Source organism: Notothenia rossii (assembly GCF_949606895.1).
Source record: "Notothenia rossii genome assembly, chromosome: 8".
NCBI lineage: Eukaryota > Metazoa > Chordata > Actinopteri > Perciformes > Nototheniidae > Notothenia > Notothenia rossii.
The window spans coordinates 77262337-77334425 of NC_136906.1; the positions used below are offsets into that span (position 1 = coordinate 77262337).

General features: G+C 40.1%; 3 protein-coding genes, 1 long non-coding RNA gene and 1 pseudogene across 9 annotated transcripts in view; 2 read left to right on the forward strand and 3 right to left on the reverse strand.

The window, feature by feature from the left end:
- The window catches only part of afdna (afadin, adherens junction formation factor a), a 91345-nt gene extending 85039 nt beyond the window's left edge, over positions 1-6306 (forward strand). Inside the window, exons 24-25 of the mRNA XM_079645325.1 lie at positions 2012-2096; positions 5231-6306. Coding sequence (XP_079501451.1) covers positions 2012-2096; positions 5231-5387 — 242 coding nt within the window. The 3' untranslated portion in view covers positions 5388-6306. The remainder of the gene's footprint in view (positions 1-2011; positions 2097-5230) is intronic.
- Positions 6307-11252: 4946 nt separating this feature from the next.
- LOC307016745 (tripartite motif-containing protein 16-like) lies at positions 11253-14060 on the reverse strand (annotated as a pseudogene). Its single transcript has one exon. The product of its transcript is annotated as a tripartite motif-containing protein 16-like (transcript).
- Positions 14061-16996: 2936 nt separating this feature from the next.
- tdrd15 (tudor domain containing 15) lies at positions 16997-29016 on the reverse strand. 2 transcript variants are annotated; one of them, XM_079646038.1, is made up of 5 exons: positions 28804-29016; positions 25976-26026; positions 19168-24762; positions 18702-18859; positions 16997-17435 (listed from the first exon to the last, which is right to left on the reverse strand). In XM_079646038.1, the coding sequence occupies exons 2-4, from the start codon at positions 25999-26001 to the stop codon at positions 18706-18708; spliced, it is 5775 nt and encodes a 1924-aa protein (XP_079502164.1). In that variant the 5' UTR covers positions 26002-26026; positions 28804-29016; the 3' UTR covers positions 16997-17435; positions 18702-18705. The 2 variants fall into 2 exon arrangements, with proteins under 2 accessions (XP_079502164.1, XP_079502163.1); XM_079646037.1 differs by having other exon boundaries at positions 25976-26034; positions 28808-29015.
- A 2477-nt stretch (positions 29017-31493) lies between these two features.
- Positions 31494-50705, forward strand: rfx6 (regulatory factor X, 6). 4 transcript variants are annotated; one of them, XM_079644775.1, is made up of 21 exons: positions 31494-32215; positions 32297-33485; positions 36932-37085; positions 38456-38579; positions 38833-38894; positions 39021-39098; positions 40064-40091; positions 40448-40555; positions 40846-40923; positions 41033-41146; positions 41493-41542; positions 42316-42475; positions 43000-43144; positions 43666-43775; positions 43876-43993; positions 45796-45918; positions 46273-46473; positions 47784-48102; positions 48440-48723; positions 49201-49398; positions 50151-50705. In XM_079644775.1, exons 2-21 carry the CDS (start codon positions 33410-33412, stop codon positions 50327-50329), a joined length of 2709 nt encoding a protein of 902 aa, XP_079500901.1. In that variant the 5' UTR covers positions 31494-32215; positions 32297-33409; the 3' UTR covers positions 50330-50705. The 4 variants fall into 4 exon arrangements, with proteins under 4 accessions (XP_079500901.1, XP_079500902.1, XP_079500899.1 ...); XM_079644776.1 differs by having other exon boundaries at positions 36935-37085; XM_079644773.1 differs by lacking the exons at positions 31494-32215; positions 32297-33485 and adding an exon at positions 35455-36057.
- On the reverse strand, positions 44307-50238 carry LOC307015853. The gene is made up of 4 exons (XR_013801660.1): positions 50116-50238; positions 49221-49406; positions 45750-45890; positions 44307-44536 (listed from the first exon to the last, which is right to left on the reverse strand). It is a non-coding gene; the product is annotated as an uncharacterized lncRNA (long non-coding RNA).
- Positions 50706-72089: the final 21384 nt, after the last annotated feature.

A 72089-nucleotide genomic window follows, 5' to 3' on the forward strand; every position in this document is an offset into this window, starting at 1 on the left:
CATTGCGGCAGGTTCAGGTGGTCAAACCAGCACCTGAGTCTCTGGCTTCCCTGACATATTGAAATCTGCAAAGAATGTATTGAAATGCGTGAGATCTGATCCGCTGGCAGCTCCACAGAGCCTTCAACGCATAGCACACAGAAATACTTCTTAACTTGGAGATTAAACAACAAGGAGAAATAATTCTGAGTGCTTCAAATGGTTCAACAACTGGACAGAGCTACTAAAAAAACACATTCAAATATCCCTAAGGCACAAAAAACACTTTCTTAGAATCCACTTGCCTTCAGGATTTCTAAGTAAAATCCTTGAAGAGCCAATCTGGAGATTTTTAACGTATAGTTGTCCCTTTCTCTCGGCTCCACAGAGGAATGTAGCCTCGAACAAAGCTTGTGTTTCTGTGGCTGCTTTGTTCCCGGACAGTTTGTGTTCATGTGGTTTCCCGGGGGTCTGAAGTGGTTCGGTCCTGTGTCAAACTACACTTCAGATCTCCCTTTTGTGTTGCTTTCGGGGCTATAACACCCAGAAAAAGGAGCTGCCAGCTGGATGAAGGTATATCTGGGTTCACACCCTGTCTCTGTGTCTGCATCTGAACTTCACCGAACCTCCTTCATTTCATCTTAAACGAGAGAAGAGTCTCTACGTTGAATCACATTCTGAGAGGTTTCATGTCCCAGGTTTGAGTGGTTATCACAACAATAGAGAAAAGTTCTACTTTACTGTTTCAGTCCCTTAGTTTAAAACTGTGATTAGCTTCTCCTTAACTATTTGTTATTCTTTATTTCATTATCAATATCCCAGAATTGATATACACAAAGGAGAAGAGCTTTTGGGACTATTTTCAGCTGCGGATGGATACACATTTGATGCTCTACTTCAGTATCAACTTTTCTTAATACTTCCAATTCTATCATTTATAGTCTGGATTCAATTCGGGTGTTTTTCATGGGACTTGTTGACAATAAGAGGAATGTAGAATATTGCTCGACTTATATTTTAAATATTTTCTAGCCTCAAATCAGCAGATTGGAACTATTTTGTTATTTTTTCTGCTGTAGTATAAATACAACTTTGAAGGACTCCTGGGATACATGGTTTTGGAGAAGACACAGGGACAAATGAACCAATTTAATAACATCGACTTTGTGGTCAAAGGTCGGAGTCGCCCTCTCATGTTAGACACACCAGTATAGAGAGTGACGGGTCCTAAAACCAGGAAGTAAACTCCTTCCGGTTCCTTCGACAAAAAAGCAATGCCATTTCTCCATAGGATTTTTGAAAATAGCTCAAAATAAGTTCTGTGGTTGAAACACATTTGAGAGACGGATCACGTTTTGTTCAGCCGGATAATCTCCACAGTTCTACCCATCATTTTCGAATCATAAATCGAAAACATTTTGTCGAGGGATCCGGACGACGCTTACTTCCTGGTTTTAGGACGCGTCACTGTGGCTCTCTCTTAACACATACTATTAAGAAATCTATTTTTGTTCACAGTCCTCCTGTAACTTTGATAAATACAATGAGTTCAACATTGGATCAAAAGGACAACAAGTAAAACTATAATACCTTTTAAATAACGAAGTCAAAACATTTAGATAATTCAGAATAAAAGTAATGTTTGACGGTGACCTCGGCCTCGGACCCTTCAACACTTCCACAGACCATTTCTCGCTGCTTTGGAATGGCCCCTTAACGCTTTCTCTTTTCTCGCCTGCTGCTCTAGTTTGATGAGATCTGACTTAACGCTTCCTCCAGAAACCCCTTCCTCGCTTCCTTTTCCTGCTCACACTGGTCTGTGGGAAATAAAAAGCTGCTGGCTAATGGACACCAGATTAAATGTGGAAATAAGACCCTCTGGTTTCTGTGTGATTATGGGAGTAAGAAAGGGGGGGGGGGTACCTGAGACGTTAACAGCCATTAGCCAGCAGCTTCTGTTTCAGAAGTTTTCCCATTCAACAGAAGCCGAAGTATGAACTTTGCTAACTTGTATCCGTCTGCCAAACCTCAGGATATAACTCGTACACTGGAAACTCAGCAGGAGTTGTAGGATCAGGAGAAGTCTACAACGACCCGCGGGACAAATGGACAAAGAGGTGAGACACGTTTTCATTCTTAATAAGGAAAAGATTAATTCTATAGCTTGTTGAAAACACAATAAAAAGCCCCATTAGGTTTGTCGAAAAGTGAAGATGGCGTATGTGTACTTCTCCACTATTGGATTTAACCACCATTGGATGTTGGAGGGAAAAAAGTTGTAGTAGCCTGTTCAATAAATTAGGATAAAGGTCATGGTACAGTCTGGTGAATAAACGCACTTCAGAGTTTTACTGATGCAGCAGCACTTATGATATTGCTTGTTTGAAGTTAACACTGTTCTTGTTGTCCTTAGCTTGCCTCGTTATGGTTTATTGCACTTATTGTAAGTTGTTTTGGATAAAAGTGTAAGCTAAATTTAAAGCAATAAGTATTTGTATTTATTTATAGAAGGACCATGCATACAAACACATTCATCTCAGCAAAGAGAAGAGATGCAGAAATGCATAGATTCTGTATCATGATTCTTAAAGGTGGGGTAGGTCAGTTTGAGAAACCGGCTCGAGATACACTTTTTGTTATATTCCATGGAATGCTCTTAACATCCCGATAGCAATGAATATCTGAAGTGCTTTGACAACAAATACATAAAAAAAATGTCATCTGTGGAAGACGTGGTTCTGTAAAAAGCACGACCAATCATCTGAGCCGGCCCGGCTAAAGTAACTGGATGGCCTACCTGCCTGTCAGCCTTCCATCTGTGCACACACTTATCTCGTGCCCTCATTGGTCATGTGCGCGTTCGTGTGTGTTGGAGGAGGGGCTCTGTGAGGAAGTGGCAGATTTGTTCCGGCTGTGTATTTTCAAATTCTAGCGGACTCGAGCTGGTTTCTCCAAAATGACCTACCCCACCTTTAAGTACAGCATGTCAAAAACATTTGTTATCGTGTAGTATGTCGAAAATATCTGAAAAAACGTCATGGTACATTATGTTGACAAAAGATGTCATCAGTGATGCAAATTAGTCGCTTTTCGGCGCCTCCCGCTTTTTTAACGCTGATTTGGGTGACTTGTGTAATTCGCGGAGAACCGAAGAGTTTTCGTTTTGGGGGTGGGGTGGGGGGGGGTCCGTCCGTCCATCAGTCCGACTAACGGACAACTTTTCACTTCAAAAAAGAAGAAGAAATCTAGACCGCAAAATAATTAAACAAGCGAGTGCCTATTTTTCCTGGCCAAGGGCAGGTTCCTTGAACACAACACGAGCGTAACGTGTCTTCACGTGGTATATGTCTCGTCGGAAAGGAGTGTAGACTAGAGTGCCGACGGAGAGCACCGGAACGCCGCTCCAGCTCTTCAAATATTGCTGTACCCATAAGGAGCCGTACACACCGCAGTGTTTGCGTGGCTGTGTCTTTAGTTGTAAGCACAGTGGCGATCTGTTATTAGCATCTGGTTAGCTAGCTATGCTAACGAATTTAAAGAGCTTTTCTACAACCAGGTGGAAGAGAGCTCTCTCCTGAGAGGCTCAAATAACCTCAGCTCAGTGAGGTTAAGGCACACCTTGACATCATTATAGTTATTAATGAGACATTAGAGTCTAAATGAAAAACAGGTATAAAATACAATATGACAGTAACAAAACATTTGTTAAAAATAACAAGAATAGAGTTTAAAAGGGGAGTGATTTGTAAAATATCCAAAAAGAAGAATCTGCTTACAGTTCTGTTTCATATGGGTGTTGAGATGTATCCATAGATCTCTTCAGGTTGCTCTCAAAGTGCACCAGATTGATGCTTTTAAATCTTCCTGGGGGAGCATGCCCCGGACCCCACTAGAGGAGGTAAAGTCCCCCCCACTTAAATCATGTTCACATGGATAGGATACTTAATACATTTGCACACATCTTGTGTCCATATCTTTCTGCCACAACCCTGCACGTGCGTGCGTGCATGCGCGAGTCATGGTAAAATATCTGGATTAAGAGGTAGCTTTTTCTTTGCACAGCATGAAAGAAAGGCCAAATTAATGGGCTGTGATTTTAGTTTTTTTTAAGCAGTTCAATAATTTGTACGGCCCTCGGAGGATGTTGTAAAAATTGAAAGGAAAAAGGTTCCCCACCCCTGCTGTAAATAATAATAAAACCCCTTGATTTATAACTTAACATCTCTGTCTTCTATTGATCTGAGTATATTAAGAATAGACAGTTAATTGAAGCATTATAGCACAGGCCTTTGTCAGATGGTATATTACGCTGTTTTTTTTCTGCTTCGAATAGTTCTCTCTTTTTTCACCATACGTGTGTTTGCATCCCTGGTCATAGTATCTAAATAAATGTCCAAAAATGTATTTTAGTATGTTGAAAATATCTGAAAAAATGACAATGTACAGTATGTCAAAAAGAAACAATATAGTATGTCATTGACAATCGTATAGTATGTTGGTGTTGGAGGGTAAGTAAGTGCATTTACTTAAATACTGTTCTTGAGTAAAATTAAGTAATTTGTAAATGTTTCCTTTTTATGATTTTTATGCATCTTTCCGGGGCAAATATTGCACCTTTTTTATCGCCTAGGTTACGTGATAGTTACATTGTGTAATTATACAATATAAATGAAAAGGAAATGATGTTGTGTTATTATAGACGACACTATCCAGTAGTTGATAAAGTAGCTGAAATTAACTCTGCTTTTACCAGCTGCAACATAAAATACATAATTCATCTTGTTTCGGTGCCAGTTGAGGAGTTGACAGATGGTGTTGCTAGCTGAAAATAAGATTAGATTACTTACTAGATTATTTAAACTCATGGAGCTGGAGAACGAGCTCAACACCAAGTGATAGACCGACCCCAACACCACATTATAGCCCTCCCCCCCCGCCGCCAGTATGTCCAAAAATGTGTTATTTTGTCGAAAATATCTGAAATAAATAGTACAGTATCCCACAAAGTCATATTATCTTGAAATATACCTCTAATTTGTGTGTGTGTGTGTGTGTGTGTGTGTGTGTGTGTGTGTGTGTGTGTGTGTGTGTGTGTGTGTGTGTGTGTGTGTGTGTGTGTGTGTGTGTGTGTGTGTGTGTGTGTGTGTGTGTGTGTGTGTGTGTGTGTGTGTGTGTGTGTGTGTGTGTGTGTGTGTGTGTGTGTGTGTGTGTGTGTGTGTGTGTGTGTGTGTGTGTGTGTGTGTGTGTGTAGCAGTCAGGAGCAGGAGAACTCGATCCCCAGCGGCAATCCGGAGAGTATGACCTTCAAGGAGCGCCAGCGTCTCTTCTCTCAGGGGAAGGAGGTTTCCAACAAGGTCAAAGCTTCACGCAAACTCATGGAGCTGGAGAACGAGCTCAACACCAAGTGATAGACCGAGCCCAACACCACATTATAGCCCCCCCCCCCCCACCCAGCAACACCTTCACGTCTCCCCGGTAAAGTGAAAGTGCTCCTAGGACAAAAAAAACACGGCGCTTTCTTTGTGTTTTTATTTTTAATCATTGAATAACTGGACCATCACTTTTTTTGACGTAGCTATATCGTTGCATTAGGAGAGACATTTATGGCTTAAAAAAATCTTCCTCCCCTCGTCTGTCAAAGATATATAATGATAAAGCACTGTAAAAACGTTTTCATTGTATCTAGCGAGAATTTGAGAATCACTCGACAAAAGGGGGATATATTTTTGTTTATGAAATGGTCCTTGGGGGCGAAGAGGAAGCAGAAAGGTTTCTCATTTTAAAATATTTTTTTTTGTTTTGAACAATTTTACTGTTATTTGAATGCCTTTGTTCCCACGGCTGAGCTCCAGACCAACTTTTATTTTCTTGTTTTTTAAAAAATTTAATTCTCAGTGAGTGGAAACACTGTTATTTCATTCCGTAGCAAGAAAGCATGGGATTATTTTTTTTGTGATGTTTTAGATGATTCTCCAGAGGAGGATCTTACAGGATCTTTTAAGTGCACAACAATACTGTAAATATTTGGGTCCACAACTGTCTCACTCTTTTACTACTGTAGAAACCTGCCATGCTACTAAAATCTGCAAAAACTAATGTGATTTAACATGAAATCCAACAGGAAGTACCGCTAAAACTGGACTGTATTGAGTTACACTTTTTAAATGTTTGGCCCCGATCTGAGGTTATTTTTTAATCTAATAGTCTTTTTATTTGCAGAGTTGTGTGAGATTAATTTGATGGATTGTACATGAACTTCAAGCCAGATTTCTTTTCATTCACAATGTGATTAATGTTGGTTTTCACAATAAAAAAAAAACTCTTTAAGTCCTTGTTTGCTTTACAGATATTTATTCGTGGGGGAAAAAAAATACTTGCACAAAAACCTGTTCAATATTAACTGTGTATCTGCTAACTGTTTTGAGAAGTGGATTACATGTGGGACCTCTCGTACTGTGGTAATAATACATCTGTGTTTTTCTGCATTAGACAGATAGTGTTCTCTTCTCACACCAGCGGGAAGATCCAGTTGTTCTTTGGGGGGGGTTATCCCAAGGTGATATAATTGGGATTGTACAAATATATCTACACACACAATTAGCATAATTCACCAACACTGCTGATGTAAAAAATGTGCCCCAGTTTAAAAAAACAAATGGTAGTGATGTTTCAAATGTGTCTCTTCTGCAGTTTGACTCCATCCTGTGTGTGGGTTTAGTTTTCTCTCCAGGAGCCTCCACTAAAAACAGATTCTTCACAATGAGAAACACTTACACCCTTCTCTCCACTCACAACAAATCCTTTATAGGTTTCAAAATGAACTGAGTCAATGAAATGGTTCCATGTTTAGCCTTTTGTAAATCATTAATAAATACAGATTTTTCAACAGTGCAGGCTGGAAGTGTGGTCTTTTTTTTATTGTCATTGTCATTAGTCCTTTGATTGTGTTATGAAGGAATTCATTGTAAAGTACGTCACAAGTCATAGTAGGCTATATTATGTCGAGAATATCAGAGGAAGTGGAAATATATTTAAAAAGTCCCATTTCTTATCTCGAAAATCGTTATAGTATGCCAAAGTCATTGTATACAAGCAATTCAAATTGTATAGTATTCGGATTGCTATTTAATATACATTTGCTATCGTTGAAATTACTGTAATAGAGCGACCATGTTATCAGGCGGAGTGATACTACAGTAATGCGGTCTCGGCTCAAAGGTTATGGATAGAAAGGATCCGTATAGTGTAAATATGACGTCACGTTCTCGTTGTAACTCTCGTTGTAATCGGAGCGGCTCGGAAACACATCTACAGCAGTAACATGATGCAACATACACATTAATGCAGCAGCAATATTAATATAGAAACATCAGACTTAATAGTAAAACACTGCAAGGGAACATTGTATTGCACCAGGAGCTATCTTGGGACTTTTACTGCGACAACGTTGACTTGCCTGTGAATAAAAAATAAACCATAGTGTTGGTGATCTACAGTGTTGTCATTCTTCTTTGAACACCAACAAGACCGCTAACACCCTATTTCAACAATCACACTCCCTGTCATTGACATAATTAATAGATAGTTTAGCTTCTCACCATCATTTGCTGTGGCCAACTGATGTTAACGATCGTAACTGAAAGGCTGCCTGCCAAACGTAAACATTCAGCCACGTGACATTCGGCCAAACTCTCGCGAGAGTTTTACACAAGACGGATCCTTTCTAGCCATAACCCGGCTGAAACGAGTTTCTAGTATGAACTCACTTCATACATTTCTTCTTGAAATGCATTGTAACCAGGAAGAAAGAACATGTAAAAACCACTTCACGTAGTCAGGCAATAGTGACGTAAACACGCTTTAACGTCCTAACGCTTTAACGTGACTCCTGAACTTCACACCAAAGCTAACATTAACAGTTTGCAACAAAAAGTAGGTCCTGGTCTCATTAGCTGATATTCCCGTTTTAAACTGGGGTGTATTTTTTTTTATATTTAACCAGTTTTTAATTATATATCGGTTGCCTGTCACACATTTTCAGTAGCGGCTTTGAGTGAAATGTGGGTGGTGTCTCGATTAGTGAAAATAATGCTGCAGTGATACTACAGTAATGCGGTCAAAACTTGTGTATGATTGGCCAAATGTTGAAGAAGTATGGTCCCAGCTTGATTATGATTGGCCGAATGTTGAAGAATGATGGCGCAGTGATACTACAGAAACTAGCCTAGGTTTTGAGAGCAGCTCATCTCATCCGGTCACAATAACCTTACTTGTTATTACATTTCATCTTGAAATGTATTTAACCTCCATTGAAAAATGAATAAAAATCTGTAAAAACTAATTCACGTCGTCAAGGCAATAGTAACGTCCTATTCAAACTCACAACGTGACTCCCAACTTCACGCTAAAACGTCTTCAAATATTCCCCGTGTAATATTTTAAAATACAACCCACGTCTGGTTTGTACGTGGGGTGTGTTCTAAATTATGTGTAACCCGTTTTAATCATATATTGGCTTAAAAACATTTTCCGTAGCGTCTTTGGGTGTTGTCTGGATTAGTGGCACTGGCAAGACGGCTGCAGCCGGAACTTCTTTTTTTAGTTTATTTTATAGCTTAACTATAACCAATGTTCGAGGTAACTGAGACCATCCCATATGAACCGAGACAATTTAAGAATTTGACCGATTAAAATATAGTTGGATATTTTATCCGCATACGATAATAGTACACATTGGAATGATTTCTTAATTTATCTATATTAAATAGAGAAAGGTGTGCTCTCCCAGCTCTCTCCCTCCCTCCCTCCCTATCCCGCTCTCTCTCTCCCTCTGTCTCGCTCGCTCACAGAGGCTGTGTGCTCCTCCGTGGCAATGACGGCTTGCGTTAAAAAATAATAATACACATATTTGTAAAGTGGGGGGACACAAACGGGATTTCGAAAAGAGCGGGGGACATGTCCCCCCTGTACCCAGTGGAAATTACGCCATGCGTGTGTGTGCGTCAAGTGCAATAAATATATATGCGAGTTGCAACACACAGAGTAAATCTCTGCCCCTCATGTGCTGTGTAGGCTGGCACGACTAGGCTGTTCAATGGGGCTGATGTGTTATGTAGATTCTGCCAGAAGGAAAATCAGCAGGGAGGTATCACATTGCTTTTCTTCCCGACTGCAACTCTGGACCCGCAAATCAATCAAGAACGTGATTGGTCGATATTAATTGTGGGGGTGGCGGGAGGAGGGGTGTTAGATAGATATAGAGTTATATTAAGTAGATAGAGTTCGCTATGATTTAGGTTTCTTTATGCATAGGGTAGATTCTTTTAATTACATTTCCTTTTTTGTTTTGTGTATTTTGTACATGGACTTGCTTGGCGAGCTATTTTTAGAACATGCCCCGCGGGCGACTAAGTGCCTGCGGGCACTGTGTTGGCTACCCCTGATCCAAAGAGACTAAGTGAAGTGTTTGGCCGTGCTGCTTTCTGACAGAGGATCTGTGAGGGTCTGAACGTAATCTGATTTTAAATTAAATACATCGTAGCGGTCCGGTTATTATACTTTATAACTCTATCATCTTTATTTTCCATTTCATTGTATTTTTGAATGAGTTTTTTTATTGTTTTAATCTATTTTATTTTCACATTTGTATCAATTGCTTGTCAAACCCTTTGAAGTGTATCAGAGGAGCTCTGAAAGGTGCTCATTGTTTTCAATTTGATAATTGGTGATAATTTTATCGATATTTTGACTTTACTTCCTTTATTCTACCTATTTCTATTATTACGATTTACTCATTTATTTAATCATAATTTTTTATTCACTGTATTTTCACTTAAATGTTGTTTATTATGACTTTTATTAGTTTCATTTTCAAATGTTACCACTTTCTAACATCCTCATGTTTGTCAATTGGTCGTCAAACACAGATTAATAAAGTTTTTTTGTTATATCATCAGTTTTATTTTCTATTTCCCTATAATTGTCGTTGATCATTATCCAATCCACTTTATTTCTAGTGTAGTGATCACTGATTTACATAATTCAATCATGGAACTACAGGTTGGGGGTATTGTTCCGCACGGACACATATGTTGACTGTACCTACTGTGTGCCTACTGTGTGCCCTCCTTTCTCTTCTTCCCTTCTCTGCCCGGACTTCAAGCCGACAACATGTGCTTTTCTGCTGCTCAATAAATCCAACTTTGTTCCTTCGATGCACCGCCTCCGACTCCCTTCTTTCGCACTACAATAGCAAACAACAGAGTTGAACAAAGTGCTGTACCTCAACAACTGTATAAAAACATAGCATAAATACATAACAAACAGACAGGACAATGAAACCAGATCAGAAGCCACAGACTGAGAAACTCTCCTACACGACGTACAAACAATACAAAACACTGGCAAGATAAAAACCCACATTTAAAAGCACAAGTGTCACCTGGTCTGTAAAAGCCAGGGAAAAGAAGTGGGTTTTTAAACGCGATTTAGAAACAGGCAGAGTTGGAGCAAGTCTAACCTGGAGGGGCAATTCCTTCCATACTGTTGGAGCGCAATTAGTGTGGCGCGGCTCCACTAGCATGAGGGAGGGGACAGACTGAGTGATGATGAACACTGTGCTTTGTTTCAGGAGGAAACTCAGTTATCCAATCAGGAGAGACGGTTTTGATGTAAGAATACATATTTATTGCCAGGAATACACAATGAATGAAATGGAGTTTTGGCGATTAGGCCCCGTTGTTAAGGAGTATCATTCGGAGGGGAGAACCGATCCGATGAAACCCCTCGGGGTCTAGCCACTGATGGTGGTGAATGGATAGTTGGGTTGGGTCTGAAGGGGAGGGGCTTAGCTTGACCCTGGTGGTGGTGAATGGATGGTTGGGGTCGGTCTGAAGGGGAGGGGCTTAGCTTGACCCTGGATTCAGAGGGACAGGAGGTGAAAAGGGGTGGAGGAGGGTTGCGTCGAGTCACCTGAAATGACAGCTGTCAGAGGGGAGAGTAGATTTAAAAGATTGTTAGCGGAGCGCTATGATAGGCTTGTGAGAATAGAGCGAAGTGATTGGTTAAGCTGGGGAGTGACGCGCCTGATCAATTATTGAGAGTAGTAGTTACATGGAAATAGTAAATGAATGAGTAAAGACGGTCTTCCTGGTTGAACTTGAACTTCATTTCATCTCAGATCACTTCCACATGTTCTCCATCAGCTTCGTATGGCACCTTGGACATAACACAAGAAGAACATCCTTTTTTTGTTTTTGAAGACAAACCTTTATTAATGATCCAAACATTTCATTTGATCACACATCCCATCAGTAAAGTCTGTTCAATGATTTCATGATCAGTTTCACTTTCTCCACACCATACATGTGTTTCATCTCAGCTATTTCAAACAGAATCAGACATGATTTCCTTATTGATTATTATCATGATAAGTTATGTTCTATAAAACATCAGAGTACACACCTTCTATTTGGATAACAACAACAACAACAACAACAACAACAACAACAATTAGTCTGCAAAACAATAACAATGTATTTCCCAAGCAAAGACTCTAAGCTATTTACAGGAGAATAATAAATGATGTCCTTATTGATTATGATCATGACAGTAAGTAATATCATTTTAAATGAAATAAGTGAAATAACCATCTGGGAACTCATGTGTTATTTAATTTGGGCAACAATAACATTTAATCTGTCAAAAATAATACATGTGATTATAAATGTCTCTATTGTTTTAGAACCAGAATAAAATCTGTACAATTAAAGAAGCTCTGCTGCTTTCTCTCTGAAGACTCGTGCACTACAAGAGAAACAACAACAAGAATCAAAAGAAATATCCAACACATATTTAGAGCAAAGTTTACAAATCAGTTCAGGTGAACAAGGATCCTCCTGAGCAGCCTCCATGGCTACACAGACACAGGAAGGAGCCGGAAGAAAGTCCAACATCTACAGAACAACTCGTGAGAAGATGTTGAAGCCCCGCCCATCATGTTTGATTGACAGCTGATCTCTGCAGTGAAGACATGAACACTCAGCTCTGATGGACTCACGGTGAGTTTAAGAAGTAGAAGAGTTCCTCCAATGACTTCAGGCTATTTGAGTTTACAAAACTCAGCAGTGTTTCCATAATTCTGATAAAGAAAAACTCCAGCATGTAGCGGCTGAGTGAATGTGGTCTGGACTCTGTGGAGGAGAGTCATGGTTTCAGAGACGCTGTAGAAGGACAGAACACCTGCTCTGTGATCCAGGTACACTCCTACTCTGGAGGACAGAGGACCTGAGACGGGAGTGTTGATACGGTTGTAACGAAATGAATAACTGTTTTGGTCACACTCTAAGGACCAAGATTTGTCATTGAATCCAAATACACTTCCCCCCCCTGCTGCTCTGCTGATATTCTTGTATGCGACTGCTACAAAAACTCCTCTCCCTCTCCAATCCACCTCCAGTAACAACGTCCAGTCAGACTCTCTCTACTCAGGACCTGAGGCCATACAGTGAATCTGTCTGGGTGACTAGAATAAGACTGTTGTTGTTTCATGACTGTTGCTTTTCTGCTCCCCTCAGATAATAACAGCCGTGTCTCTGCTGTGTTTGGATCCAGAGTGATCTCCTGTGAATATGTTAAGAACCCAGCTCTGGTGGTGGGCTCTGCTGCTGACAGTAAAACATCCACTTCAGTCGGTGAGACGTTTGTCCAGTCCTCTCTCAGGACGTCCTGTAGTTTGTCTCTGACTGCTGACAGGGCGCCGTCACGTCCTCAAAGTATCTCAGAGGACGGATGTTGATGCTGGAGGAGTGTGTAGCTTCACTGAGGGCTGGCAGTGAGGAGGGGTAGCTGAGCAGAAACTGGTTGTGGTCCTCTGTGAGAGACAGCAGCTTCAGCTCAGCGTCTCTCCTCTTCAGCTCAGAGATCTCCTGCTCCAGCTTCTCCTGGAGCTCTCTGACTCCACTCACTTCTCTCTCCTGCTGGGATCTGAGCTGCTGCTTCACATCAGAGCTTCTTTTCTCCATGAGACGGATCAGCTCAGTGAACATCTTCTCACTGTCCTCCACTGCTTTCTCAGCAGAGCCATTGACGGCCTCCACCTCCTGCTGAAGCAGCTTCACCTCCTTCTCTCCGTCCTGGATTCTCTGCTGGATGTTTAGTCGACTCCCCTCCAGCTCTCTCTGCCTCTCAGTCCTCTCTGCTGCAGCAGACACGTGTCGTGGCCTTTGTGTTCGTCCAAAGAGCAGAGAGAACAGATACTCTGCTGATCAGTGCGGCAGAACAGCTTCATCACCTCGTCGTGACGAGAGCAGATGTTCTCCTGGAGCTTCTTGGAGGGCTCCACCAGCTTGTGTTTTTTAAAGACAGGTGATTCATAATGAGGCTGGAGGTGTTGGTCACAGTAAGAGGCCAGACACACGAGGCAGGACTTACAGGCTCTCAGTTTCCTCCCAGTACAGACATCACAGGCCACGTCTCCAGCTCCAGCATAGCAGAGATCAGCAGGAGCAGGTGGGGGTCCAGTCTTCTTCAGCTCCTCCACTAAAGCTGCTAACATGGTGTTCTTCAGCAGGACAGGCCTCGGTGTGAAGCTCTGCCTGCACTGAGGGCAGCTGTGGATCTTCTTCTCATCCTCTCCGTCCCAGAAGCCTTTAATACACTTCATGCAGTAGCTGTGTCCACAGGTAGTGGTCACCGGATCCTTCAGTAGATCCAGACAGATGGAACAAGATAACATTTCCCGGTCCAGCTGAACTCCTTTCTGCGCCATTTCACCTCTCAGTAGCAGCGAGTGTGTGAGTTTCACTTCCTGAGAACTGAAACTATGTGACAGGTTATCTGAACAGCATGTGTGTGGGCGGTGAATGTGGCCTATCAGCTCTTGTGCTTTACCCACATGTTGGTTACACCCCTCCTCCTCAGTGTAGATCTGAAGGGGAGGAACCAGGAAGTACAGAGTGGAGCTGGCTCTGTCTGAGAGCAGAAAGAAGAGGGAGGGCTTATCAAACTCTGATTCATTCCAGGAGGAAGAGCAGCGCTCAGACTCTGACCTACACAGAGCCTCGGTTACAACCTCCTCCTCATTTGAAAAGAGCTTTTAGTTGTAAAATAAGTTGGTAAACTTACAAAATCTGAAGGGGGTTAAATATGTGTTTCCTCCAGTGTAAATGTATAGCCTCAATGTCCTGAAATAGCTGATTGATTTAATAGTTGAATGTACAGTCAGTCGTTTTTTACTGTAAGTACTAGTAGTTGTGTGTGTGTGTGTGTGTGTGTGTGTGTGTGTGTGTGTGGGGGGGGGGGTGTATGTGTGTGTGTGTGTGTGGGGGGGGTGTGTGTGTGTGTGTGTGTGGGGGGGGGTATGTGTGTGTGTGTGTGGAGGGGGGCGTTATGTGTGTGTGTGTGTGTGTGTGTGGGGGGGGGGTATGTGTGTGTGTGTGTGTGTGTGTGTGTGTGTGGGGGGGGGGGGTGTATGTGTGTGTGTGTGTGTGGGGGGGGTGTGTGTGTGTGTGTGTGTGGGGGGGGGGGGTATGTGTGTGTGTGTGTGTGTGTGGGGGGGGGGGTATGTGTGTGTGTGTGTGGGGGGTATGTGTGTGTGTGTGTGTGTGTGTGTGTGTGTGTGTGTGTGTGTGTGTGTGTGTGTGTGTGTGTGTGTGCGGGGGGTATGTGTGTGTGTGTGTGTGGAGGGGGGCGTTATGTGTGTGTGTGTGTGTGTGTGGGGGGGGTATGTGTGTGTGTGTGTGTGTGTGGGGGGGGTATGTGTGTGTGTGTGGGGGGGGTATGTGTGTGTGTGTGTGTGTGGGGGGGGGGGGGGTATGTGTGTGTGTGTGTGGGGGGTATGTGTGTGTGTGTGTGTGTGTGTGTGTGTGTGTGTGTGTGTGTGTGTGTGCGGGGGGTATGTGTGTGTGTGTGTGGAGGGGGGCGTTATGTGTGTGTGTGTGTGTGTGGGGGGGGGGTATGTGTGTGTGTGTGTGTGTGTGTGGGGGGGGGGGGTATGTGTGTGTGTGTGTGTGTGGGGTATGTGTGTGGGGTATGTGTGTGCGTGTGTGTGTGGGGGGGTATGTGTGTTTGTGTGTGTGTGTGTGTGTGTGTGTGTGTATGTGTGTGTGTGTGTGCCTTATCCTGTGCATTCGCACTAAATATGAACCTGAAAACTACACGTCCTCTTTAATTGACACCAAAATGATGATTTTTGGTTGAAATCTTCTTTTAAATCTTTTCTTTTTACCCTCCAACAGATGTGTCTCAATGGAGAAGAAGAAACCTCAGATTCCTTAGAGTCCATCGAGGAGACGTCCTCCGAGGAGACGTCCCCCGCTGTGTCCCCTTCCCAGGACCCCATCACAGAGACACCCCATCCTATAACGTGATGCAGGAAACCTCACCTCCTTCCTCACTCCCTTCCTCACCTCCTCATCTCCTTCCCTCCTCTCCTATCAGAGGACCCTCAGACCTCCTCCCTGAAGACCCAGCAAACATAGCTCTGTTTATGGACGTTTCTCCGAGCGCTGACCGCCTGAACGTCCTTCCACATGTGGAGGCCTCTGCCTCCCCCTCTCCAGTTTCCTCACCCTTTCTCCACGGCAGCCCCCACCCTAAAGATCCCTCTAACCACCGCCCTCACCGGGATCCTTGTTTGCGTCAAGTTCAAGTTCTACACCCCCGAACCAGAACCAAAACCCAGAGGAGACAGCAAGTGATCCAAAGCAGGGGTCACCAACCTTTTTTAGGGTGAGGGTTACTTTAAAAAAATAAAACAAGTCGGGGGCTACTTTTACTCCTCTTTTTTTGTTTTTTGCAGTGTATATATTTAGCACATTTTAACGTTAATATGCTTACCTTTAACCTTTGTGTGCTGTTTGGGTCTGTGGGACCCGTTTTCAGTGTTTACTAAAAGAACATGTTTGCAATCTAATTATTTTAACCTGCTTTATTTTGGGGGTGGACGGGCCTCAGCTCCTCTAGGGAGGTCCGGGGGCGTGCTCCCCCGGGAAGATGTTTTTTAAAATGTTGAAGTGAAATGCTGGTGCACTCTGGTGTTTCCATAAATTCTGGTGAATTTGTTGATACAGCCTTCAACACTCATATGAAAGGGAGCTGTATACTTTTCAATCATCCAATCATCTTTAGAATATGATCACAACCAATAACAAATCATTTAAACTGGTTTATTCTTATCTTATGTTACCTAGTTAGCATTCTTTCTTTCTATTTATAAATATTTTACTAATCACTCCCTTTTTAAACTGTTTTTTGTTTTTTTTACTGTCCTATAGTCTTACATGTCAGGATGGCCTCTGGAGGCGTGGGTTCGAATCCCACTTCTGATAATATACTTATTTTTCTTCGGTAAACACAATTTCAAATCTGGATTAGTTATAACAAAACAACTGCTTCTCATGTAACACATCCACAAATTGCAGGCTCAATGGGGCACTTAGACACTTATATTGCTGTACTATCGGTAAAATAAACTTAAAACTCATTTCCACATTATGGGTGAATAGAGTGGCGAAGTCCCTCCCTTTCCGGTGGAACCTTATTTTGGAAAAATGAATTATTACAAAAACACTCTATTTGAATTACATACTATAGTTCGATTTAAAAAAAAGTGTCTTTATTTGTGCAACTGTTGGACTTATATGTACATTTGAACCAAAATATTTTTAAAAATTTCATTAATAAAAGAAAGAATAAAAAAAGTACTTTTGTAACTGAAAAGCTATCTGCATCCTTACATTGCTGAAATACAATATTGAGTTTGTAATCGAAACACCTGCAGACAGTTTTTGATAGACTTAGGTAAAGTTGGTTGTACCATTGAACAGCAGGGACGGATAAATGACTATTTGAACAAACATGGATCAACAGCACCCTCTAGTGGTGGTGAACTGGATTTCTTTTTTTTAAGGGGTCATTTCAGGATTTTTTTCTGCTTTTCCACACCCCTAAAAGAAATTCCATTACATCACAAGTTAAGTTAATAAAGTATATAAGAACAAAATAAAATGTACCAAGGTTCAAAGTAGCTTTTTTTTATTTAGATCAACACAAAAGCCGTAATGTAAAACACTGCAGTTTTTACTGCCCTACTTCATCTTTCGTGGACATAAAACACTTAACAGTTTAACGTAGAAACACAAATGAACACATCTAAACGCTCAATAACATTATTAATGTATAAACCCTGTATGAGGATAACTCCTAATTTAAATAAAACAGTTTAACAACTCAGATTGCTTCCGCTTTAAAGTAACATAGCGCAGCCGACATAATCTAACTGAGGTATTCGTTAACAAAAGAATGTATAAAATATGAATACAAATAAAAACAAGTTAACATAATGCAAAGTGCTGGGATTCAATATTTAGCTAAAATATCTAACAATCAGCATCTCACTTTGATAAATCAGAGTGATTGGGAATCGCTGTTGAGTTGCTGCCAGCACGACAGAAAACCTGGAACAGAAGATAACAAAGTGACCGAACTGTACATTACTGTAAAGCTACTAACATGATAAGCAAGAGGCAGTGATATACCATGTTTTATGACATACTATATTATATTTTAAGACAAAGTAAACTATGACGTAGTTTACATGACACTTTGTATGACTTTGTAATGGCATGCTGTAGTCTGATTTTTTTATGACGCCTTAAAGAGCAACTTGCAGGTTAGAACCCCTAGCGAATAAATGTGTACGAAAATGATATACACTAGATTTTCTAAAACATATACAGAAATATACACTACAGTGACATCTGGCGTGGTTTTTGTAAGACATTTTTACTTCCGCATAAAAAAAGACCACCCGCGTGTGACGTCACATGGGGGAGAGCGGCCTGTCTAACGTATTAATAAACATGGATCACAATGCTAGTTTTGACACAGAAGAGGTTGAAAATGTATATTCGAATGCATATGACTGCCCACAACCTACTAATTATGAGCCTGCTAGGCGTCCAAGAGACCAGGAGCAGCCAAGGATTAGAAGAAATAACGGCCATCGGAGAGAAATGGAGCTGTGGTGTGAGGAGAACCAGTAGAGAACTGGGCAGCTGTCTTGGTGAGTGACCGGCGTTAGCTACAGAATGTTAGCTAACGTCAGTCACAACATTGTGAAGTTAGCTATCATATATCAGGCTATAACTAAAGTAGCATTGATAATATAGTAACGTTACTGGCAGGACTGTTGATACTGATCCATAACAGAAACTAATGCGCAAGTATCAGCCGTATCTCACGTTACCTAATGCAACGCCACACTACGGTGCTGTTTGCCGGAGATAAAAGTTTTGTTTGATAGGCCTCAGCTGTGGAGAGTATGTGCTGCAGGGAGGTGGATGCACCTCACACAACGCACCCAGGAACGAAAGCTAGCTCTGGTCCTTTTCCTGTTAGTGTCAGGGCATCGAGTCCACAGTTTCCCTGACAGGCTGGAGTTTGTGCAACTTGCACAAACTCCAGCTCACCATGATTACAAATGGTGAAATGCAATGTAAAATTACCGAAAAAATACCAGCTCACTAAATCACAACTGCTCAAATCAACTACCAACTACTACCGTGGATTGGGCAGAGAACGAGTGAGAGAAAGTTGCTCCCCCATGCGACGTTAATATGACGCGTTTGACGTTAGCAGAGCTCAAAACGGCTCCTTTCCCTGTGAATTCCTGCCCTTATGTCTCGTAAAATATATTAAATCCTGCATTAGTATTTACTTACATCTCTATAATGTAGAAACGAGACCCAGTGGCAACTCCGGCTCTGATTCATCAGTAGAGTCAACCAAGAGATCTGACTGATCGTCGGAGCCTTCATCTTCCAGACCGAACTCTTCATCACTCTCGGGGCAACGAGAAATCTGTTCCTGGAGCCTGAATCTATCAGGAAAATATTTTTTATAAATAGAGTATTCATTGATTTCCAAAGCAAAATATGTGGTTAGCTGAAGACAGCTTATTAAAATGTCCTTACTGAATTAAAGTCATTATGATTTATTTATTTTTTAAACAATGACCCAAAAGTAATGGCTAATGAAAGAAAGTGGTATTTATTTTATACTGCCTCAGTTAAATTGGAATGGTGTGTTTACAGTGTATACAGAATATAAATTATTGTTAGATGGTGAAAATTGGACTGACTAGTGGCTTCAATGAAAGTGTAATAAAAACAAATAATAAAAGCTTACGTCTTTCTCCGTATGTGGTCGGTATATTCGGCATATCCAGCATCCACCAGCTCCTTGGCCACATTGACGCCATCTGCCAGAATGTCCACCTTCCAGTGTGTGTTCGACACAAACTCTCTGAAGAACATCTGGAGGCTCTTCTGGTCAAAACACTGCTGGAAGAAGACCGCAGCTTCATCGCTCCACTGGCCACTATCCTCACCTACTGGCTTCACCCCTTGCAGGATACAGGGGAACGTTACTTTTGGGGAGTTTGTTAGCCCCTCAGGAAGCCTCTTCAGCTGGGAGCATTCTTCGTACGGGATGCATTCGTAATGGCCGTAATCGACAAGGTTCAGGACCGCTGTGGTGTCAATGTTTACGATTTCAGCTCTGCACCACTTGTCCTTGGTGTCTGATTTAAACAGGCAGCAGGTCCCATGGACGATATGGGCTTCAGGAAGAGAAGACATCGGCTCAGGGAGGTCCTCCAACATTATGGAAACTTGGTTTGTGACGAGAAGCAGGTCGTCCGGAACAACGCAAAACTCCATGGGAGTCGTCACTTGAGAAGCAAAGCCTGAATACTCTTTATATAAATCAATAGAAGCAAAGACAAGCTGCCGAGGCGGGTTTGTGTCCAAGTTGGATTCTCCTTCTTCTTTAATGTCAGCTGGTGAAGAGACCGTCTCTTTATTCTGCTGCAGTGAATGACTATAGAGGAACAGTCCATTCATGACTATTTCAACCTTCCACAGTTGATTAGCTTCTGATCGAGACACAAAGACAAGTTTGACTTCTTTGCCAATCATTGGTATGAGAGTTTCACACCAAAATTCATGAGCATCTTCTGCCTCACTGAACCCAAGGCAGTTCATCTTGCACAATAATGCAAAGTTTTGGATTTGTGTCAGCATACTACACTGTTGTCGGATTGAGCAACTTTGAACTTCTTGTGTTATTCCATGATCCACGAGGAGGACCTGGCATTTTCCCTCGTCTACAACTTGAACAACAGCCCTGTGCCACTTTTTGCCATGGTCTACCTGGACCAAGCACTTGAGGCCTTGTTTGACATCCTCTTCAGCCAAGATCTTGCACATGGATGGGTTTTCAGCAATAACATTTTCCATTAGAGCAAGCAGTTCCCTGGTGTCATTTAGTTGGATGTAAAAATTGCCATTGCTCAGGACTGACACAACTCTACCACTCTTTGCGTCTCTAACTTGAAGAGGTGGAGGCATGATTGTATCCGCTTTGACAGTCGGTTCCAGTGTTTGGTTTTCACCATCAAGAGGAGCTCTTTCAGATTGAGTTGTTTGATTCTCACTCACTTCTTGTCTCATGAAGTTCTGCTCAGAGGATCTCGCTTTCTCTTCTTTTTTAGATGAATCTGCATGAAACGCCTCTTCCTTTTTGGTTTCAGAGGTACTTTCAACATCTGCTTCAAGTGCCGTTGGAAGACCAGCAGCTTCATCAATAATTTCAAACTTGACTACCCAATGGGACTCTTGATGGGAGACAAATTCAACCATGAGAGGCTTTTCCATTACAGCATCAGTGAAAGAAGCATCATTTTGGTACATGCTTGTGTCCATCAAGGAGCATGATATGCTGAATCTTGGCTGAGAGAGATACTCCTTTGGTACGGAGTAGGTCTTCTCCTTCTCGATGACTGCAGAGTTTCCATAGTCCACAAACTCAACTTTGATACAGGAATTTCCGTCACAGTCCGTCACAGCAGAGCGATACAGAGCGCCGTCTTCCTCAAACTCAGCCAGAACGATGTCATTGACTCTCAAAGAGGTGGTAGTCTTCAAGGTTTCTCTGAAACTACTCAAGTTGAGATCTTCACCCATTTTCAAGATGGAAGGTTCATCGTCCGACAGTTGAAGGTAAAAACTGCTGACTGAGTCGATGTGGGAGACAAAACACGTCACCCTGAAACCTGCGCTCACACTTCTGTTTTGTAAACACGAGCATTTAGGGATCTCCGATTTTTCTGTAATTTGTGGTTGATTTGAGTTTGTGTTTGTATAGGTGCACTCTCCTTGTTTTTCAACCCTTGCGTTTGTGTTCCGAGTTTGTCCATGAACTGTTTTTACCAGGTTCTCTTTATTTTCGCGGGGAACCATTCTAGCTTCAGTACTTCTGTAAGCATCCAACTTGCAGGAAGAATCTGAAGACGCTTTCTTGCACTTTATTGAATCCTTGGTGTTGGGTCTTTGATGAGTTTTGTGGTTTTTCTTTCTGCTGCTCACGTCAAAAGTCACAACAGCCTTTGGCGTCTGTGAATGACTAAGAATCAGCTCTCTAACCTTCTCATTGATGTTAACATCTCCATCAAAAAGTTCAACAACCAAAGAGCCATCTTTGTACTTTCCATTTACGACGGCTCTTACTTGCTTGTTGAGGATTGCACCCTCAAGCCAATCTTTGACATCTGCATAGAGCGGTTCCTTGGACACAGAAGCAAGGTGGCATTTGAAAGCCTGCATGGGTGTGCACAACACATCCATAGAGTCTCTGGGGATACACATGACATTGGTTTTCTCAGATATGGTTGCATTTCCATAATCTACAAAAAACACATTGAGATGCAGAGGTGACTGAACAGGTTGTATCAAGCCCCTGTACCATTTGCCATCCAAGTATTTTGCCAGGCACAGCTTTGTCACTGCTGTCGTACTGGGTTGCATCATTTTCTCACTCTCTGTTGAAATGTTATTTTTAAGTTCATCGATGATATCAGTGTTTCTGTCAAGTTGGCAGTAGACTTCCCACTGACTGCCTACATGAGTGACGTGGACTTGTTCTTCATTTCCAGGACTTATATCATATGAAGAGTAGACGAAAGACTCCGGAAACACTATGGACTGTTGCTTTGTTGACAATACTGCTTCTTTTGGCAGGCCCAGATCCCCCAGATTAGTTAAGGTCTTATGAGTTTGGATGTTGTAGAGTTGAACAACACTGCACAGTCCTTTGTTCTTCACATTGAACTGGGAGACAACTTGACATCTTAGACCGATGGGGGTGTCAAGGACAAAATCCTTCATCAACTTGCACTCCGGACCGCAATTCCCAATTTTATCGGGGCCAGTAGGTTTGATCGGGGTGCTAAGGCTGCATCTGAAAGCTTGTCCTTCCAAATGAACGAATTCTGGCTTTATTGCCTGAAGACTGTGCTCCTTGATGCGGATGGTCAAGCCGTAGTCAACCAACATCACTGTGGCATGGCCATTATGTTTCTGTAAGATGAAGGCTCTGTACCATCTTCCGTCGAGAGGTGACTTGGCAATACAACAAGAATCCCCTGATTGGAGGGGAACTGTGTGGGTTGAGTAATATTGATTCACTTTATCCATCAGTTCCTCCAAAGCTGGAACCTTATCTTGCCGCTGGCACCAGAAATCTGATGGAGACTTGATGCAAGTGCAACACACAGCAAAGATATACCCAGGCTTAATGCTTATGGCTTTGAATAAAGCAGGGGCTTGCACCTTCTCAGTTTGATTTGTGTAGGTCTTCTCTTCCTCTGCGCAGTCCCTCAATTGCTCTGAATTCCCAGTGATGTCTGGAGTCACACGATGCTTGGGGCCCCTTGTTTTTTCCGTGAAAGTTGTTTTGTTTTTCACCCCAGGCTCTAGGTCAATGTTGTTCCAGTATTGAGCTTGTTTGGAAGAGATCAGGAGCTCAGTGATACTTTGATTGTTGTCATCTCCCACGACAGAGAGATCAACCACACATTTGTTTTTTCCCTTTTGGACAATGTGGACTAGCAGGGCCTTGTTTGACACAGCTCGTCTAAAAAAGTCTGTTTTGACGGTAGTCCAGAATTCATCCATAGGAAAAACATTTACAAGAGTACAACAGAAGGCAAACGCAGCTTTTTTGGCCAATGTCTCAGGTATCTTCTTGATCATCATGCGGGGCACTTTCTCAATGTTTCCAAAATCGATAAAAAGTACTTCAGATCCATGCTCAAGGGACTCCGCCACTACACACCTGTAGAAATGCATGTCTTCTTCATAAACTGCACAGCACAGTGTCCCAGGCTCAGGATTCAACAGCACGTCTTCATTCAGCTTCACTTGACTGTAGTTATCTGCCATTTTTCTCATCATTTCTTCAAACTCATCATTGAGTTTTTGTGATCTGATCCAGAAGATGTTTGGATTCTGGACATGCTCGACATAGCCCACAAAGACAGAGTCTACATCCAACTCTTCTTCTTTGAGTGTTTTAGCCATTGCTTCGCCCATGATTGTTTCACAGTTTAAATAGCCACACTGCGGTGGCTTTTCTTCCATCTCAAAAACTGAGGGAACTTTCATTTTAGGAAGCTCTTGAGTTGGCTTAGGTTCAGCCACTTGATTTTCCTCAGCACCAATTACTGTGATAGAGTACAGGTGCTGTTCTTCCTCAAAACGTTTGATCTCCACATCTAACACTTTGCCAAGCAAGCCTGCCTTTAGAAAACTCAACTGCTGAGTTTTCACCGCTTCAACCTCATCACCCAGGGAGAAGAGCGAGCATGGGAATGACATGATGGGTGTTGAAAATAATTCAGGTGGCAACCTGTAGACGTTTTCAACTTTGACAGATTCAAAGAATCCGTAGTCAATGTACAAAACTCGAACTTGAGAGTTGACTGGAAGAAACTGCACAAGGCCTCTGTACCATTTCTCATCTTTGCCTTTTACTGAACACAACAAACCAAGGTTTCCTGGAGTCTTCTGATTGTGTTCTATGGTTTGGTACTCATTAACTTCAGCCAGCTTCTTTGACATTTCCCAAAGATCTGTGTCCACACTGGTCATCTGACAGTAAAACAGCTCAGGGTTAACAGCAGCAGTTACACGCACTTTAGCACGGGTCCCACAACTCAATCTAGGCCCACAGAGAGACAGAATCTCTTCGTATCCCTGCAAACCAGACCGTTTGAAGCAGAATTCTTGTGCCCTTGGCTTTTCAATGAGTAAGTCAGGAACTTGCTCTGTGCTTTGCTTGAGTGGCACCTCTGTGAGCATACCAACCAAGAGAAAGAAGGTATCTGTGTCCACATGTCTTCCGAACCCATGTCTTACAAGATCATTGTTAATTTCCGGGGCTTCCAATAGGAGCACTTTGTTTGGCAAAAAGGCTTTAATGTAACCTGTGACATTTCTTCCAATTAGGTTTGTGAAGTATGCATCCACTACAGAATGAGAACATCCCTGCGGTAATAGTACATTTGCAAGAAAGCCGCAAACTATCTTGGGAGGCAGGCTGAAAAGGTCGTTTGAGCAGGAATATATGAGGGCTTTGTCAACACTCAAGACATTACCATGATCTATGAGGAAAACATCAAATAAGTCTTCTTTTCGGTTCTGAACTCTTCCTCTGTAGCAGCGGCCTGAAGTCAAATCTTCCACGAGGCAAAACTCTCCGATAGCCACTGAAGCTTGAGTCTTTGGTGTGTTCTGTATTTCCCCTTGCAAGATGTTGTAGTCAAGATCACATATGGAAAGGTAATGTCCCTGGAAGTGTATCAGGGTTGCTTCAGGGTTCCAGTCCAAGTGAGTTAACTTGAGGTCCGCAGACCAAAGGGCACATAGTGGTGATTGACCAGACCTGAAAATAAAGGTGACTTTTATTATTTACCTACAAAAATTATGTTAATCATTTTGTGAGTTTATCAATTCTGCCGATTGTACGATGCGTATCAAAGCCTGGTGTGTGTGTCGCAAAATAACTCCCATAGTTCCCACTTTATAACTAACATTCAACTAACTACGGTGATTATTGAAGCATTTCAATTGCTTTCTCTTTTGTTGTTGCTACAGTAGATTTACAAGTGATGAAAAACAAGTATTTAAGGCGAGACACGGCAGGCAAAAACATCATTTTTCAAGCACTGGTCAATTTTGAGATTTTGTGCTATTTTGATTCTATAACATGTTTTCTTTCATGCTTTTGGAAGGAAAACGTACAAAATACACATTTAAGTGTTTATTTTACTAAAGTTTGTCTATTTGCGTCAAATTCACCAAAAGTTAGCATTCTAACGTAACATAAAGTACCGTGACCGCTGTTTGCACCATGTCATCAGAGATATCGTTGGAAAGCTCCGTCTCTCCTGCACAATCTCATCGGATCCAAATATGGTTGTTTCCTTTGCATCAGCAACCAATCGTGAAAGTACAAAGGGGTCTTAAACCAAGAAACGAAATCTCATTGGCTGGTGTCAATTTCTGACAACGTGATTCGTTCAGATGCGTCACGTGGTGTGCTAAAACACTTCCTGGTTAGCTTTCCGCTAGAAATGTAAATCTCAAAATGGCAAAAGAACAGCGAAAAAAACTTTTACAGAGAAGACGACAACAATTGTCACTTGCACGAAGCAAGGTTATACAAAAAAGAAATGACCCCGAACATGAAATACCTTCACGGAGTGCGTCGAAGAAAACTTATAATACAAAAAACAATTGCCTTACTGTAAGTAATTAACTGGAGAAATTTCTAGCCGATACCTTTAAGTTAAAAAAAATTACCCTATTCACCTGGGGTGTCTCGCCTTAACAGATTAAAAGAGGGAAATTGCACATCTTAAATATGGTTGTATTGTTAAATTAGGTGCTCGACTAAATGATATGCCACCGACTCCTCAAATTAAAACCTGGAAAGTAAATGACTAAAAAGAATCGTAACCTTAACTAATAGCTTTGATATCCAATTTAAACATAATATGACACTATACAACGACAATAATGTTGAATCTAATTTAATCTATACTTCATACGGACTTGTCAGCATCACTTTTTTTTTGCTGCATCGATTTGCTTACTTTTGTTGTTCGGAGACTGACGACATGGCTGCAGCATCAGTAACATCCAAAACAAAACCTGAAAGAAAAAAAGTGAAGATAAGTAAATGTCTCATTAAGTATCATTAAGAAACACACACACAATAAACCAGCGCTGACGTTAACCTTCATATAGTAAGAATGTGTAACTTAACACCCAACTTTGACATATAACCTCATTCATAAAAAGAAATCACTAAATCCTTGTCAATAATTATCTTTAAAAATATATATAATGGTGGCAGTTTAACATTATTTAAGATAAGTTGTTGTAAAAGGCCACAATAAAAAAGAATATCCTCTCAGTAATTACATTTCAGCGAGTGTAAATACAAAACACAATACAAGTTGTTAAGACATATTACTATTATTAAGTCCCATTGTATTCATGCTAGCAAAAAACCAACAATCACAAACTTTTTTTTTTTTTAATTGTCATGGGAATGTGTGATTTTAGCAATCTTGTTCATGTCTCTAAATAGGTTTTATTGATATTACTTGGAAATTCATATTGTAAACATCTTGGCATGCCAGCTTTCTTTGAATACCATGAGACAAATTAGCAGGTTTTATTGATCGATCATCAAGCGGATGTATAACTTGAGAACCTTGCTAATGTAGCTCCTATTTTAAATTGTATTGCTATTAAGGAGACATGCATATTGCCTTCAGCTTGGTGTGCTAGCTTCATTTACATTACATGTGTAAAGTAACTAAGTACATTTACTCAAGTAATGTACTTAATTAGTTTTGAGAGACTGGTACTCCTGAGTATTTCAATATTTTGCTACTTTGTACTTCTATCCCACTACAATTCAGACGTAAAAGGTGTACTTTTATTCCACTACATGTAGGGATGGGTAGCGAGCCCCGGTATTAAACGGGCCCCGGAGCTGAATTATTAAAGACAGTGGTACCGTTAAGCTCCGACGTTAGCGGTCTTTTTATCGGTACTGGAGACATGTAAAATATATGTCAAATGTATTATTGCTACACAAACATATGCAAAATGCTTCTATGATTATTTTTAGTATTTTCGATCTCTCTCCCGTCTGTGTGCGAGGGGGCGGGGCAGTTTACACACACGCAGCTGCTACATGCAGCAACACACACGGAGGAGATGGCGGAGAGAATGCGCTCCGAGGTGTGGTTAAACTTACCCGTCTCGATGCTCGTTGCCTAAAGTGCAATAAGAGTTTAGCATGTAAGGGCAGCCGGTAACACAAGCAATTTGCCCAAACATCTTGCAAAAGTGCACCACATTCAGACGGAGGAATGCACCGGGTTCGACTGTCTTTCTAGTAGCTCTGTATCCCCATCCATGAGTAACGTTTCCTCGTCAGGTGTTATGTATGTTAGCAGCAACACACGGAGTTAACTCAATTATACAAACCTGGGTTAATGATTAGAGGTAACCGAGTTATTTATTTTGTTAAAAGTTTCAGCTATTCTGTTTACAGTTCTGTCATCAGATTATTTAATAAGATTTGTTAAAACGTTGTATATGTAAATAAAAAGCAATGTTAATTTTGTTCACAATTTGTTTAGTTAGTTTACCTTTTTTTTTTCTCCAAAAGAACCGATGAGAGTACCGTTAAAAGACCGGACCGATAAGCGGTATCGATAAAAGTAGTAGTAGTTTTGAATTTTGACTTGGGCCGTCCCTTATAGATACTGTCTTTTTACGTTATTGAGCCGGATCATTTGGCTCGGCTCTCTTAAAGCACCGGCTGTTTCAGCTCCCAAACGGCTCTTCATGTTACCACAGTTTACCACGGAGCCTCAGTATCGCCAGTGCGAGGCTCCGGCGCTCGCAGCTCACGCGCGTGCTCCACTAAAACCCCCCGCTCATCGCGTCCAAATCGCGCACGTTCCGTGTTGTCCTGTTGATGCCGGGGAAACGATCTTCAATACTCCGAAAAGAATCCCACCAGACTCCTTTGCCCCTCCAACTGAGGGATGTCCTTGTCCTGTTTCCTTTTCGTCATTTCAAGCGATACAAACTCTCGATCTTCTCTCGAATTATTAATATTTTTGGACGCGCTCGGCTCTTGTTCAGGGTGTCCCGAGCTGAATAAGGCCGTCAAATGACGGCAAGACGCCCCCCTGGCGGAAATGCTGAACAAAGTCATTCAAACTAGCTGCACCTTTACCAGCTTTGAGAACACTTTAATGATCAATCATTATAAAACATATTATATATATATATATGTTAATCTGCACAATGATTACTTTTGGTACTTTAACTATATTTTGATGCTAATACTTTTGTACTTTTACTTGAGTAACATTTTGAATGCAGGACTTTTACTGTAACAGAGTATTCCTAAACTCTTACTTCTACTTTTACTTAAATGCAAGATCTGAGTACTTCTCCACAAATACCATGAACACTAATGAGAATGGTTTTTTCGATCGTCCATGTGAGGTATAACTTTTACCATCTTGCTAATGTAGCTCGCTATTTTAAATTTGATTTATATTACAGAGCCACAATGATTTTTTATAAATGTTGATATTTTAGTTTGGTAACAGGATACTACAGAATACCCGGACACACCAAACGTGAGTCATTAGCCGTTTTAGTGACCGTGTAAATTGACATTCAGCAGGAGTTAGCGGCTAAAACTTGCGACGAGCTAACAATGCTACCTCAAGCTAACGATAAGGTACAGTGATGTAATGGTTCGGCTACACGTGTTTCGCTTAACATCACGGTCGGTTTTGTATCTCAAATAATCTTCAGTGGTTGTAAACACAGGCTTCTTTCTGATAAAATCCAACCTTATTAACATTCAGGGCCGTGTCTTACCTTTTTTTAGCGCCTCATGTCTGCAACCTGTTGTCTAATTAACTTTTGGACATCCATGGCTGCTGCAACTCACTTCCGGCTTCTCTTCGACAAACGTGCTTATATTTCTTCTTCGTCTCTTTTTTTGTTGGTAGGCAAATCTGTGTTGTTAATATCGAGGTTAAATCTTTAAAATAATATGCATTAAAGTTGTGTATGAGATACGACGTTGTGTATGAGATACGACATTGCGCATGAATAAGAGGTAAATAGACAAGTTTACGCGCCAAACCACGGGTAGCGCCATAACCCTACACAAATGCACTTCATTTCCGCCGGAAGTCTTTTGCACAGCGTCTGTCGGTGTAAACCGGTGTAAACAGTCAGACGGGCACTGGTGTAAACACAGCGATTTCGATGCTAACAGTGATGCTAGCTTGGGAACACGATTCTACTTCTTTGACTGGAGATGGCGTTACTCTCCCCCACCCGAATTCAGTGCAAAACTGGGAGGATAACATGACGACGTGGCCCAGCATAACGTACAGCAAAATTTGCTCCTACTTCGTTCAATCCATGGCAATAGATGGAAAAGCAATGGACAGTCTGAAGGCATATCATAAGGCTGCGCACATTCTACTTTGCCCACATGCTCCCGAAAATTGTTGACGATTTTGTTGAGGGAAGGTTACAGTTCTGCAGTAAATATCTCAGCATTTTAAAACCAAAATAAACTGCCTTATTTAGGTCATGCCCACAGGAGCCAACAGTTGTCTGTTGTTTACATAATGCACAATTTACATGATCTCTTTATGCTGTGCAATATATCATATGTGCCTGTACTGTTTGAGTGAAAATAAAGTTTGATGTAATTTAATTTCATTATTGCACTGTTATTGCATTATTGCATTTCATATGTTCCTTAGAGTGCTACAATTTCTTTTAACACAGTTCGTCATTCATATTAAGCTCATACTGTACATAAATAACACTGAATGAATTAATTGTTTAGAGGAAACTAAAGAAATGGCTTCAACAAGAAAGATCACATGTTTAATCCTAACAGGTATTACAAATTAAAATATAAAAGCAGCCCACACAATTACATCACTATGAAAATATTCATATATAATATTAAAAAATACAATGCATGCAGTATTTGTTGTGTTTATCTGTATTTAATGAACAACATGGCTGGGTGCTGGGTGCTGGTTTGTGGTCGTAGCACTCTCTATCTAACCACTCGTTCAGGTGCTTTCTCGAGTGATTGCAACCAACTACCGCACACGTAGTTCCCGAACCACTTTTCTTCATGTTGTAATTGTTATATCCTCTTTGTCTCTGCGATATCAGTACTTTGTCGGCACAACGGAGCTAGCTAGCAAAACAAACCCAGTCCGCCAAAACGGAAGTGCATTGCATCGAAGGGAGGAGTTCAGGATGTAGAGCGGAAACGGCTCAATAACTTGTGTATAGAGTGAAATAAAATACAAATAAATATACATATACATATCAGCAGGAGAAGATATAGAAAATACACAAAACAGTGAATATATACAGGGTGAATTGCCCTAATGTGGGAAATCTTTTGCAGACTTCAGGAATATATTGCAATATGAAGCCAATACAATAAATCAAAATCCAGTACCATTCTGAAATCCCCAGGATGTGTCCTAATCAAACCAAAAGGGAAAATGCAGATATTACACTCATAAAAGAAATGGTAGACATATCAGTACTCTTGGTGCCAAGTTGCATCTGCATTTCCTAATGTGGGACAGTTCTGTGCAAAATGTGGGACACTGAAAAGTCTATGTTAAAAAGCCTCAGTCACCTTAATTCATGTAATAAAAACATCTCAGGTCAGTAACACTCAAAGCTAAATGTGCAATACCATGTTCCGCTATGTTACTATTTATAATGTTATTGATGTTACAACAGAAGATGTTTTTCTTTAAATTGAAGTTAAATGCATAAATCTGGTGCACTTTGAGGGCAAAATTAAGAGATTTATGGATACAGCTCTCAACACTCATATGAAACAGAACTGTTTATATTTCAATAATCAAAAAACTATTAGAATATGCTCACAAGCAATAACACATAATTGATAAACTACTCTCTCCTATCTTACCTAGTCTGCATTCTTTCTTTTTATGCATATTTTACTAATCACTCCACTTTCAAACCGTGTTTTTTTATTGACCTATTGGAATGATTTCTTAACTTAGGCTATTTTTTACAATGTGTGTTGGAAGGATTTATTAAATTACTATGAATATTTGGGCTTAAATTAATTGCCATCTTTTAAACCCAGACATTTATCCCTAACATTATCCCTGACTTTGTCATACCATTTTAACAGAGATGCAGCCACCCCCAATTATTTAATATAATTTGCCCTTCACCTTAAATAATGCATAAGAAGACTAAAACCCTGTAAATAACCATTGCTCTTACACAATCCATGCCCCTTTTAGAACTGTCCCACATTAGGCAAATCATACTGTCCCACTTTGCAAAACATGTTTCCTAAAGTGGGACGATAGAACATTTGATTGAAATAAAAAATATAGAGTAATTTACACCAAATTATAATATGTTCTGATGAACAAACATATAAACACATCCTGATAAAAACTTGCAAGATTGTTTTATTTATACGAAATTTAAAACCTTAACATTACATTTGTCAAAACACTGTAGCCTCATCCCAATACCTCTCCTCGACTCCTCTCTTCCCCTCCTCCGGGACTTGACCCGGAAATCGATCAAGACCTCAAGACACGCCATTTTGAAGGACGTCCCAATAGCTGAAATGCACACGGAGGAGTCGATGAGGGGTGAGGGAGGAGACGAAAGGGAGGATACACGCGAGCAGACTACGCGGAAGTGTTTTCACTACTCGCGTATAAAAGCCCCGCCCCCACCTTCACAGCTGGTCCATTTCAACAGAGGAAAACCGACAACTGGAAGATGAGTGGAAAAACGTCACATAAATGTATAAGTGCTCACAGCTCCGTGGGAATTATTATGTGCAATTCATTTCTAAAAAGGCTTTCACATTACTATAGTTATATTTTTATTTAAATGTAGGCTATACATTTTACACCAAAACGGAACACAAAAGCAGGACCAACCATCATACATTGAATTCGTTGACTAACAATAGAAATATTCATTCATTTAAATAAATATTTAACCAGAAATGGGCCGGTTCTAAGGGGTTATTCAGTTAAGCCTGATGAGGGGATACAGCTGTGCACATGTCATAACAGACGTCGTTTAAGAGTGCCGTTTGAGTGAACGAGGACATCCCAATTAATACCTGAGGACTCCTCTGTCCTCGCGTCACCTCCTCGTGTCTCTCGCTCGCATCTTACGGAGGCGGAGCTAAGATGCAAGGAAGGGACGCGACTGAGGGAAAGTAAGTAAGTAAGTAAAGTTTATTTATATAGCACTTTTCACAGAAAGGATTCACAAAGTGCTTCACAGTGAGATCACGAAAGGAGGAGTCGAGGAGGGGTATTGGGATGAGGCTCCTGACAGGATTTGTAGCTGAGGAGCTGTACTTTAAGTTTTAGGGCTGTGTTTTCTCTTCACTCATCGGAGCGACAGCTGTGGCTAAACTGCTTCCCCTTTGCCAGCCTGACTTCCAAGCTTTAGAGTCTGTGGCCGTAGCTTTGACTTTTCCCTCCGTAGTTGTCCTAGTATCATGCATGCTTCCAAAGAGGGGGTCGTTAGCCATTTGTGATGGTCTGTATAGGTCACGAGGTCTGTAAACCTTGCTCTTCGTCCCTTTTTCTCTTGAACCTCGAAAGCAGCACTCCATCTTTCTTTCACTTTGTATGGGAGCTTTGAGGCGACGACTCTCATGTTAGTTGGATTGTTCATTTCGTCCACGTACTCTATGTCCTCCATGGCATTATGGCACGTAATCAGAAAAAGGGCATAGGCATTCAGAGCTTTTCCATCTTCAGATCTGATCTGTGGCCACTTTAGAGCTTTATCCATATAGGCGGTAGCAATCTAAAGTTCATCACCATAATGTTTCTAGAGTAGAGTCCCGGTCCGTGTGCTGCATCAGATGCTCCATCCTGCGTGTCCATCCACATGCTTGACTCTGTTTTGGTGGCTTGACAGTTTCTTTTAGCAGGTGTGCCGAGGCAAGTTTCTCACCATATTTAGCTGGTTATGAAGCAGTTCTGGATCCTGTGCCAGATGTCTCTGACTTGACATGACGTTGGCTGCGATTGAGTTAGCTGCTCATACCATCCTTCTGGTCTTCATACCCTTCAAGCACCTTTAACTTTGCATCACATTCAGCTACAGCTGCATCCATCTCTAATTGTTCTCTTTGAGTTTTGCTTGCTGCTGTATTAGAGAAGCTTCTTCTACCTCAAGAGCCTGCTTCTTCTTTAAAGATGCTGCTCGAGCTAGCAGTACTGCCTTTTCAGCTTCCACCCCTTCTGCGAGCAGAAGAAACAGTAGAGGAAGCCACTGTGTGGTGACTGGCTCTGGAGGCGCTGTCTTCAGGCCTGATATCTACTTCAGACGAGCAGGCTTCCTCTTCATGGTCCTCTTTTGTGCCTTCGTGCACTCCTTTAAATCCATTTTTTTCAGTTATGCATACGAACTGTTCAATGCTTGCTAACTTGGGATTAAACCAGTGTTGCTGGTCTTCAGACGCCTTCTCTTCAGGTAAGAGAGTTACAAACTCCTTGTTAATGTCATTAAACTCTCAATAATAATAATAATTTAGCAAAGTCATTCAGAATTTCTTCTTCCACTTTATCCACACTGCTATCATTTTCTTTAAGACGTTTCAGCTCATTAACCTTCTTGGTGAGCTGGCCCAGCTTCGCTCTCCTTAATCCATTTAGCCTGTGGAGCCTCTCCTCTTTGGCTTTTTTCGTGGGCTTTGGCTCCCTCTTGTGGCTCCTTTCGGTTGGTTCTTCCATGGCTCTTTCAAATTAAACTTATACAGTGCTTAAACTCAACTGAAAATGTCTTTGTTGCACCGTCTTTCTTAAAGAACAACTTAGATAAATGTCTTTTACAAACGAAAAGCAAAGGTAATCAGCTGGTAGTTGGAATTAGCTGATCAATTCAGTCTCCCTCTTCTGTCGGAGAGTAGCGATCTCCCATCAGTCTTCAAACATTAACGTAACAACATGCCATTTCACCGTCTTTTGTTCCTCGGATGTCCCACTTAATGCGCCGATCTCCGTGTGTGGAAGAGCAGTCTTTATCTTCACCTTTCATGCGACACCGTCACTGGAATCCCTCCTTCATAGCTCGGCTTCTCCAGAGAATAGTTTTTTGACAAATGTAGTTGCAGTAATCCAAAATTCGGTTCACAGATAGCAAATAAGCTTGACTCGGACAAGATACGTCTCAGGATAGTTTGTTTTTTACTTCCACAAAAAGGTATAAAATATACAAACACATATTCTCTCAGCTCAAAAAAAAATGTTGCTCGGTGCTCCTTTCTCCTTCTCACACACACAATCACCAGCAGCTAGAACGTAGGCTAGAACGTCTCGTAATCACGTACAGCTGCGGTCGCCTATGCCGTCAATTTCACACGGCTGGTTCAAATAAATGATATGATAGCACTAATAACAAAGGATAATATTCAAATATATCAACTATACATTTTAACATATGGCTTCAACACAAACAATCAATTGGACCATAAAAAAATCAACATATTGACCCTTAGATGCATAAGTGGGTCTTTTTGGACCCGGTGAGGTGGTTTTCTTGAAGTATCTTTGTAATTAAATGTTTCTATCATTTCATATTCCAACTATTCCTCAAAAAATATGTTTCGGATATCATGCCATTCACATTTTAAATGTAAATTGTATACATTTTAAGAAATTGTAGTTTTTGTATTACTACCCCAAGCTTCCATAAGTGGGTCAAAAACGACCCGTATGCACTTTCTATGGGATCCTCTGGGAACCTTTGATTCTTATCACCTGTTGCTGTCAGGAATATATTCACTGTGGACCACACGGACTACATCACAAGTGACACCTCTGATTATTGTACACCAGCAAGATCTGATACCTGTCAGTATAATAATAATAATACATTCTATTTTTATAGGGCTTTTCAAGGACTCAAAACCGCTTTAAGGGAAGGTTAGGGTGGGGGTAGAGGACTATCAAACTTGATCAACCGGCATGGATTGATGGGGGGTGGGCTATGAGTAGACAAGAGGAGAAGAGATGAGTTTTGAAAAGGGACTGGAATACTGTGAGGGTCTCAGAATAGCGGAGATCTTTGGGACAATATGTTCAAAACGTTTTTTTCCAAATGTAATTTTTCATTTTTAATTATAAATAGTGAAAAATTAAATATAAAATATTTCTAGTGTGAACCAAAATATAATACTAAATATTATACAAGTGTAACCAAAATGACCAAAATGGCATAAAAACACATATTATTGTAATACGGGTCCTTTTTGACCCACTTATGGACGAGTGTAGGTCCAGTCACTCTAAGGGCATCTAAGGGTTAACAATGAAAACAAAACATTTGCTGGATCTAAAATAAAAACACATGTCTTATCTAAGCTGGTTAAAGTCTGAAAAAAGGCTCAAATTAACCTGGAAATATGTTAACATAATGACGATACTATCAATTTGTCTTATTATGTGAGTTAAAACAATCGAAATGACATGAAAGCAAAGTGGACAATTGTTTTTTATACATGTCTAACTTTGCATTAAGGGCCAGCTGAATGTGGGCGGCAGGATAGATGGATGGACAGATGGATGAGGGTTTTCCTGTTAATCATTCATCATCTGGATTAGCCCCAGGCTTCTGTAAATATGATGAATGCATCCACGGCTTCATTAGCTCTGCCTTCCCACAGCTCGGCTTTATTAGTCTCAGGTTCTGCCGGCTTGTCAGGTTGTTTTTACTTTTATTTAGTTTCAAAACTGGGACATAAAATGCTGGACGTCGTGATCTTTTTTGACTTTTCCTGGAATTGTGTGAAGTTGGGATTGTGAAGCAGAGTTTAATGGTTCACAGTCACATGAGCTGCAGTGGACTTTTTGATCAGGTTCTTCTTCTTTGTATTAATTGAATGTGACTATGCCGATGAAACGCAGCAGTGAGAGTTCAGACAGAGACGGAGTTTTTCTTATTCACTCTCTAACCAAGACTTTGTGCAGCTCACCAGAAGAAACACACACAGACTTTCATGGACAGACGCTCTTTCAACAGGAGGAGGATTCTGGGATTAAATCAGGTGATTAAACAACCTTTAAATATTGCTGCTGGGAGCAAATGGGGCGATTTGTTCCTGTTTCATATTAGTCTCCTTATTTTCTATCCTCACAATCAGATTCTCACATTCTCTTAAAATAATCTTTACTCATCAAAGACTTTAAAATGTGAATGTCTGTCTGTGGAAAAAGACACGGGTTGACCACATGATGACGCAACAACATCAACAACAACAAGGTCCCATTCATGTTCTTACATTTGAAACATTAAAATAAGGTTTTAATGAAGACAGAAACATTAGGACAGATTTTACTTGTGAGAGCAATCGAATAGATTACTGAATTTTAATAAGTAAAGAAATAGGTCCCGTATAATAATCATAATGTAAAATTGAATATATATGTATAATTTAGAACTGAATTTCAATTAAACAAAAATAGATGTAGTCTAATATTGTGAAATTGAAATAGTTTGAAAATGTTTGAACTAAAACAATCACTAACTTAATAAAAATCTGAATAAAAATCTAGCTGGTAAAAGTCCTAAGAATGGTCAAATGAACCCGTACACATGCAAATATAATGATAACATGAAATACACGTGGCTCAACATAATTCAATTATTTGAGAGGGTAGCCAAAATAACACAATTTAAAGAAGACGCATTTGTATTTTTTTTTTAAATATGATATGTGATATGGAAACATCTGTGTGAATAATACTGAACAAGTTGTGCAAGAAAATAAAGGTCCTGATTCCTCTCTAATCAATTCAAAGGTTATATAGGTAAACAGCCGTCCTCATGGTCCTGTTTTTTCTACATCTTTTGACAAACACACATTGAAGTACACACAGTATTTCTCTCCATGTACTATATTTGTCCGTGTGTTTCCTCAGAAGCAGAGGACAGTAACGAGACGCCGTCCTCAGAGGAAGACCAGGACCTGCTGGACTTTAACCCGGACATCAAACAGAGCATCTCGTCCTCCAGGAAAACCATCAGTCAGATCATCAAAGACAAGAAGAAGCAGACACAACTCACCCTGCAGTGGTAGGTGACACAGCCACTCAGAAACTGCTCGTCAGCATCGGTTTACATCACAGAAAGCTTTCCTTCCTTCTTCTTACAAGAGATGGAAGAAAATAAAATCAACCCCATGTGACATCATGAAATCACTTTTGGATGAATGGCATAAAAACTCACAAGTGAAAACTTAAAACTTAACAAAAAGGGTTTTTTCTTTAACGCTTTTGAAGATGTTTCCACACAGATTTCTAAAACGGTTCTTTCTATATCTACATCTTCTTATCTATATCTTCTTATATATATATACTTTTTTCAAGATTCCGTAGTTGTTACCGGTTCTTAAACAGAACTAAAATGACTTTTCCCCATTTTTCTTATATGTTTTCCACCAGAAGATTATTTCATATGTATAAAACATCCCGTAGTTTTGCCTGTTCAGTACATCTGAGTCCAATGTCCTCTAATTCTTTTATGTTTGTATGTTTTTTCCTCTAACATATCAAAGATTCAAAGATTCTAATATTATTATTTTTATATGCACAATAGCTACAGTGTCCTCCAATAGGGCAAAATAAAAGACTTAAAGGTCCCGTGTCATGGCCATTTCTACTGATCATATTTCCATTGTTGAGGTCTACTAGAATAGATTTACATTGTTCAAAGTTCCAAACTCACATTGATTTCTCAAACAGCATCTCTGTATAGTATGTGTATTCACTCTCTGTCCTACACGGCTTGTTGGAGCTCCTGCCCCCCCCCCCCTGTGAGCCCAGTGGCCGTCTGCGAGACACCGCGAAACCCAGCCCGAAACACACACACACGCCCGCAGCCTGGCTGGGAGTTTGTGTGTGTGCCCAGGCTGAGTTCCGCGGTGTCTCGCTGTCTCGCCGACCGCACGCCAGCTCAAGCTGTCCCGCTCCTCGCAGCAGCGAGCCTCGCAACGTCCCTCCGAGTGTGTGTGTTTGTGAGGAAGTCAGCGGATTGGTCCAAACGTCACTATACCCGAAATACGTCACTATACCCGAAATACGTCACTATACCCAAGAAGTAAACAATGGAAAAAGAGGAATGTCCAACGAGGCGTTCTGGGGCAGCATAGACAGGTATTTTCTGTGTTAGAGTTTTACTCCCTACAGGGTGTACTTTGAGGGTTTGTGACTCTGCAGACCGTTTACATGCAGACAAACCTTCATAACACACAAGGGGACGGGTAATAACCAGAAAAGCATGACATGGGCCCTTTAAGTCATAAATAGTGCAAGTGACACAATGGTGCAAGTAAGATGCAGGATTTAGAGGTGGGTTCTGTTTACTGGTTAGACCTTTTATGTAAGTATGAGTATCTCTTATATATAACTTATAAAGTTTAATATCTAACTGATGTGTGTATACAGGCTGGAGGAGAATTACATCGTGTGTGAAGGAGTGTGTCTGCCTCGATGCATCCTCTACGCTCACTACCTGGACTTCTGCAGGAAGGAGAAACTAGAGCCGGCCTGCGCTGCTACGTTTGGAAAGGTGTGCGAGTCTTTGCACGGAAAAAAACGACCTTATTTGGCCAAAACGTCCTCTTTAAAATCAGAAAGAAACTAATCTGAATAATGTGCAAAAGCTCAAATAATTAAACAGATTGATTTTGTGTTTCCCGTTGCGATTAGAATAAGAGTTATTCCACGTCCCAAGAAGTACTTTGTGTTGTAAACATTATATATTGTTCACTATAAGTGTATTTTAAATTTAGATTTATTAATTGATATCCTTTTATCATCAGACGATCCGACAGAAGTTTCCTCTTCTAACAACGAGAAGACTTGGCACCAGAGGACACTCCAAGTAAATGCAAAATGTCACTTTTAGCCTCGATTTCTTATATCTTTTATGCACAGAAAGCTGTTATGCCTCCTATAGCTCCAACACGTTGTTTAATTGATCTCTTTTTATTATGTTTGCCTTGTACAGATACCATTACTATGGAATTGGCATCAAAGAGAGCAGCGCTTACTATCACTCTGTGTACTCAGGAAAAGGGTTGACCAGGTAAGATCTTATTTCTTTGCATGCAGCTCTACGATGTTTCCTCCCTGTTTAAGCCCCTGTCACACCGTCCCGAAATTGACACTCGATGGACACACGAATATGGAATTGTGAATTTCGCACGAAGATGGCCCTGAACCACACACGAAGGCAACATTTACATTACATTTAAGAAATACAACTGCAACGAAAGTAACAAAAACAATTATGTTAAAGTACTATGATACTGTACTGATATTTTCAGACTTTGTTCTTTACTTTCTCCGTCTTTATATGTAGAAGATATTAAGTTTTCTCCGTAATGTTGTTTCCATAGCAACAACAACTTCCTGTCAACTCGCCTTCAAAATAATGCAACCCGATGGACACGCGATAAAGGAAAAGTTCAAATTCGGTTCTGATCGTAGCAACATCGGGACATTCGTGAGGGCATCTTAAGCCATCGTATGACCGCCGGTGGAGTTTCTTAGGCTCCGGCAGCAACTTCGTGAGCGGTGGCAAAATCTTTGGCATGCCAAAAAATTGCAGAAGGACCTCGCGAAGGTTCATTTTCGTGTTGAATTCGTGTGTCAATTTTGCCCTTCGTAAGGCCATCGTGAGAGCATCTTGTTATCATCGGTGCCATCGGGCATTCGCCCTGATCAGAGTGAGGGCGAATGCCCGATGGCACCGATGATAACAAGATGCCCTCACTATTTGACAAGATGCCCTCACGAGTGCCTTACGAAGTTGCCGCTCACGAAGTTGCTGCCGGAGCCTGAGAAACTCCACCGGCGGTCATACGATGGCTTAAGATGCCCTCACGAATGGCCCGATGTTGTTACGATCAGAGCCGAATTTGAACATTTCCTTAATCGTGTGTCCATCGGGTGTCAATTTCGGGACAGTGTGACAGGGGTTCTAGAGATCTCAATGTCAAAGCATGATGTATTTAAAAAAAAATCAAACCTGTTTCTCTTTGATTGCAGATTTTCAGGGAGCAAGCTCAAGAACGAGGTGAGTGAAAGTTATATAACTTGAAGAACAACTCAAAAGCGTGCAGATTTTTGCTGCCCTCTGGTTGAAGGTTTGTCAAAGCGTCCCTACATATGTGTGTTATATTTCTCCCGCAGTAAACAAAATACATAGAAATATAAATTATCTATTTTTAGGACATCTTTCCCAAACAATAGTCTTTTCAATCATCCAAAAAATGTAGTTTTACACATATATCTAGTATTTTAATTGTGGACATTAGGCTACAGTTCGTCAACAAAACAGACGTACTGATTGTTCTATGTTTAATTTACTCTTTAAAGAAATACCGTAAAGATGGCAAAATAGGACCAATCTCATGTCGTTGTTTCTTTCAGGGAGGTTTCACCAGGAAATATTCTTTGAGCTCAAAAACTGGAACGTTGCTTCCCGACTTCCCCAACGCTCAGCATCTCCTCCTGCAGGGAAACATCTCCAGAGAAAAGGTTCGTGATAAATATCAATTCATTTCCACATATCAGCGTAAAACATATTCTGACTTTCAATTAGCTGTAACAAACAAGAAGCTTGTCAGTGTTTATCTACATGTTGCATGGCAGAGAACTGACTTTCAGATGGGGAAACAACACGTTCAAACTATTGTTACATTTGCTTCATCTTCAATCAAAAGGAGCTTGATGAACTGTAAACACAATTGAATCCACAGCAGCTGTTCAATGAGGGCTGGAACTGACTTGTTTCTGATGTGCTTTAAAGTCAGATTGTTTCTCTGCAGGTGGACACTCTGATCATGATGTATAAAACACACTGCCAGTGCATCCTGGACAACGCCATTAACGTCAACTTTGAGGAGGTGATAGTTACACCATCACCATCACATGAGAGCATTCGGCGGTTCCTGGCACAACCGTTTAAACACCCTCTCAAACTCGGTTTAACTCTTCGTATTGTTTTTGTTTCAGATCCAGAATTTTCTACTGCATTTCTGGCAGGGCATGCCCGACCACCTGCTGCCGCTGCTGGAGAACCCGGTTATAGTCGACATCTTCTGCGTCTGTGACTCCATCCTCTATAAGGTTAATAACAAATACTGTTTTTAATTTTTATTTGTGTGCAGGCCCAGGTTGTAGTATCATTTAAAAAAGATTCACACTTTCAGTTAAACAAATTGTGAAGTTTGCTTATTCGGTTTACCAGTTTGAGAGACCTTCTTTTGTTTTTGTTTTAAGCCTACCAGCAAGTTGTATTTATAACCATTTACTTTGGGCAGCTGGACACTTACATTAGTTGTCTTGCTGTGTTATTCATTGGGATACACTTTATGAATATAATAATATGGAGAGGTGTGTCTATTTTGAGAAAAGGACACACCTCTCAACTCCCGAACAGTGAAAACTCTAACAATGTTTTCTATTTTCTCAGGTTTTAACAGATGTTCTGATTCCAGCTACAATGCAGGAGATGCCTGAGAGGTTTGTTACCTTAATGCATTATTGTCGAATAAGTTCCTGGTGCTAAAAAGTCAAAAACACATTTCTTAAAGCCCTTTCCTGTCCTGGAATATCGCACATGTTAGAATTCAGTTTTCCTTTTTGACAGTAAGCTTAAAGGTGGGGTAGGTCATTCACTTCAGAAACACTTTTTGTTATATTCCATGGAATGCTCTTAACATCCCGATAGCAATGAATATATTAAATGCTTTGACAATAAATACATTAAAAAATGATATCTGAAAAATCACGACCAATCATCTGAGCCGGCCCGGCTAAAGTAACTGGATGGTCTACCTGCCTGTCAGCCTTCCATCTGTGCACAAACTTATCTCGTGCCCTCATTGGTCATGTGCGCGTTCGTGTGTGTTGGAGGAGGGGCTCTGTAAGGAAGTCTGAAGGAAGGGGCAGATTTTTCCTGGTTGTGTATTTTCAAATTCTAGCGCACTCGAGCTGGTTTCTCCGTTCTTACCTACCTTTAAGTTTGTGATGCCTGGATCTTCATTTTGGAGTTTTGTCAGTTGTTTCCATCATGCGTGATACGATTTCACCAGATTTATTAACTGTTGACTAAACTACAACTGTATTTTGTTGTTTGTTAGCCTGTGTGGGACAATAGCTTATCCTAATTGCTTGAGTCCTTAAGGTTGTGGCTTTTAAACAAGTCCAGTCTATCCCAAAATAAGTCATTTGTGGAACTACGATGAAGCTCTAATTCACACACTGGGAATAGTAAACTGATCTGTGTTTTTCAGTCTGTTGGCAGATATCCGCAACTTTGCCAAACACTGGGAGCACTGGCTGGCCTCCTCCCTGGAAAACCTCCCAGAATGCCTTGCAGCAAAGAAGCTCCCCATAGCACGCCACTTTGTTTCCTCTCTGAAGAGACAGACATCGTTCTTACACCTGGCACAGGTACGACCTTTACTGAAGGACAGGAATGTAACTAAGTACATTTACTCAAGTATTCTTGTTATTTGAGGTACTTTCTATTTCTACTCACCTACAATTGGAAGGAAACATTTTGTACTTAATGTACTTGATCTATTTAGTTAATTTGGAATTCTCTGTCTTTTTTCTTAACTTCCCTTCTTTATAATGCTGCCACTTGATATATTTTATTTTATTAAGTTTGCTTAGCTCTATATGTAATGTGAGTCTGTTAATCCAACTTTATGTTTGCCTCGCCTGCAATGTACAGTATCTTTGCTGTAATACTGTACAAGTCTCCCCTCTGGGATTAATAAAGGATTTCTGATTCATCTCACAATTAGTACTTTAACTTAATTTAGCTGATTACTTACTTTTCCTTAAGTAACTATGCAATGCAGATGTATTTTTACTTGTGATATTTGTCTTTTTACTTCCACCACTGCTGAAGGACATAGATTACATACAACTCTAATGATATATATGGGATAATAACATGTCTTTTCCAGATAGCCCGTCCGGCGCTGTTCGACCAGGCTGTGGTGACCAGCATGGTGCTGGACATCGATAACGTGGATCTGAGCAGCATCAGCTCTCAGCCTCTGCTCAGCATCAACACATCTGGAGACCAGGACCCCGACATCTACTCTGAGTGTAAGACCAGGAAGAATCAAGATTCAAGATTTCAAAGATTTTATTGCAAAAAGCTACAGTGTAGAAATGGCTATTCATTTATTCTGACCTGAACTCCTCCAGCAATGCAATACAAAATAAAGATTAGTGCAAAAAGTCTATATACATGTCAATAGAATAGGATATGAACAGAACATGAACTTAGAGAGGCTCTGGCGCAGTAGGCTAGTGCGTTGGTGTTCGGATCAGGGGGTCACAGGTTCAAACCCCACTGCAGTCAGCATGTCGTTGTGTCCCTGAGACACTTCACCCCATATTGCTCCTGTGGGGATTGTCCACAGTATTGAGTATGTAAGTTGCTTTGGATAAAAGCGTCTAACAAGTGACATTTAATGTAAGTTAAGACAGATTTTTTACTTTGTTGACTCTAAACATTTCTCTGTTTTAAAGAAACAACCAGCAGCTGTTTCCGCTGCTCTGAAGCTAACAAGCATTTGTTGTGTTGTTAATAAATAAACTTCTTCTTGTTTTTTCTACTCCAGACGACTCCATCACCGTCTTCCAGGAGCTGAAGGAGCTGCTGAGGAAGAACGCCACGGTGGAGTCCTTCATCGAGTGGCTGGACTCCGTGGTGGAGCATAAAGTCATCAAGGTAACAGCTGTTCCCTCTGACGCTGTGTTCTTCCTGCAAAAGGTCCCGTTGTGCAACAAAGCAATCTTTTTATTTTCTGTGTTTCTGTATCTCTGATCAGCCCGGGAAGCAGAGCGGCCGCTCGGTGAAGAAGCGAGCGCAGGACTTCCTCCTCAGGTGGAGCTTCTTTGGAGCCAGAGTGATGCACAACCTCACGCTCAACAACGCCTCCAGCTTCGGTACGAACATGTTCAAAAGTTACACATTCTTGACACCTTTACAGAAGACACAGAGTGCAAGGATATTGTACAAATATTTGTTTCCTCAACACACACACACACACACACACACACACACGCGCACGCGCGCACACACACACACACACACACACACACACACACACACACACACACACACACACACACACACACACACACACACACACACACACACACACACACACACACACACACACACACACACACACACACACACACACACAAGGCTAATACAAACCAGCTCAGAGCAGATTGCTACAATAGCGTCATAAATTGTAATGGCCAGACTCGCCTTGATTAAACAAAGTCTTATCTACGGGTCGCGTGCTTTCTGTTCAAACACACGCACTCACACTCTCTCTCTCTCACACACACACACAAATGGACACACACAGAGAACGTGAATCAACACTAACCATTTGGTCTGAAGATTCCCGGTGAAGCTCAAACACACACAGAAGGTTTTAAGAACAAGCAAAGAGCAGCCTGATCCTAAAGGTCACTCTGTAGATAGAAGAACATACAGTGAGGCCTTCAAATGTCTCAGGACATTTGATATGATGAGGTCTGCACAATTGATGTCATTATTAAGATCCCTATGAGCATGAGCAATGGCTATTGTTTAAACAAAACAACCATGTCATTAAAGATGCCTTGTTATGCTTTTTGGGTTTTCCTTTTTCCTGTAGCGTGTTTGAAAGGTTTGCGTGCATGTAAATGGTCTGCAAAGGCTAAAATCCCAAAGTTCTGTAGCATATTGACATCACTACGTATCACTTGCGTTTCTATTGGCTAGTGCTTCAACACATTGTACGTTATAGAGAGGCGAAGTCCCTCCCTTTCCGGGGGACCTCCATGGGAGCTTATTTCTGAAAAAGCATGTATTGAAGTCAATGGAGAGAGAAAGATTATGTTTTGATCCCGTTTGAATTGTGCCACGAATTACACATATGATGTTTGTCAGTTTAAAAGATAATTTTGCAAGTCAATTTTTTTTAAATGTGTCGTAAAACTGTGAAGTAACACTTTGTTTGTGTGAAACCGCTCCATGAACTACATCTCTCGTCTCGCTCCACACACCAAGACGGCCGTCACGTTGGCACATTTCACTTCTTTCCTTCAGAATGAGGTGAAAAGTATTAAAAGAGGTGAAAATCACTCCAAGTCTGGGCATGTTGAGAGCTGTACACACACACAAGGGGAGTTAGCTGGTTCCGTAAGAGCCAGCATGCGGGACCGGGATTCTGGGATTTGTATTATTTTTCATAGTCTTATATTTCAACAGTTTTACAACAAACTGACTTTTTTGACATGGAAATTATTTTTTAAATTGACAAACATCATATGTGTAATTTGTGGCACAATTCAAACGGGATCGAAAGATAATCTTTCTCTCTCCGTTGACTTCAATAAATACTTTTTCCGAAATAAGGTCCCATGGGTCAGAAGTAGATGGGCGGGACTTCGCCTCTCTATAGGCTAAGGGGCGGGACATCTCTAAGCGGTCGACCAATCACAACAGAGCCGACCAGCTAACCAATCAGAGCAGACTGGGCTCTGGTTTCAGACAGAGGGTGAAAAGAGGTGCTGCAGCACAGGCAGTATGAGAAAAATAAAGAGCTTTTTGAACATTAAAGCATGGAGACATGTCCCAGGAGAGACACAAAATAACCTAACTTGAATCATGCTGCCCCAATGTGGAAGTAGAAAGTCTTACCTTAAATTTGGGTTTAATTCTCTGTTTTTCTCACGTGCATTGACAGGCTCCTTCCATCTGATCCGGATGCTGTTGGATGAATACATCCTGCTGGCTCTGGAGACTCAGTTCAACAATGACAAGGAGCAGGACCTGCAGAACCTGCTGGACAAATACATGAAAAATGCAGGTATCAAATATAAAAATAAGGTCTACAGTCTGTTTTTTCTTTTATAATCAAATACATAGTAAAGGGGAAAGTCCACATAACTCTGAATTACAGATGTTTCTAACTTTGCGGGATGATTATATAGACACCTTTTAATTCATAATGTGTCTCACAAAAAGGCAAAAAGCTAAGGAAATGTACAGTAAATAAAATCAAGGATCAATCAAATGCATACCTGTAAGGAATGAGTTGTCTTAAGAGTTTCAAAAGTGTTATTTTTAATAGAAGTACATATTTTAAAATGAGTAAATACCCCAAATTATAGAGTTTAACCAGATTTAGTTGATGATGGGATGTTAACTTTGTCACTTTCAGATGCGAGTAAAGCAGCGTTCATTGCCTCTCCCAGTTCCTGCTTCCTAGCCAATCGCAACAAGGCCAGCGCTGCCATTGACCAATCGGTGAAGAATGAGTCTCTGGGAGAACACGCCTACATGTCTCTCTCCACCAATCAGCAGCAGAGTCTGGAAGCAAGCGCCGCCATCTACCAGGAGACGGGTGGCTTTACTGTTTCAGGTAAAAGAAAAATCATTTAACATTTCCTTTAAAGTAGATGACAAAATATATCGTTTTTCACTGCCCAAAAAACATAATTATGAGCAGTTGCCTTTTAAGGTTTTTACTTTTTTATGCACAAAGCAATGTTAACTGTCACCTTGCCTTGTTAAGTTGTCTTTCATTCTTCTAGTTTTCTAGTTTTACAAGACGGGTTAATGTCAAAGAATGGTTTTCTAATATTCACTTTTTCTTATTATGTGTATTAATTGGTCATTTTGTCAACAAATAATAATCCAACAATGTCAGACTTTTTTCTGCCAGTCCTTTCACAATAAGAATTGACAATTAACATTTGTCATTAAAGCCTTAATATGGACATGATTTGTGAGCAGTTTACCCAAAAAACATTAACGTTAGGGGCCTTTAAAACCATAATTATGAGCAAAAAGACGTTAAAATGCTGCGTATATCTGCAGAGAATAATTGATTAGTAGAGACGGGAAGTAGTGGAGTACAAATACTTTGTTACTGTACTTAAGTACATTTTCTGGTATCAGTACTTTACTCCACGACGACTTTTTACTTTGACTTCTCACATGTTAAACACAAATACCTGTACTTTCTACTTCTTACATGTTGAACTCAAATACCTGTACTTTCTACTTCTTACATGTTGAACTCAAATACCTGTACTTTCTACTTCTTACATGTTGAACTCAAATACCTGTACTTTCTACTTCTTACATGTTAAACACAAATACCTGTACTTTCTACTTCTTACATGTTGAACACAAATACCTGTACTTTCTACTTCTTACATGTTAAACACAAATACCTGTACTTTCTACTTCTCTCATTTTCCAAACAGGCTGGTTCCTTTAGTCTGAATGTGTGTTTGGTGGCGTGATCATTATTATTTAGAGTCATTGCGTGCCTATTGATTTGAACACGATCCGTGTATCCATCATTTCCTGGTCTTCTCTAAAGAAGAGGGACCAATGAAAACGTTGTCATGTTGCCGTTGTTCAGCATGGAAACATTCATTAGCTAACAATGACATTATTGTTCTATTAATATAAAGGGAGGTCAGGTACTCTTTAAAACAGCTGCTAGTTATGGGTACTTTTTACTGAAGTACATTTCAAAGCCCTCTTTACTTTGACTTGAGTAAAGAAGTTTAGTCAGTACTTTTACTTTCACCAGAGTATTTTAAACACGAGTATCTGTACTTCTACTTGAGTAAAGGATGTGTGTACTTTTGACATCTCTGTTGATTAGTGCAATATCAAATAACCCAATCCTGTAATGTGACCACTTCCTGTCCACAGGGGGTCAGATGGACTTCTCTCAGGTGAGCGGCCCCCTCATGACGCCCCCTATCTCTCCGGCAGCGTTAGTGCACCGAGGCTCCGTCATCAACCAGGGCCCGATGACAGGGAGGCCCCTACATACTTCCTCTTCCTCCTCTTCCTCCACCTGCGCCTCCTCCTCCTCTTCCTCCTGCCTCTCCTCCCTCAGCGCCATGACCCAGCCCGGCCCCTGCTCTTCTTACCCGGAGACCCTGTACCACTGCTTCCCTCAGACCAGCTCCAGCTACTTCCCTTCAACCGGGGCCTCCACAGGGGCAAACTACCAGACTGCACTCAGGTCAGCTTATATTATATATATTTCTTTCATGAAGTCGAAATAAAATAAAACAAAGAAACATGCATATACGTTGAATATGAAAATTAAATTCCAAATTCAATGTTTAAAGTTTATTTTTTCTGTCAGAAATGTCCTTTTTTGGAAAATTGAGCATTATTATAATAATTACAATTGAGCTTAATAGAAACAAGACGCATTTTTTTCCTTCGATTACCTACTTTGAACTTGTATTGAAGACAAAGCTTCCTACTGTACTCTTCTTTGATCCTACGGAAAAATAAAATATGATTTGTTGTCATTAAAAAGTCTGAAACTTTATTTTTGCTCCATGTTTCAGGCCTCAGACTCAGAGTCAGTGTCTGGCTTCGGTCCCGTCTCCCTCTCTCGCCTACCATCTCTCTCGGTACCAGAACTTCAGCGACCAGCAGCTGAGTAAAGACGTGTTCTTCCAGCCGTCTTCCAACAGCACCAGCTGCTCTCTGGGTTTCGGCTCTGCGGTTCGACCCGGCTACTCCTCAGGCTCAGAGGCAGCAGAACCGAGCCTGGACGCTCAGATGCTCGACTCTGCGGAGATCAGCTTTGTGGGTCAGGGCCAGACGTACTCTGCTGCAGGACACAGCGGTAAGGAGGGCATTGTGGGACTTAAAGGTCTCCTATCATGCAAAATGCACTTTCTGATGTCTTTTATACATCTCAACATGTGTCCCCGGTGTGTCGGGGAACTCACGCAGCGTCAGAAAATAAAACCCTCTCTCGTTTCCTCCGTACCCAACTCTCTAAAAAAGGGGGAACAACGGAGCTGATCCAGATTTGCGTCCAATATGACGTAATATCTGAAATGTGGACCCACGGCCCTATCAGAAACGTTTCTATCAGAATAAATGCGCAACGTGTTTTAGACATAATATGGTCTTTGCTTACATTAGCAAGCATTGCTAACACTAAGAGCTAACCTGTACTGGAGAGAGTATGTGTAAAGAAGCAGGAAATAAAAAAACGAACTCACCTTGTGGTAAACCTGAGAGAGAAAAAGCATTTGAGCTCCATACTGTTTCAGAAAAAACGTAAACTAAATGCCAAACTTCCCTCCTATTGCAGGTTACTATGGGAACAGTTACCTGGACAACCAGCGGATGAGCTCATTGGTGGATCAGCACGTGTCCGTGATCAGCACGGTGGGCAGCCTGCGGGTGTTCCCCTCGGCGTACTCTGACGTCCACGATCCTCTCAACATCCTGGACGAACCCGGGAGGAAAACTACGGGAGCGTACTTCATCGAGACTGAGACCGGAGCAGGTGAGGGTCTATTTCAGGAAACGTAAAGAAATTCAAAGTTATAAATACATTTAATAACCGGAGAAGTAAATAAATACTAATAACAATAATAATAATAATTATTATTATAGTAATCGTACAAATATGATTGATAATAATAAAAAAATACTTTTAAAAAATACTAATAAATACATTTAATTAGAATAATAATAATAAAGTAATAATATTAATAACAATACTAATAATAACAATAATCATAAGAATTTTAGTAATAGTACAAACAATATTAATAATAATAAAAAATACTAATACAAAATAATAGTAAATACATGCAATTAAAATAATAATAATAAATTACTAATAATAATAATAATTCATAAATCTCTAAAAATAAAAATAAGAAATGCACAAAATAATCAGAAAAGTAAATAATAATTATAACAATAATAATAATACAAACTAAATATATAATAATAATAGTAAAATAAATTATGGCGTTATAGTAAAACTTTTAATTTATGAGAGATTTGCAAAACACTCAATTAATTAAAGTGAAAATGATCATAAAAGACACTAAAAATATACAAAACACAACATCATGTACACTTTAAAAGCAAAAAGTTGAGTTTTGTTTTGAATATTTTGAGTGTATAATATGTATTTTATTCTGCTTTATAAATGGACATTAATAAATGAATAATCCAACACATCCAACATGCGTTATTATAAATCAAACACCTTGTTAAATACCGTTCTGTTTCCTCGTCCTGCAGATCATTCCCTCCCGTCTTCAGGATCTGCCCCCTGCATGTTTGGAGTCCCGTCTCCGTTCACCTCCCAGGATGCATTGCTCTCTCAGCAGCGCGTGCAGTCATCTTCAGATGTGCAGGACCTGGTGTCGTCGCTGCCTCCCATCAACACCGTCTTCATGGGAGCAGGGGGAGTACAATGACTGCAGGAAACACACACTACCTAACAAAACAACTACTTCTGGATGTTTACAATCAAATGGATCGGCAACATTTAGCACAAATCACAGAAACATAGAGCCTTGTGCACGAAGATATACAAATATGAGATGATATTATTATTTACAGAGAAAAACCTACATGACACCTGCCAATTATTTACATCTCCCACTGCGTTATGAACCAGAAAGAAAGGAGCATTATTTATTTGTATAAAAATGTGGAGTATTAATTTAAAAGCATACACATTATAACAATAGACATGAGGATAAAGATATTTATAGCATCTCCTCAAATGTATTTTTCAATCTTTCCATTTTCCCTTGTTCCTATAAGACGCCATTGTTGTAAATAAACCTTTGTTAGTCAGAATGGTGTTCAATCTTTATTGACAAGACGACTCAGCTTTACAGTCAAAATAGCAGCAAACGTAACACATATTTGTATATTCAAATATCAGTATAGTGTGTCTCTACTTTAAAGAGTCCTCTCCTGCTGATGTTCAGGTGTATATCAGTATGTAGTGCCTCTACTTTAAAGAGTCCTCTCCTGCTGATGTTCAGGTGTATATCAGTATGTAGTGTCTCTACTTTAAAGAGTCCTCTCTTGCTGATGTTCAGGTGTATATCAGTATGTAGTGTCTCTACTTTAAAGAGTCCTCTCCTGCTGATGTTCAGGTGTATATCAGTATGTAGTGCCTCTACTTTAAAGAGTCCTCTCCTGCTGATGTTCAGGTGTATATCAGTATGTAGTGCCTCTACTTTAAAGAGTCCTCTCCTGCTGATGTTCAGGTGTATATCAGTATGTAGTGTCTCTACTTTAAAGAGTCCTCTCCTGCTGATGTTCAGGTGTATATCAGTATGTAGTGTCTCTACTTTAAAGAGTCCTCTCCTGCTGATGTTCAGGTGTATATCAGTATGTAGTGTCTCTACTTTAAAGAGTCCTCTCCTGCTGATGTTCAGGTGTATATCAGTATGTAGTGTCTCTACTTTAAAGAGTCCTCTCCTGCTGATGTTCAGGTGTATATCAGTATGTAGTGTCTCTACTTTAAAGAGTCCTCTCCAGCTGATGTTCAGGTGTATATCAGTATGTACATAACCTATAGAACACTTCCCCAAAAAGCATAATAGGGTCTCTTTAAGATATCATTTAGCTTTGTGTCCTCCTCTGACCCCATGAAAACACAGTGTTGCTTCTGGTTGCATGTTTTTCCATGTATTTATCAGCTGTAATAATGAAGAAGTAACAGCTTGACTCCTTTCTTTTGTCGGCCTCTGCAGCAGATTGACTTCCTGTCAATAATAAACCCCAATACAGTCCTTATCTCGCCCGATTCAAAGAGCTTGTGTCAAAGCTGCCAACACAGATTACAGGACGCACTCACAATTGAACACTGCGGATCAAAGTTGGGAGCTTTTTTTATGTGCAATTATTTGCTTTCTTTGAGACACAATGGAGGGAGATATGAAGCGGATAAAAGTGTTTACCAAAATGTTACGAGAACCCACACAGAGAGGGGGAGAGAGGGGGGGAGAGAGGGGGGGAGGGGGGGTAAAGCTGGAAATCTCACACCCCGGTGAGCTTCAGTAAAACATGGAAACATTTCTCCTCTTGAGTTTGTCGGAGCAGATGGGACGTCATAAAGTCATACGATCAAAAGAGGCTGAAACAGGACGCGATGTTTCCTCTAATAAAACACTTCAGTAAAAAAACAACTCAAAGCTTTGAACAGAATTACCTTTGAAAGTAACTTAATAGATAAGACAATCCTAAACTGATTAAGGACATTAAATACATGAAGTTTATTACCGTCAAATCCAGTTGTGCATGAATTGAAAGTAATTTACTGTAATGTTTGATTACATAACATTTAATCAAATGGATAACAAAGATTGTGTATTGTTAAGAAAAGTAAGCATGATTGGATTATTTATGTCACTAAGTTGATATTCTTTTAAAGCATTACTAAAGTATACTTTATACTAATTAATGCCATTTTTACAGCATGACACAAAAATAAAATGTGCTTATTCATCTTCAAATGTAATATTTATATTGTTATGAACAGTTTTTGGGTTAGGGGAAACTACACAAATGGATATACACTATAAAAATGTGTGAAAAATCATAAATAAAATGTTTAATATCGGCTTGATTTTAAAGAAAAGGAGAGAAAAATAACCGATAACTTGTTTTTTTGGATCTTTGAGTGCTTATTTACTTTAGGGGAAAACCTCAGAGTAGATTAAAATAAAAGACATCTGTTGAATGTTTAATAAAACGCTTGTAAGTATAAATCCCCGCTATATTGAGTCACAGTTTTGGATGAATGGCGGTGACGTGGCGCTGCTCCCTCCCTCCTCTCTCCACTGGTTTTATATGTTATCTACTCAGGAGGAAAAATCCATCTCAGGTGCTCGAGCGGCGGCGCAGGGACAGATGGTGCCATATGTAATGATTACAGAATCCCCACGTTAAAATACTTTAATTACTAAGTCAATAAAGGCTGCAACAATTGCCGCAGCTTTAGTGTAAAAACAACAGAAGGCAGAAGGCAAACTTTGGGCCAATGTTTAACCAGAACTTTGCATTAGAGCCGGACACGAAAAAGGCCTCCATATGTGACCGAGGTGCGGGTAAGACCTCCCCTTTGGTGCGTGGAAAATCACATTAAATATATATAATGGCAATTACAACCCAAAAGAATATAAATGGATGATAATGTGATTTTATTTTAAATTTATAATAGTTTTTTGTTGGAGAGTTATCATTCTACAAATTAATTATTATATATATATTATATATTTTATAAAATGACGGACATTTTACTGTAAAAAAAACAGTAAATAAAAACAATATATGCATAAAATAGTAACTAAAATAGTGAATTAATATATCAAATAATAAACACAAATTGTGAAAATAAAATTGTAAATATATATATAAAAAAAATGTAAAATAAAAATTGTAAATTTATATATAAAAATAATAAAAATAATAATAAACCTCACCTAAAAGTTTGAAAACACATGTTGAATAAATAAATGAAAAATAAAATGTAAAGGAGAAAAATGTGTGGTCTGATGAGATAAATGACTGCTATTACAATCATGAATCAGAAAATGAAAATAAATAATTTAAAGCAATTCAAAAGTTATTTAAATCCAAAAATAACGACGTATTTCTGTAATAATTACAGTTTTTTTTACTTTCATTTGGACATTTTAATGTGCCTTTAAAATTACGTTTGGGAGGCGTGCGGCGCAGTGGGTTAGTGCGCTGATCTTCGAATCAGAGGATAGCAAGTTCGAGTCCCACTGCAGTCAGCATGTCGTTGTGTCCCTGAGACACTTCACCCCAAATGGCTCCTGTGGGGATTGTCCACAGTATTGAGTACGTAAGTCGCTTTGGATAAAAGTGTCCAACAAGTAACACGCAATGTAATGTAATTTAAGGTTAATAAAAACGAAATCGCTTTTTTAATTAATAACTGCGGGGAGATGCATTGGTATTACATAAGTGTAGTTCTCCAGATGTTCACTAGAGGGCAACAAACTCACATGTTAAACGTTTCTGTGTGAACCATGAGAGGAAGAGGGAGCAAACCCAGATTAATTGAACTGTCTCTGAACAACTGGATTTCAGTGCTGAGAGGTCAAGGTCTCCATTCACAAATAAAGGACAGGAAATCATGTATTGATTTTCAGGTTTGCGAAGAGATATCACATGATTTTTGAACTCTTATCAGAGAAGATATTTCAATTATAATCAATGTTCTGTTACTCCAAAGCATCGTTAAATCTTCCTGCATGTTGGAACAATGCTATAGTTTAATTTCAGGTTTGACTATAAATCTCTGAGCAGAGGAAACATTTCTTATCCTAATATCTGACTGAAAATAATCATAACTTTTATATTTCAATGCTCAGATTAGGTTACATTTCTTTTACAGTTTATTCGTTTTTAAAGCAAGTCTCCCAACCCTGGCTGACATGAATGTGACAAAAGCACCATTAAACGTAGGCCTACTAGACCTTATAGTGAGATGTGTATTATACTATACTTTAAGAACGCAATATAAATACTAGCGTTTCAATGCTTGTGTGAAAAAGGGTTTTTCTCTGTTGGGATTTTTGAATGCATGAAGTAGATAATAGATTTGTGCACAGGGTCACGTTTTAATAAGTGTTAATATAAGTACCATCTTTAGAGTGCCTCTCCATCACCCTTCATTCATGCTTCATATAGTTCATAACGCGGTCGCACTAACGAGTGGCACACTTGATAAAAGCACGAGCTGCAGGTGAATATTAAAAGTATTATTAAAGCTGCCTCATTGTGGAGTCAACACATAATGGAGACTCTTCTTATTTTGTAGAAATATCTCTGCAGTAAACACAAAAAACTGTCTTTCAGAGAGAGAAATACAGGGAGAAAAAAGGAAATAAGGAATTAGTATATAAGATATAGTTAATTACAGATTATAAAAAGTATATACAATGCTGTAAGAACCCACTATCTCATCTAGGAGAATCTCCCAGATGTGTTTGCCGCTCTTTCAGGTAAAATCTACATTTTAACGTCACGATTTTAGTCTCATGCAATCATATTATTATATTCCCCTTTATACCCCCATACAAGTAACTGCAACCTACATTAAAGTAAGCCTCCAATCCTATTAATATCTGACTTTTAATGATTTGTTTTGCTATATTATCATTTAGTGACTTCAAAATACCTTCGTAGCAACAGATAATCAATCCACCGCTGTAAATACGGTAAAAACTCATTAGGATGCTCTTTTTTTTTATTATTCATGAATTCCTGATTACAGCCATTTTAATTACCCATGCTTCTCTACATCTGTTTCTTGCTTTCATGGCTTTTTTGTTGTTGCTATCTCTAACCTGTCGTTGATTAGCTGCAAGGGTCTCGAGGATAAAGGCATAAAGGGGCAGCGGATACATTCTCGTTACCAGGTGTCGGGCTTCGAGGCTTTCGCAGAAGAAAAAAACCCGGACTTGACACTTGTTGGGGGGAAATATATTCCATCACCCAGGAGCTAAGAAGTCATGCAGGTCATTCAAACGACACAAAACGAATAATTATGCGAGGCAAAAGCAAAGCATTTAATGAACATTTCTTGCATTTCAGCTTAACGTATGCTTTCATCTTAGCATCCTTGTCGCGGGATGCTCTTAATTAGCAGCGGCTCGTTAGCTATATCTTCCGTTAATTAAAGACGAATCAGCCCTCTTTTCATTGTCCAGCTTTGAAGAAAAGGAAGCCTTTCTTGTCATTTACCCCCTTTTTCCTATTTTTTTTTCTCCCGTTGAAGGTTTTCTTTGAATTGGCAGATAAAGAAGCCGGGGTAATGAAAAGACCCGCGCTCACCAAGGACCGAGGAGCCACCTGATAAATGGTCTTGTTAAAAGGAGAAAGATCACTATGTGGCATATTCCACTCCCATTCACTCCCAGCAACACAGGTGCAAAAACAGACAACAGACAAATGGAAATCAATCAAATCGCGCTATAGCCGGTGTATTGGTATACAAACACTCACGGTAGGGGAGGGGGGTTGATCAATTCAATTTAGCCTGATTGTTGCATGTGGAAAAACACACACATGAAGGCGAAAAATCAAATGTTTCACAGGGCAAACACACATCCATCCCAAGGCCAATGTCTCTCGTGAAGGAGTGAGGGGACAATGAAAAGCTTCAGATAAAAGGTGTGTGTGTGTGTGTGTGTGTGTGTGTGTGTGTGTGTGTGTGTGTGTGTGTGTGTGTGTGTGTGTGTGTGTGTGTGTGTGTGTGTGTGTGTGTGTGTGTGTGTGTGTGTGTGTGTGTGTGTGTGTGTGTGTGTGTGTGTGTACCCTATTACCCAGACAGCACCAACATTGTATGGGAGGATGACTCGGTGCGGTGAATACAAGAGGACAGTGAGAGCGTGTTTGATATCTGAAGGGAAAGACAGAGACAAAGACAGAAAGACAGACATGATGGGGGGAGAGAGATGAGGAACTGGAGGTAAATGGGGGGAGGAGAGTATAAAGGGTCCCACTGACACATCGCCTCTTTTCTGTCAGTCTCCAAGCAACTCACAATAGAAGGTCATAGAAGAAGGAGAGGAGGAAGACGACAATACAGAAAATACAGAATACTCCTTTATTCAAGCGCAGACAGACACACACACACACACACACACACACACACACACACACACACACACACACACACACACACACACACACACACACACACACACACACACACCAGGATCTGTAATTGGGGATTTTACAAGAGTGAAAGTTACAGTAATGATGTGAAGATGGGGAATACAATAATGTACTTTTATATATAAAATAATCAGGGATCCTTGGGAGATCAACTATTTTTTAGCCTTTGCAGACCATTTACATGCACACAGTTAACACACCACAGGAAAGGGAAAACCCCAAACATGTAATTTTCCATCATAACTGATTTTTAATACGACTGAATCAGCCTTATGTAAATCTCTGATTGAGAAAGGAAAACGTCTGAAGGCTTCATGCTCCTTAATAAATGCAGGTAATTTGTGAGCAGTAATCAGGAGGTCTGCAGTGAGTGAACTTTGGATTTTCTTCCTAAAGAAGGTGAAATTCATAAATGAAATGACTTAAAAAGAGAAAATCTTCACATGGACCTTAGCCACGGAGGGCAATTTGGAAAAAGGAGTGTAATTATGGAGATTAAAAGTAAAAACGTTGGATATGTATTTTTTGTATTTCACTGCATTTATCTGACAACTTTAGTCACTCTCCAAATTAGATTTTAGCACACAAAACATACAAAGAGCTTAACAATTTAACTGCCCAACCTCTCTCCTTACTGCTGAGATAATTAACCGATTAATCAATTAGTCGATTGACAGAAATTAATTGGCAAATATCCCGATAATTGTCAATTTTCCTGAAAAAACAAATGTGAAGATTTGCTGATGACTATTTAAAGGTCCCATGCCATGCTTTTCCGGTTATTAGAGCCTCGCAGATGGGGGTGCTGCAGCCCCCTCAGCACCCCCCCCCTTCCCGCGTCCATTCGCGATGTCTCGATGTCTCGCAGACCTCACGCAGCAAGCAGGAAATGAGCCCAGCTCACACTGTCCGCTCCTCGCAGCAGCGAGCCCCGCATCATCCCGCCAACACGGCACCCAGACCCCACGCAGCATTCTCCTCTGTTTGTCCTTACTGGTGTCATTTTCTGGTTGCTAACAAACGCCATAGTAACACATAATCACTGATGTTCCCGCTGTAACGCTGGTGGACTCATCAGAACAGAGTGGGCGAGCTGACCAATCAGAGCACAGTGGGCTCACAGGGAGGGGGGGTCAGGAGCTCCAAAAAGCTGTTTAGGACAGAGAGTGAATACACATACTATACAGAGATGCTGTATGAGAAACCAATGAACCAATGTGAGTTAGGAACATTGAATAATATAAATATATTCGAGTATACCTCAACAATGGAATTATGATCAGTAGAAATGGCCATGACATAGGACCTTTAATGTTTTTTTTTAATTAAAACGATGATTTTAAAATACTTTTATACTGTAAATGTCTCCGCACTGTAGAGAGCATCAGTTGAAGGCAAGCTGGTGTTTTTTTCCCAGATATTTCGTCAATGCAACTCAAAGATGATGCTTCTTCCTTTAAGTGTCAACAAGTACCCTCTCTTCAGAGATGTGCAGAAAACATGGCTGTTGTTCGCTCAAGGACGAATAATGAAGAAAAAAATAAATCATACTTTTCCCCCTCAGTTTGAAAAAGTTGCATTTTCTTTTTATAGGTTTCGCTCACGGTCTGCAGGTTCAATGTCCATAAGAAGGGCAAGGTGAGATATCTTTCGGATGCATTAAGTGGCATTCAGAAATGGAAAACACGAGGCTTCACAAAAAGGATTGTCTGCCATTCATGTGAAAGCCCGTGAACAACAGGACTCCGCCCTTGGACTGAATAAGTGAATGCCCTCTTATTCTTACGTTCATATGATCGTACCTGTACAGTACAAGTGTCCCCTCAATCCTTTAGTTACTTTAAGCTTTAGTGGAAGTTCATCTTTAAAGAATATTTTGCGGATTTGCTAGAGCTTGGCCTGGTCAAACTATTAGGTGATGATTGAAGAAGAGACACTCAAGTGGATTTTAAAGAGTGCTTAAAGAGGCCCTCTTATGCTATTTCCCCTTTCCTGTAGTCTGTTAAGGCTAAAATCACAATGTTTCCTATAGAAGGAGTTTCTCTAATGCTGCGTTCACACCGGACGCGATGCGAACATTCGCTTCGCTCTAAACGCTCGAGTTTCACTCATCATTCAAACGAGACGCGCTGGGTGGCTACAACTACAACAAAACGAACATATTTGACCGTGATTTAATTGTAATACACGTTTAAAAATGATGCCGACGTAACAACATACTGATACCGGTTAGTAAAAACTATGAATTAATGCTTTGACAAGTCTGCAGACAGACGGCAGGCGAAACACCTTTTAAAAATGCGTGTTTTCTAATGGAGATCAGATCGAACCAGGATAAGCTAACGTTGTATATGCTCCGTCCACACTCACAACAACGGCCTACAGACATAAAAACCAGCGACTGTATTCACCATGAACAGACAGTCTTTGGTTTGTACTTGTTTAACTTGTGTCTAGTTTCTGAACAGATATGAGGAGCTCTGAGTGCAAACAGCTAACGGCGGATGTTTTGGTTTTCTGATTCAACATCAGTGATGGCAGGCACATTGTTCTTGATAGGCTAAGGGGCGGGACATCTCTTAGCGGTAGACCAATCAACAAGGTTGGACAAGACTGTCTCAAAAACACTTTTGTCCCATTAAAGTCCCATTATGAACTGAAAAAACACATCAGTTACATTTTCTTATAATATGCAGAGTTTTATCAAAAGCAGTGTAAAGAAATCATTTATACGCTAACTGCACACTAACTGCAAAGTATTTTTCTAAGACAAGGCCGTAAAAGGCAAAACAAATGAGAAATCAGAGTCCCGTGATTTAAACTTGGAAATTAAATTCGACTTCGATGAGATGAAGCAGCTATTGAGGTGCAGCGAAGGATGCAATTATGAGTCTTATTAACGTCTTTTGGTCTTGCCAAGGTGAGCCAAGTCAGAGGAGAGAAGAGGCCTCTGAAGTCTTTTATATCGCCTTTTCTATGAAGGAGATGGGCTTGACTGTGGTGAATAGTTTGTTTCTTTTTACCGTAACAATGTATTTCTCTCTGTGTGTGTGTTTTTGAGAGATGAAAAATTGTATCTGAGCTTGCACTTACACTAAAGTATACTCTCTCTCTCTCTCTCTCTCCCTCTCTCTCTCTCTCTCTCTCACTCTCTCTCTCTCTCTCTCTCTCTCTCTCTCTCTCTCTCTCTCTCTCTCTCGAACACAAGCCTTCATTTCTTGAAGTATGAGAATTTTTTTTGTCAGACTCTTTCAAACACTTCAAAACATGTCACTTCATAAAGATAAATGACAAAATTCAATTAAGACTTTTAAAATATATGAAAACATAATATTCTGTCCAAAGATCTAGCTCAGGGTTAGATTTGCTAAACTATTTTGATTCAAAGTATATTGCTAACTAACCAAAACCATATCAATCTTGTACAAAAACTATTAAAGAGGACATGTTGCTCATTCCAGGTGTATATCAGTATGTAATGTCTCTACTTTAAAGAGTCCTCTCCTGCTGATGTTCAGGTGTATATCAGTATGTAGTGTCTCTACTTTAAAGAGTCCTCTCCTGCTGATGTTCAGGTGTATATCAGTATGTAGTGTCTCTACTTTAAAGAGTCCTCGCCTGCTAATGTTCAGGTGTATATCAGTATGTAGTGTCTCTACTTTAAAGAGTCCTCTCCTGCTGATGTTCAGGTGTATATCAGTATTTAGTGTCTCTACTTTAAAGAGTCCTCTCCTGCTGATGTTCTGGTGTATATCAGTATGTAGTGTCTCTACTTTAAAGAGTCCTCTCCTGCTGATGTTCAGGTGTATATCAGTATGTAGTGTCTCTACTTTAAAGAGTCCTCTCCTGCTGATGTTCAGGTGTATATCAGTATGTAGTGTCTCTACTTTAAAGAGTCCTCTCCTGCTGATGTTCAGGTGTATATCAGTATGTAGTGTCTCTACTTTAAAGAGTCCTCTCCTACTGATGTTCAGGTGTATATCAGTATGTAATGTCTCTACTTTAAAGAGTCCTCTCCTGCTGATGTTCAGGTGTATATCAGTATGTAATGTCTCTACTTTAAAGAGTCCTCTCCTGCTGATGTTCAGGTGTATATCAGTATGTAGTGTCTCTACTTTAAAGAGTCCTCTCCTGCTGATGTTCAGGTGTATATCAGTATGTAGTGTCTCTACTTTAAAGAGTCCTCTCCTGCTGATGTTCAGGTGTATATCAGTATGTAGTGTCTCTACTTTAAAGAGTCCTCTCTCCTGCTGATGTTCAGGTGTATATCAGTATGTAGTGTCTCTATTTTAAAGAGTCCTCTCTCCTGCTGATGTTCAGGTGTATATCAGTATGTAGTGTCTCTACTTTAAAGAGTCCTCTCTTGCTGATGTTCAGGTGCATATCAGTATGTAGTGTCTCTACTTTAAAGAGTCCTCTCCTGCTGATGTTCAGGTGTATATCAGTGTGTAGTGTCTCTACTTTAAAGAGTCCTCTCCTGCTGATGTTCAGGTGTATATCAGTATGTAGTGTCTCTACTTTAAAGAGTCCTCTCCTGCTGATGTTCAGGTGTGTATCAGTATGTAGTGTCTCTACTTTAAAGAGTCCTCTCCCGCTGATCTTCAGCTGGCCGGCTCTGTTGTGATTGGTGAATCGCTTAGAGATAAAAAATAGACATTTTAGCCTTTGCAGATCATTCACCAATTCAAACCTACATAACACACGAGAGGAAAGGGAAATCCTCAAAAGGCATAATAGGGCCTCTTTTGACAGGTAACTAGTAATTGTGAAGGATCATATTTTTAAAGTAACCCTCCAACTCCCAAGCGTGTATTTAAAAATATAAGCTATAGCAAAAGACTTCCAGTCAACACAACAAGGGGTTAAAAAACAACACTGCCTTGAATCCAACGTGATAAAAGCCAGACTAACACAGATACAAATGACATATCCCTGAACTACATATACTGTACAGACCTCTGTAAGGGAAATCTGCCCATGGACTGCAGCTCACCCATCTTCAATATGTCAAAGGAACATGACATATACAGTACAGTAGAAGGGAAGAACATAGTGTATGTGAACCCTTCAAAGGTTTCACAATGCATTCACTCTCAATTCCTTGAAGGCCTGATGTAATGTCACGTTGATTTCGGGACGCAGAGACATAAATATGACATTGGACCGTTTTTATATGAGCAAGAAAGAAACCGTTCCCATTTAATGTGACAGTGTGTTAAATGGACGTATGAAATAAGCGTTGTACCCTAACCTTGACCTGACCTCTGCCTGTCTATGTCTCTCTCTATAACACACACACACTCACACACACACACACACACACACACACACACACACACACACACACACACACACACACACACACACACACACACACACACACACACACACACACACACGCACACGCACACGCACGCATGCACGCACGCATGCACACACACACACACGGCCAGATTTCAGGGACATATCTAACTCTAACTCGGGTACATGAGATGAGGGCAACCACATGACTAGTGATTCATGAGGACGCTCATAGAGCTGTCACACTGGGGGCAGGTGTCTCTCTCTCTCTCTCGTTCTCACACACATTCACACACACACACACACACACACACACACACACACACACACACACACACACACACACACACACACACACACACGCACACACACAGAAAAAGGGAGCCTGACCTCATCCCTAAACACTGCAAGATGGTCGTCGAATGACTGGCAGAAGAGTCTTGTTGCCGGTCACAGGACCTACACAAACCCACCCACCCACCCACACACACACACACACACACACACACACACACACACACACACACACACACACACACACACACACACACACACACACACACACACACACACACACACACACACACACACACACACACACACACACACACACACATTGACACAAACAAGTTTTCCTCCACTTCCTTGTTCCTCTGCTGCCCTATTAAGGTTTCAGTTCTACTTCTAACTTACTGCCTTTCTGTCTCTGACACACACACACACACACACACACACACACACACACACACACACACACACACACACACACACACACACACACACACACACACACACACACACACACACACACACACACACACACACACACACACACACACACACACACACACACACACACACACACACACACACACACAGGTCCCTTCGAAATAGTGAGTTGAAACCTGATCAAGCTGCTGAAGCTTCAATATCATATTTAAAATTATGACTCCTGCTGATAACCCAGCCATCAGCACCCATAGGTGTTGTTCTTAACATTACAGCTTTCCCCAATACACACTTATTGAAAGGATTAACTTAATTAAGAAACCAAAGTTAATTGACCTACACCCTTGAGTTTGTTCTTCCCTGGCAATTAGCAAGTAAAACCCATTGCACATAGCAGCGATAATAACTTAATTAGAACAACATTTAAGATTTAACAACGAACAATTAGTTGAGCTTTGATTTTGTAATATGTTTGCACCCAGATCAACATGGGGATCATGTCTCTGTGTTTAGTTAAAGATATTATGTGGTCGAGGAGATTATTTATAAGCTGTTGGTCTTGATGAGCAGGAGGTGGGGTTACACAAACCAACGAGGCTGTTGGTAATAATAGAAGGAGCCGCGAAGACCCTGGAGCCCTCAGCTCAGACACAAGTTACCCCCTAAGAAAATAAAAAGTTCCTAAATGACGAGGTAATGTTTGTTAATTATGTTATAATTGTCCAAAAGTTATCCTTCTTCTGTTTTAATGTTTTTTGTGCTCTTATAATGGTCTTTGAAGTTGCCTTACAATACAATTACTAATAAAAGTAATTAAATACATCTAACTCAACTGAAATCCAACGAAGCTAACTTAACTTAAATATTTCTTAAACCTCAATAACACCCAGAAGCATCGAAAGAAACATTTCTCCAGTAAAACCATTTTTTTATGCGAGACATGTTTTTCTAGCATTTGTTAAAAAAGCATAACAATTAAAATATGATCAAATAGGGATGTAACAATACCAAAAACTCACGGTACGATAATATCGCGAAAAAAAGCCCACGGTACGATATTGAAAAAAAAAAAAAAAAAAAAGTGAATTTTTCTTTCTTTTTGTTTAACTTTTTTTATTTTTTTTTTATTAAATAATACATCTGATTTGTACAGCATTTTATTAGGATAGTAGTATTTTAAAGTGTCAACCAGTGGCGGCTGGTGGAAAATATCTTTGGTGGGGCTGTTGATATAGTGAGTAAAACATTTTTTGGGGGAGAAATGACCCCTTAAATTGGGACTTCTGGTGATGTAATGGCCCCATAAAATCGTGGTTCTAGGGCCAGGAACAACCAGGCTGAGTCGGGTTGAGGATGCTAAACTAGAGAGAGAATCGCTGTCAAGGGGGCTACAACTACAACAAGATGAACATATTTGACCGTGATTTATGATGCCGAAGTAACAACATACTGATAACGGATAGTAAAAACCATGAATTAAGGCTTTGACAAGTCTGCAGACAGACGGCAGGCGAAACACCTTTTAAAATGTGTGTTTTCTAATGGAGATTTGGCTAAGCTAACGTTGTAAATGCTCCGACCGTCCACACTCACAACAACGGCCTATACAGACATAAATAAACCAGCGACTGTATTCTCCATGACACAGACAGTATGTGGTTTCTACTTGTTTAACTTTTGTCTAGTTTCTGAACAGATATGAAGAGCTGTGAGCTCTGAGTGCTAAGAGCTAACAGCTGTGTTGTTTTTCTGGGGAGCTCATTGAAGATGACGTCACGGCTCCGCCTACACTGCGTTACTATAGATACTACCCCAGTTCCTCACGAGTCTAAAAAACAACTCACGTCAACGCACGTAAGCAACGTGGGCGCCAACGTGAGCGCCAACGTGAGCGCCAACGTGAGCGCCCTCGTGACCAAAATATTTGACGGCGCTGATTGGCTGAAATTATGTTTCGGCGGCACAGTTTACTATTGAGACTTTTGCAACTTTTGCTGGTTGCTGCTGTTTGGCCTGGGGGCAGCGCCCCGTAATGATAAACTAATGCCAAGGGCAAGGCCAGGCAGGAAACATATCAGTAACTTTAGACATCTTAACACAATTTTAAACAAGATTTTATTTTAGATTATACATTTTACTGATACCAATTGTATGATATTTACCTTGTTCATTAAAAATAAAAAATATAAAATATATATATTTTTGAAATAGGTCTATATATCTTTTTTAAATATCTTTTTTTTAATTTAATATTTTTTTAATATTTCTTTTTGTATGTGGGAAGAGGTGGGGCGGCGCCCCTAGCGCCCCTATGGGCCGGCCGCCACTGGTGTCAACAATATAATAATCACACCCTGCAATAGAATATATCAAGTTTCACTTTAGTTTTTCAAATAACTCAACTCTAACTCACTCACTCAGCATCATCAAGGTTATCTTTTAGGAATATGAGCATGTCCACATTTCCAGGTAGAAGCTGGGATGTTTGGGCGTTTACAATATCCCCTGCTGTGGAAAAACTCTCTTGCTTGGTACTGATGTTGCTGGGACAGAGATATGCTTTGGCCATGGGTCACAGCAGTGGGTCAAACTGTGCATTGTCTCTCCACGACTTCAAAAACAATACCGTTTTTGCCAAGAAGGTGAGGCTTATTGACAGGGCCAGATATAAATATACTGTTGGTACTTGTCAATGTCTCTAGGTATGTACATGTAGCCCTGTAAATACCATGTCCTTTTATGTTATCTGATGTTTTATGTTGTAACCTTGCTGCCATGTTGGACAGGTCTCCCTTGAAAAAGAGATCGATGATCTCAATGGGACCATCTGGTTGAATATAGGTTTAAAAACACATTTACATTTATTTATTTTTAAATCGCGGTAGATTTTGTCAGTCTCACGACGGTATTGAGACATTTATTTATTGCGATTTTCGATATATCGTTACATCCCTATTATCGACTTTTTAGCGCCAGACACAGCATTGAAACCGATTGTCAATGTCACACTTGATTCCATCATCCAATCAATTAAAGCTGCTTTTCCACTTTGTTCCTGTTTTGTTTTGATGTGGTAGGGCTAGCTAGCAGCTAGCTAGCAGCTAGCTATCTTGCTGCTACTGCTAGCTAGTTAGCTGTTTGACAGCCCAGCTAGCGAGGAACATTCTCACAAGTTTGGCTAACATTACCTACAGGTTCTAATAATGTTTTAAAGAAGCGTTTTAATCTGATGTTCAAAGAACCTTTTTAGGATGTTTATTATTTCAAATAATGTTCCTACAAGGTTTAAGGTTAACTAAGACACAACGTTTTAACTGCAACATTCAGATGATGTTTTGAGGATGTTATTAAGGCCTTTATTTATTTCTAGAGCGCTTTAAAAAACAAACTCGTTGCATCTGTTTGAAAAGGATGTTTTAAAAAAAATCTGATGTCACCACATTTTCCTTTTGCAAAAAATAAACAAGCACGTAATTCATGATAAGCTGTAAGCAGATATTGCATGTTTGCGGTGGCATGTGTGAGTTCCCAGCTAGAAATGTTTGTTACCATTCGTTGTTCTAGGAATGTTTTCAGCGGGACGTTTTATTTTGGTTCCCAGAATGTTCTTCTGAAAGGTAGGATAACGTTCTCTAAAAACCTTCTTAAACTGTTTGGTGATATCCTTCTTAAGATGTTTTTGATAACCTTCTTAAGATGTTGTTGATAACATTGTTAGAACATTATGCCCTACTGTTCTTAAAACGTTTTCAGCGGGACGTTTTATTTTGGTTCCCAGAATGTTCTTCTGAAAGGTAGGATAACGTTCTCTAAAAACATTCTTATCATTTTTGGTGATAATTTTCTTAAGATGTATGAGTGCATTGAGACAATAAATAGGACTTTATAGGACATTATAAAAACGAATTTGCATGCTAATATTCACTCACATGCACTTATAATCACACTAAGGTATGTAGACCCACAGTATTCATAATGTGTAAAATATCAGAAAATAATCACACTTTTTTCTGACTATATAGATTGTGTCTCGTATGTAGGTTCTAACTGTTCAATAAGCTATCTGGCCGTGTGTGGTTTGTGAGGGCTGCGTATAAACAGTGTCCGCTCTTTATGCATATTGGATAGAAATTGTTATTGCACCCTTTAGTTTTGAGACCGACAGACATATAGAAGAACGGACAGACTTTCACTGCCCGTCCCTGAAACCCCTGTTAGTGTTTGTATGTGTTTGTTTCTACTGTGTGACTCTCTCTCTCTCCCTCAACCACACCTGCAACCAGCTCATCAGCCACACTATGAAAGCCTGCAGCCTGCACTCATTCCAGGCCGGATTGTTGCCGTGGACGGTTTGTTGCGTGCCGCTCTAGCTTTTTACCAGCGTATTCTTTGACAACTTTGCCTGCTTTTGCCTCACACTCATTTGTATGTCTCTCCCAGGAGGAATACGAGGCCTTCCACACTCCCAAGACCAGCCAGGCCTCTCTACCCACCCTGGAACAACTGTTTCCCACTGCCGCCATAACCAACCTCCACTCCCAGCTCCCCTTTTCTAATAAACAAATCAAAATCAAATCAAATCAAGATTTATTTATATAGCACATTTATTAAAAAAATGCGGTCGAGCCAAAGTGCTGTACATATAATAAAAATAGCCTACAGAAGAGACACTTTACAGCAAATACAATAGCACAGATTGTTCAGAATATCAGTATGAGAAAAATGACCCCCTCTATCTTTAGACCCTCACATCGTACAAGGAAAAACTTCTAGAGAAACCCCACAGTTTAAAGGGGAAAAAACGGGAGAAACCTCAGGGAGAGCAACAGAGGGGGGATTCCTCTCCCAGGACGGACAGACGTGCAATAGATGCCGTGTGTAAATCGAAGAGATAATACATTTTACAGCATATAGACCAAATGTTAGGAAATGCATGTGTCTGTAATAAAAAGATGAATCCACAAGGATGTCAGCTACAATCCTGTGGAAGCCATCATGGAAGCAGCATGATGAGACCCAAGGCAGGACCGCAGAGACCGGTTCAGCCACGACCCGAAGTCCACGACTTAATCCAGAACTCAGGATAGAGGATCCAAGACACAGGACTACAGCAAGAGGATCAGCCTCGACTCCGGATCCCGGCGTAGATATAGATACAAAACAAGAAAAAAGATTTGGCTGGGTTAATCGGAACAAGAGAATACACAGACAGAGAGGGAAAAGGTCATTGGATCAAAGTTATTCTTGATAACCCTCTAGAAAGATCTCATGAACTTCCCCACTCAATCTATCAAGACCCGAGCAGTTCTATTAGATATAGGATAAGAAAGATAAGAAACAGAGATAGGGAGCACAACAACCTATTTCTTCGTCAGATGCACTCCCCTGCTTATCTAAGTGACTCTGTACCCAGTTACCCTCTACAAGGCCATAGACCAGCAGAGGGAAAATGGGGGGTGGGTAAGGGTAAGGGTTTTTAAGAATAAAGCACAAGGGGAAAAAATATGAAATATAAGGTACTATATTTTAAGCTATCCTATCTACTATTCTTATGTTGTTACTTTCACCAGCTGATTCCGAGTCTGATTCTGGATCCCCTCCAGTACATGCTGCTGGTCGCATTTAAAAAAAAAAAAAAGACTTCTGATCAATTGGAACGATAAAGCACGTTATCCTACTCATTCTGGCAACATAAAAAAATCTAACTTGCAGCTGAAAACGTTTTAAGAATAGTAGGGCATAATGTTCTAACAATGTTATCAAAAACAATTAAAAAAGGTTATTACCAAGAATTTCAAGAAAGTTTTTAGAGAACATTATCCTACCTTTCAGAGGAACATTCTGGGAACCAAAATAAAACATCCCGCTGAAAACATTTTAAGAACACTAGGGCATAATGTTCTAACAATGTTATCAAAAACATCTTAAGAAAGTTATCACCAAACATTTTAAGAATGTTTTTAGCGAACGTTATCCTACCTTTCAGATGAACATTCTGGGAACCAAAAGAAAACTTCCCGCTGAATGTTTTTAGAACCAACCATTTCTAGCTGGGAGTGAGGCGCCACTGAGAATCTAAGGGGGAGGGGGGAAACTAACCCTAACTCAGTTTAATAAACTGTTATAAACAACAATTTAATGTACCTTACTATACCCTAGTTTAACTATTAAAGTCAGCATAAGCTACTTAAATACACACAGAATGCTATTGTAGCTAAATCGACTAAACTCTAGTTTTAAACATCACCGCACACCTTTGTATTTATTATCTGTGTATTATATTTTGTATGCAGTATTGACTGCATATTATATTGTCTTACAGTTTTATTTTATATTGCAGAATTTATAAATAAAGACATATTTTTTGCCTGCTATAGTTGTGACACTCAAATTTCCATACGCTTTAGTGACATTTCTCTTACATCTGGAATTATGAATTATGAAAATATTTTTAAAATGAGATGTTTAAGGATACATTACGGTTTAAAACAAGCTGTAAGATAATGAAGTACGATGTAGCCTTGACAATAATGATGTATTGTAAAAATGTTAAGTATCTATATGTGTGTCAACTTTTCGGATATAAATGCATGAATTATGGGAAATATTTCTACAGAATTGCTGCGTCTTTCCACGCAATTAAACTGATCTGGAACAAGTGAGTGTGGAGGATTCAGTGTCTCATATTCTCCTGCAGAGATGAACTGTGACAAGCCGTGAATTCCTGCTGCTCGCTGCAACACCCCAAATTCCTGGTTTGCAGACTGCGCTCTTCACTTTTTATGGAGACACCAACGGAGGATTTGTGTCAGGAATCTGTGTCACGCAGGGCACAATCCCACGAATGTGGCAGAGTTTTAACACCGCTGCTAAGGTTTCTGAACGCCAGTCTCCACGCTCGTCTGCCTTCGGTTACACGAAGTTTACACCGACTGCTGTTAAGTCAACGTTAAGCTGTTACCATGTCTGTTATATGGACTCTGCCACTGCAAGAGGGGTGGAAGAGAGAGAGAGAGATAAACGGCGACAATTTAGGCCAAATAATTCTGTTGTATTTGTGTATTAATGATATCTTATTTAAGTTAAAAGTGAAGATTATTCAAAATAACTTGATTTGAGACATGCAAGAAACACATGCCTTACCTATTTTTGTGTTTATTAGAGCTTTCTGGGGTAATGATTTTTTAACAGACAACTGTACAGCCTTCTATCTTATCTTATATCAAAGATAAAACATGATTTGAAACGTGCTTAACTTTTTTAGAAGCTGAATATCTCATGTTTTTTACCTTTTAATTATTATTTGTAAAAAGTGATACACTTTTTCTGTAAGCTTTGTAATTCACACCAACTGCTTTTGTGTCAATGTTAAGCTGTTATAGTCTCAGTTATATTTACTGTTTATCTGCAAAAGGAGAGGAATTGTTTTGCATTTTTTGTTTAATTGACAACCATAATAAATGCGTGGCCTTGATGCACCTGTTTTAAGATTAAAAGTATAGCTGAGGCTACTTGATTCATATAATGTACATCACAAATGGGTTATCTTTATTAGAAATTCTTATGTTTTTTTCTGTCATTGTTGAGCTATGTGTGGCACAAGAATTTCACCAAATAAAACATTCATATCTTATTTCTTATCTTGTCCTATTTTGATTTATTTTTCTCAAAACCGTATCCTCATTCATTCCCATACAGCTAGCTGCTTTGTATTAACATATTTTTACTTAATAACAGTATTTTACAAGAGTATAAGATAAACAAAATAATAAATGTGTTCATATTTCATATAAACATTAATTTTCTTTATTTAATTACCCACCAAACTTCAGCTAAAACTGTTGAAATGTTGATGTTTTTAACTCGTCTTTGAATTATTAATTTAAAAGCGTTTTTCTTTCAGGTAAAGTTCACGCACTACCGTATGAAAAAATAAAGTATTTGTGTGAATAGACAACTATCATTTATCTAATAAATACCATAGAAACTTAATAGGATGCTCAACACTGTAACCAAACAATTAACGCATATTTTAAACACATGTAATAAATGTTGTTTCAAGCTGTCTGCAGCAGGTAGGACCATCATTAGCTTATACAATGGCCTCAGAAGATGCAATTACTGGAATATCTTTTGCATTTTTATGTTTACAAGTGACTATTGATGGTCATGAAGCTGATAGAGAAGGAAATGTACTTCATATTTCTGACTTAAATAGCTTCTCGGTAGAAACGCAGCTCTGTGACATGGTGATCAGTGAAAGCCGGAGAGCGAGGAGCTCGCAGCTGTAAGCTCGGAGATTCTCAAGATTCCCCGAAGCATAGCAGCCGTGCCTCGCAGTGTTTCTGCAGCTTGTTAAGAGGGCATGCCGGGCATGGTTGTGCCTGTGTATATTTTCATTTACTCTGAATGCTTGGCACACTAGGGCGGTAAACGGAGAGGCAAGGTGGGCATACACGGCATAGTTACTTTGCACTTGTATGTGATGAGAGAAAACATTCATTAACAGATCTAATTTACATTGCTCAGAGAGGCAGTGAAGGGGGCGTGAATCTGGGCTGAGGGTCTGTGATTAACCACACACACACACACACACACACACACACACACACACACACACACACACACACACACACACACACACACACACACACACACACACACACACACACACACACACACACACACACACACACACACACACACACACACACACACACACGGTGTAGTTTGAATCAATCAATTGTTAAACATCTCACTTTCCTCTACTGAACTCAAGAGTTTTTGGGAAAGGTTGTAACTTTACAACATGAATTTAACAGCAGCACACTTTGACCTCTACATTTACAATCTGTCCTCCATGTATGCACACAGGCATGTCTTGTACTCCAATATATACTATTACATGGTTTATGTTTATTAAACTTGCATCATGTAGCCAAACATTTTTTTATTTGGTACGACAGTCTATGAGTGCCATTGTCAATAAAGATTACAAAAGAATCTGGGCTAAGGGAATGGGAATTGCACTGAAAGAATATTTGGAATTTCCCAAATGTAATTATACATTTCTATCAAAAAAGCTTTGGTATTTCTGTGAGGTAAAATTGGTTCGAGAAGAAATCCTTCTGAACTTGTCTTTCGTGTGATGAGGTTGATCCAACCTTGCAAAGTTAAGCGATAAGGTTTCTTTTTGAAAATAATTGGACACACTTCCATGTTTTTTTCTAGTACATTTGTCACTTTGAGCTTTCATTTTCTGTAAAATGTATGATTTTATGTGCTCAGGAAATGTGCTAATTTCTCAATTTAAATTATCCACTTAAAGAATATACATACATTTAAATGTCAACTATAATCTCTGTATTTATAATTTGTTTAGCCTACGATGAGCCTTCTACGGCGTTGTATTTTACGTTTATTCATGCAACTGAGAATAGAGAAATATGAAGGTAAAAAAACTGCAATATTCTG

Coding starts and splice junctions, on each gene's coding strand:
- tdrd15 (XM_079646038.1), bottom strand. CDS start 26,001: ATGTCGTCAGTCTCCGAACAACAAAA. Junction 24,763..25,975: donor TCAGTCTCCGAACAACAAAA/GTAAGCAAATCG, acceptor CTTTATTTTCAG/GTCTGGTCAATCACCACTAT. Junction 18,860..19,167: donor GACCACATACGGAGAAAGAC/GTAAGCTTTTAT, acceptor TTTTCCTGATAG/ATTCAGGCTCCAGGAACAGA.
- rfx6 (XM_079644773.1), top strand. CDS start 35,901: ATGCCGATGAAACGCAGCAGTGAGAGTTCAGACAGAGACGGAGTTTTT. Junction 40,556..40,845: donor GAAACATCTCCAGAGAAAAG/GTTCGTGATAAA, acceptor GTTTCTCTGCAG/GTGGACACTCTGATCATGAT. Junction 43,776..43,875: donor TGGAGCATAAAGTCATCAAG/GTAACAGCTGTT, acceptor ATCTCTGATCAG/CCCGGGAAGCAGAGCGGCCG.